This window comes from Ambystoma mexicanum, chromosome 2q (assembly GCF_040938575.1).
Source record: "Ambystoma mexicanum isolate Mex_15411 chromosome 2q, UKY_AmexF1_1, whole genome shotgun sequence".
NCBI classification, from domain to species: domain Eukaryota; kingdom Metazoa; phylum Chordata; class Amphibia; order Caudata; family Ambystomatidae; genus Ambystoma; species Ambystoma mexicanum.
Window position 1 is genome coordinate 242765161 of NC_090924.1, and position 72089 is coordinate 242837249.

Genomic DNA, 72089 nt, shown 5'->3' on the forward strand with positions numbered 1-72089 from the left:
CAGACCTAATGGTATCCCCAGGTCTCAAATTGTGGTACCTAAAAACCATAAAACAATTGTTCTGGAAATTGATCATTCCCATCTGACAAACAAGCATCTAGGAAATACTAAAACCCAAGCCCAAATCCTAAACCGATTTTATTGGCCAGGGATATACGCAGATATAAAGAATTTTGTAAGTACTTGTGCCCTGTGTCAGAAGATCAGTTCCCAAATACTCCCCCCAGCTCCCTTACAGCCCTTACGTATTATAGACATACATTTTCGATGCATCGGAATGGATCTAGTTGGACCTTTAGAACCATCAATGCTGGGAAACTGATACATATTGGTGATATTGGACTATGCATCTCATTACCTTGAAGCCTTTGCTGTTACATCCTGGTTTTTCCAACACTCCATTTCGCACAGATGGAGAAGGATTCACAATATATTTATTCCTTCGCCCAAGATGGTGCCTGTTGTGTCATGTGCTGGTCTAGTCTCTAGTTTGGATGCTCCCTCCTTCCTTTTTCCTCATCTCTCCAGTGTCAGACCAAGTTATATGCAGCCTGCATGGAGTTCCTGGTGTGCCACTACTCCCTTTTCAAGATGCTTTGTAAGTTTGATCTCCTTTTATTTCTTTCCTGTATTTCCACTAATATAACCTCCTGGCTTGCTATCTGTTACTCTGCTAGTATCCTTGTTCTTTGTGAACAGATCCGATACGCAATGCTTACGAGGGACTGCATATTAAACCTCCCCATTAGGAATCTTCGGTACGTTCCATATTCTGCATGCTACAGCTGATCTACAATACTGCGACTTTCCTTTAACACTAATTATTCTCTTTATGACCCAGCGTAACATCGCTAGGCATTCTGCTTTGGGATCCTCACGCTACGAACATCGTAGGAAGCCACAGAAAGCACTGTTGAAATTCTCCTTTGCTCAACAACACATATTCTGATCCAAAGAATAGATGAGAGGCTTATCTTCCTACTGAGCCACTACAGAACCTGAAAAATAGGGGTTTCTTCCCCAGAGGGTTTCCCTAGAATCACTGTTCCTCCGTATTCTACCTTTTAATTGAAAGGATGTTGCAGGGGATTTGGGGGGGGGGCTTTTTCATTACACCACTGTTCTGCTTCTGATCAGGTTAGGTGCATTCTGTTGCCTTACCTATGTTATAAAGTATATGAGCCTATGAATGCACAAACACAACAGTTAGCGACGCCTCAACTTCACAGAGTGCAACTATGGATCAGATGCAACAACTAGTGGCTGCAGTACAGTCCTTAATCTTGGAGGTAAAACTCGGAAACAAGAGAATGTTGTTCTATGTCAATAATGAGGGCATCCTCCAAAAAGTCCTGACCTACCTCCTGGGCCTCTATCTAGTGGCAAATTTTACGGCAAGCCTCATAAATGAAAATAATTTTTGGACGCGTGTACAGCGCAGTTTGCTTTCAAGAATGCTTATTTTCCATGAGAGAGAGACCGGGTTGGATATATGATTTCGCATTTGACTGGGGCAGCTCTCGCGTGGGCCACGCTTTTGGTTACCACAAACGATTCAATACTAGATTCATATCAATGCTTTGTCCACAGCCTCAAGGCGATGTTCAGACGTCATGAAATCACAGTGTCTTCACAGGAGAAACTCTTGGATTTTAAACAACGATCATAGGATATATTAACATACATCACCAGGTATAAACAGATGGGCACAGACACTGCTTGGTGAGATGACGTCTTAACAACTTTGTTTTGGAGAGATCTTTCAGAGGAACCGAAAGAAAAGTTTTCAAGAGTTCCTTGTTCTGCTAATTTAGCGGAAATTATCTTGCTCACAATGCAAATAGATTACCATCTGCCAGAAGGCCATCTGGAAAAGAAGCACGGCAGGCCTTCAAAAACATTCACTGATCTACCCTGTGTAAACCCTAGTACAGTTGCACCTGAAGAACCCATGAAGCTGGGGGTTACCACAGGTCCATTGTCTTCTGATGAAAGAAATCGCAGGAGATCTATTGGTTTATCTATGTACTGTGGTTTAAAGGACCATTTTGTCCGGGAGTGTCATATAGCCCCTCCCAGATGACAGGGAAACAATTCCTCCCTATCGTAGGGGGAACCACGATCCAGGAAGAAGAGGATGGTTCCCCAATTCAGGACCCAATTCTATCCTTCACACTACAGACTGACTTTCTTATGGATTCCTCAATGATAATTCTCAAGGTGAAATTCATACTTCCTAATCTAGAGATACATAATGTACCCACATTGATAGACTGTGGAGCTGCATGTGTATTTATTGATGATCAGTGGGCCAACAATAACAGTATACCTGGAACATCTAAGGAGATTTCCATCCCGATGGAGGGAGTCGATGGTTCTCTGTTAATTTCTGGTCCCATAATTGAAAGCACCACTCTCGTATTGATGCACATCTCCTCTAACAAAGAATTGGTAACTTCCAATATCATCAAGGCTGCACATTATGCAGTTATCCTCGGGTTTCCTTGGTTGAGAGCACATAATCCTTATTTAAATTGGACTGCAGGATCCATATTTTCTTCATGTTCAGATGGTGCTATCCAGGCCGCGAGAACACCATCTTTATTGCAAACTGGAGAAATGTGAATATACTCCATCCAAAGTTACATATCTTGGCTATGTCCTGTCAGCCAAGGGCACTGCCATAGACCAGGGGGAAAGTGTCTGCAGCACTAGCTTGGCCTCCTCCGTCCATGGTGAAAGAACTTCAATGAGTTCTGGGAGTCGCCAACTTTTACAGAAAATGTAATCCTAACTATTCACTCATAGTCCTCCCTTTGACTGCGCTGATGAAAAAGGGAGTATCTTTTACCTAGACTGACGAGGCTCAAAATGCCTTCTCTACACTTAAAACATTATTCTCCTCAGCTATGATATTGAAATCAACTGATCAAAATAAAGGTTTCATAGTGGAAACGAATGCTTCTCATTATGCTTTGGGACCAGTGTTACTCCAGACATCAGAACTTGGACATAAATGCCCGGTGGTTTACCTTCCAAGACCCTAGCTCCTTCTGAGTTTTAATATTCTGTCCTGGAGAAGGAACTCTTAGCCGTGAAAAGAGCCTTTTAGGAATGGAGATATCGTCTGTTGGGAGCTAAATTCCTGATGTTGGTCAGGACGGATCACCAGAACCTGAAGAGCCTTCAATATGCAGGGACCAGGAACAGCCGTCAAGCTAGATGGGCTCATTTAATCTCTCCATACAACATTACTTTCACCATTATCCCACGGTGGGCTAACCTCCAAGGTGATGCCTGGTCTAGGAAGGACACTCATTTTGCTCCATGTTTTCAGTCAGAATAACGTTTTCCTAAGGCCTTGTTTATCCATGGAGTCTCTGCCTTTCTTCATATTGTGAATAGAGAAATGGAAGCTACTGCCGACTTGTGTCAATCTGCTGCCGCCGACTTTGATCTGGTTCACGAAGGGGGCTACTACTTCTATGGTGAACAAATATACCTTCCTACTACTGCTCCTCCACACAAAGCTCTACGTATGTGCCATGATTCTGTGGCAGCTGGTCATCGGGGTGTTCCTAATACCCTACATTTTATACAGAGGCATTTTTGGTGGCCCACTGTAGTGCATGACATTTGTGACTACTTCTCGTCATGTACCACATGTTTGCAGACTAAAGTACAAAGGAAAGCTCCTTTAGGTCATCTGTTAAGGATGCTGATTTGCACCAGGCCTTGGCGGGTCATCTGTACAGACGTTCTGGTAGATGTACCCCCCTCTGAGGGAGCCTCTGCTGTCATGATCACTATTTACTATTTTACCAAACTTGCTCCACAGTCTTGCTAAGGTTCTGACTGCCCCCAGATGGTGAGGATATTTATTGACACATTTTTTTCATGACATGGTTTGCCTGACACCATTGTTTCTGACTGTGGTCCCCGATACACCTCACATTATTGGCAACAGGTCTATTCCATTCTCCAAACTGAAAGAGCTCAGGTTTCCATCCTCAAACTAACAGTCAAACTGAACGATCGAATTAGACCCTTGAGAGGTATTCGCATTGTTTTATTTCCACTGCCCAAGATAATTGGGTGGAATTATTGTCCTTGGCAGAGTTTGCCTATAATAACGCTAAACATTCCGCATTGGGATCCAGTCTTTTGAAGCGTACCTACGGATTTCATCCTTCCAGTTTCCCGACGATATCTCCATCCTGCTTCCCAGATGTTGATGCTTTGGTTTCAAACAGGATCACGAGTTGGCAGGCAAAGCTCTGACCGGGCAAAGCAGACAGGGTCAAGCGGTCTGTTGATCGATGTCGCACGCCTGCTCCTGTCATCTCATTGGGCAACAAGGTATGGCTTGCTTCCCGCTTCCTCCCATGCCATTTGGTTCCCTCTAAACTGTTGCCTAAGTACTCCCTCCCACTTGCTCCAGGATCCATCCTGTTTTTCATATTTCCCAATTAAAGCTGGATGTACCTGATCGTTTTCTTCGCCACTCCATTCCTTGTCCTCCTCTGGTGGACACTGTCTTGGGTCCGGAGTTTGAGGGGGGTGGGCATTTGTGACTCTCGTTACCACTGCGGCTGCCTTCAATGCCTGGTTGATTGGAAGGGTTACTATGCTGCTGACCGTAGTTGGGAGACTGCTTCCTCAATTCATGCCCCTAAGTTGGTTTTGCGAGTTTCATAGGCTTAATGTCGGCAAGTCTGGTCTTTCTCCTCTTGGGAGGGGGCATACGGTTACATCCTGGTTTTGCCAACACTCCATTTGGCACAGATGGAGAAGGATTCAAAATATATGTATTCCTTCCCCCAAAATGGCACCTGCTATGCCATATGGTGGTCTAGTCTCTTACCTGGATGCTGCCTCCTTCCTGTTTCCTTGTCTCTCCAGTGTCAGAACAAGTTATATGAAGCCCGCATGGAGTTCCCGGTGCGTCTCTACTCCTTTTTAAGAAGCTTCGTAAATTCGATCTCCTTTTATTTCCTTCCTGTATGTCTATTAACATAAGCTCCTGGCTTGCTATCCATTACTCTGCTACTCTCCTTGTTCTTTCAACTGATACAGAATGCTTAGGAGGGACTCACCTACCTCGCGCGTTAATCCTGCCCATTAGGAATATTCAGTACGTTCCATATTTTGCATGCTACAGTTTATCTACAATACTGCGACTTTTCTGTAACACTAATTATTCTCTTTATGACCCAGCGTGACATCGCTAGGCTTTCTTCTTTGGGATCCTCATGCTACGAACATTGTAGGAAGCCACAGAAAGCACTGTTGAAATTCTCCTTTGCTCAGCAACATTCAATTTTTCTGTTCCAGAAAATAGACGAGAGGTTGATCTTCCTACTGGACCACTACAGATTTGCACAAGTAAGCATAACATTTCCTTTACAGAGCAACACCTCACAACAAATTCTAAAGCACTTAATTCAATTTTATTTAAGAGTTGGTTTTCCAAAGAAGTCTTAACAGATCAAGTGATCTACCTTTATGAGTAAACTCATGTCTGAAGTGAAGGAGATTCTTCAGATTAAAACTTTACGTTCCTCTATTTATCACCCGCAAAATGATGGTTTAGTTGAACGATTTACTAAGACCCTAAAACATGTCTTACAGAAATTGGTTGAAATGGATGGGAAAAATTGGGATGTTATAACACCATGGGCCCTTTTTGCTATTAGGAAACCCCCACAATCCTCCACAGGACTTTCCCTAATCAAATGTTTACATGGAAGAGAACCAAGAGATGTCTTAAATATGTTACATGAAACATGTGAGGAATGACAGAAAGCCTCTTTACCATTATCTCAAACTGCTCAGAGATTGAATTAACATATGGCAGCAGTTCGGGCTATAGTACAGGCTAATATGACCAAGACCCAAGAACAACGGAAAGATTGTCATGATAAAAAAGCTGTATTAAGGTTCTTTTCTATTGGTCAAAAGGTTTTAGTCCTCCTCCCCTCTTAGGAAAATAAAATGCTCTCTAGGTGGCATGGTCCCTTCAAGATTATGGATCAGACCAGACCTTATAACTATCGAGTCTCACAACCAGACAAAAAGATCAAGACTCACATATATCATGTGAATCTTCTCACGGAATGGAAAGAAAATCTCATTAAAGACACTTCAGTAAAATATACTGGCTATTTGATGAAACCAACACCCATACTTGAATTCCTACAGATTTGGCTCACAATCAAAAACAAAATCTAATGGACCTCTTATAACAATTCCCTGATGTTTATAGAAGAGAATCTGGATGAGTAAAAGAAATATATCATTATATCCGTACCCCTGCAGGAAAAGTTGTACATCTAAAACCTTATCGGATTTGTGAGTGTAGAAAGATTATCATTCAAGAAGAATGGGAAACTATGTTAAAGGCTGATATTATTGAGCCCTCTCAAAGCTCCTGGTCTTCCCCAATTGTGCTAGTCACTAAGCCACATCAATCATGGAGATTCTGCATTGATTTTAGAAAGGTAAATGAGATCTCCCAATTTGATAGTGATCCTATGCCTAGAATTGTTGATCTCATTGATAGATTGGGGTCCGCTGCTTACCTTTCCACAATTGATTTGACTAAGCGGTACTGGCAAATTCCGGTTAATCCAGCAGACAAATCAAAAACAGCTTTTTCAACTGCTTTATGTCTTTTTCAATTCAGAGTGTTGCCATTTGGCTTGCCTGGGGCACCAGCTATCGTTCAAAGGTTAGTCTATCAAACCCTCAACCATATGCTTCTTTTTGTGGAGCATACATTGATGATCTCATCATCCGTAGAAAGTCTTGGAGAGAACAGCAAATCTGAAGAAATACCACCTAGCTAGTTCTGCAGTAAAATACCTTGAGATCTTTGTTGGACATGGATTAGTTCAGTCTCAAACGGAAAAGGTCAAAGCGGTTAAGGAAACCCCTTCTACAAAGACCAAGAAAGATTTGAGAAATTTTTTGGGCTAGGTAGGATATTAAAGATAGTCTATTCCTCATTACTCCTCTATAACATCCTCTCTCACAGATAAACTCAAAAATGCAGGGACAAACTTAAACACATTTTGTGTAGTGAGCCTCTGTTGAAAGTGGCAGATTTCTACCAGAAGTTCATCCTAAAAACGGGCACCACACATATAGATTTATCTGCAGTTCGCTCGCAGAATCATGATGGTATAGAGCATCCCGTCCTCTATATAAGCAGGGAGCTGTATCAAAAAGAGTAGAGTGCAACCCTTGAACTTGAAGTTATGGCCATTAAGTGGGCTACAACCTACCTCAATTACTATCTGATCTGTAGGAAATTCCGGCTTGTCACAGACCATACGCCATTGACTTGGATGTGCCTTCACAAGGACACTAATGCAAGAGTCATGCACTAGTTCTTAGATTTACAGCCGTATTGTCTCTCCGTGGAGCAGAGGAAAGGAAAAGAACAAGGCAATGTCAATGTCCTTGCCCATTTTCCAATAGGTGCTGTGAAAACCAGTTGCATTAGGGGAAGAGTATGTGATGAATCTAGTGGAGGCATCACTGACTCTCCGGCAGTGACTTCCTCCCATGATTCCAGGGAACAGCAGCCACTACCTGATCCTGACCCTTCGGGTGGTTATATGAGGGAGGACAACATTAGAGGAGACAACAACTGGCCGGAAGGGATGTCTTCATCGGACGAGATGCAGTATTCCCTCCTTTTTCTTGAAAACCTTATGATACCCACAATTCTAATGGCATGCTGTCAATCTAGTCAAAATCCAATTTTTACCTCAATCACAATACACATATAACATCTCCTGTTTCTTATGTTTCTTTATATGGACCTTTTGAAAAACACAATTTTAGAAATCCAAAAACATCAAGGGACTTCCGCTCCCATAAATCCTCAGGTACTGAGATGAGGAAAGGGAGGAAGGAGTTGATGCAAATTAAGAGAAGCCAGAAGCTTAATGTGCAGTTTAGTTGTTTTGTTGAACCTAAAGTGCCCAGGACATTTAAAAATGGAATCAACACTAAACAGCGAAGCAGTACGGTAGTGTACCGTGCAGGAGAAGGCAAACAGTGTACCGTGCAGGAGAAGGCAAACAGACAGAATGGGCATATCCAAGCTGCGGCTCGCGAACACGAGTCACAAATACCGGTTGTGCCTCGAAGGAAGGGGAGGCACGGCAGGCACACCGGATTGACTGTGGAAGCACTGGGAGATGCAGCAGAGCTCCTGGAGGTATGGTTGTGCCGGGAAACAGCATTCTCTGGTCCAAGCCACAAAGGGAAGCCGGTGAGTGAAGCCAGAACTGCTGGAAATGCTGTGGAAACATCTGCATCGTGTGGGAAGCCGACCCAGGGAGGAAGCTTCACCATAGAGGCCCGCCATATGTCAGAAACACTGTGACCTGCCAGTGAGTCCGCCCATAGTCATTGGAGACCACAGAGTGTAATCAAGTGAATGAATTATGTGAGATTGCCGATATGGACAATGTTCAAAAGCAGTTTAAATACAGACCAAACTCAATGTCAATTCAAAGTACAATAAGATAAATATTTGAATACCGACAAGATAAAGTGCAGCAACAAAACATGAACAAAAATATATGCATGTGATGTCAATGTGGGGGAAAGCTGGAACAAGTGTTACCCGAAGCGATTATATTGAACACAACAAAGTAGAGGCTTCTGTGGCCTAGTAAAAAAAAGACAGTGAAACCAATAAGAAATCCTGGTCAAAGAAATACGCCAAGCGATTGACATTTGCACGGAAGATACCTGGCAGAGAAGTATACCAGGGGACCTGCAAAACCCCAGAGAAAGATTCCTAGCAGAGGAGTATACCAGGCAATCCACCAAAGTTGTTTAAAGACTCTAACATTGTGACAAGATACCTGAAAGGGGAGTATAGAAGGGGATGTAAGAAGTCCAAAAAAGGTAGCAGGCGCCCCTATCTAGAACGAACATGGCACGATAACCTGTTCTGTAGTTTTTTCTCACTTTGAGAGTCCGCAGCCATCACTTTTTGCTCACTGTGCTTTTTACAAAGGAGGAATATCCATTTGCATATCAGTCTTTGTCCCGCCAACAAGGGCAGTCCAGCACCGAAATGCCAGGCAAACCTACTTTGAGCAAGAGTACCAACAGCATCCCCAGACACATGTTTCAGCCTTGTTGGGCCTCATCGGTGAGGTGGAGCTGTGCCTCTCTGAGCACAGTGAGCAAGGGTTCCATGTCTGGGTTCCCCCAGGTAACTTAGGCTGACCAACCCCAAGTTCCTTGCAAAATTACAAAGAAGGTAGCAGACGCCCCTCTCTAGAAAGAACATGGCATGATAACCTGTTCTGTGGTTTTTCCCACTTTGAGAGCACTCTGCCATCACTTTTTGCTCACTGTACATTTTACAAAGGAGGAATATCCATTTGCAAATCAGTCTTTGTGCTGCCCACAAGGGCAGTCCAGCACCAAAATGCCAGGAAAACCTTCTTTTAGCACGAGTACCAACAGCAACCCCAGACACATGTTTCAGCCGTGTTGGGCCTCATCAGTGAGGTGGAGCTGTGCCTCTCTGAGCACAGTGAGCAAGGGGTCCACGGCTGGGTTCCCCCAGGTAACTTAGGCTGACCAACCCCAAGTTCCTTGCAAAGATACAAAAAAGGTAGGAGGCACCCCTCTCTAGAAAGAACATGGCATGATAACCTGTTCTGTGGTTTTGTTTACCACTATGAAAGTCCAGAGCCATCACTTTTTGCTCCCAGACACATGTTTCAGCCTTATTGGGCCTCATCAGTGAGGTGGAGCTGTGCCTCTCTGAGCATAGTGAGCAAGGGGTCCACGTCTGGGCCACAGGTAACTTAGGCCGACCAACCCCAAGTTCCTTGCAAAAATACAAAAAAGGTAGCAGGCGCCCCTCTCTAGAAAGAGCATGGTATCGTAAACTTTTCTGTGGGGTTTTGCCACGTTGAGAGTCCGCAGCCATCACTTTTTGCCCACTGCACTGTTTACAAAGGAGGAATATCCCTTTGCATATCTGTCTTTGTTCTACCCACAAGGGCAGTCCAGCACCGAAATGCCAGTCAAACCTCCTTTGAACAACAGTACCAACAGCAATCACAGACACATGTTTCAGCCTTATTGGGCCTCATAAGTGAGGTGAAGTTGTGCATCTCTGAGCACAGTGAGCAAGGGGTCCATGTCTGGGTTTCCCCAGGTAACTTAAGCTGACTAACGCCAAGTACCTTGCAAAAATACAAAAAGGTAGCAGGCATCTCTCTCTAGAAAGAACATGGCATGATAACCTGTTCTGTGGTTTTTTCCCACTTTGAGAATACTCTGCCATCGCTTTTTGCTCACTGTACTTTTTACAAAGGAGGAATAATCATTTGCATATCAGTCTTTGTCCCGCCAACAAGGGCAGTCCAGCACCAAAATGGCAAGCAAACCTCCTTTTAACAAGAGTACCAACAGCAACCCCCGACACATGTTTCAGACGTGTTGGGCCTCATCAGTGAGGTGGAGCTATGCCTCTCTGAGAAAGGGTCCATGCCTGGATTCCCCCAGGTAACTTAGGTTGACCAAACCCAAGTTCCTTGAAAAAATAAAAAAAATGTAGCAGGCGCCCCTCTCTAGAACGAACATGGCATGATAACCTGTTCTGTAGTTTTTTCTCACTTTGAGAGTCCGCAGCCATCACTTTTTGCTCACTGTGCTTTTTACAAAGGAGGAATATCCATTTGCATATCATTCTTTGTCCCGCCAACAAGGGCAGTCCAGCACCGAAATGCCAGGCAAACCTACTTTGAGCAAGAGTACCAACAGCATCCCCAGACACATGTTTCAGCCTTGTTGGGCCTCATCGGTGAGGTGGAGCTGTGCCTCTCTGAGCACAGTGAGCAAGGGTTCCATGTCTGGGTTCCCCCAGGTAACTTAGGGTGACCAACCCCAAGTTCCTTGCAAAATTACAAAGAAGGTAGCAGACGCCCCTCTCTAGAAAGAACATGGCATGATAACCTGTTCTGTGGTTTTTCCCACTTTGAGAGCACTCTGCCATCACTTTTTGCTCACTGTACTTTTTACAAAGGAGGAATATCCATTTGCAAATCAGTCTTTGTGCTGCCCACAAGGGCAGTCCAGCACCAAAATGCCAGGAAAACCTTCTTTTAACACGAGTACCAACAGCAACCCCAGACACATGTTTCAGCCGTGTTGGGCCTCATCAGTGAGGTGGAGCTGTGCCTCTCTGAGCACAGTGAGCAAGGGGTCCACGGCTGGGTTCCCCCAGGTAACTTAGGCTGACCAACCCCAAGTTCCTTGCAAAGATACAAAAAAGGTAGGAGGCACCCCTCTCTAGAAAGAACATGGCATGATAACCTGTTCTGTGGTTTTGTTTACCACTATGAAAGTCCAGAGCCATCACTTTTTGCTCCCAGACAAATGTTTCAGCCTTATTGGGCCTCATCAGTGAGGTGGAGCTGTGCCTCTCTGAGCATAGTGAGCAAGGGGTCCACGTCTGGGCCACAGGTAACTTAGGCCGACCAACCCCAAGTTCCTTGCAAAAATACAAAAAAGGTAGCAGGCGCCCCTCTCTAGAAAGAGCATGGCATCGTAAACTTTTCTGTGGGGTTTTGCCACGTTGAGAGTCCGCAGCCATCACTTTTTGCCCACTGCACTGTTTACAAAGGAGGAATATCCCTTTGCATATCTGTCTTTGTCCTACCCACAAGGGCAGCCTAGCACCGAAATGCCAGTCAAACCTCCTTTGAACAACAATACCAAAAGCAATCCCAGACACATTTTTCAGTCTTGTTGGGCCTCATCGGTGAGGTGGAGCTGTGCCTCTCTGAGCATAGTAGCAAGGGGTCCACGTCTGGGTTGCCCCAGGTAACTTAGGCCGACCAATCCCAAGTTCCTTGAAAAAATACCGAAAAGGTAGCAGGCGCCCTTCTTTAGAAAGAACATGGCATGATAACCTGTCTGTAGTTTTTTTCCTACTGTGCGAGCCTGCAGCCATCGCTTTTCGCTCACTGTACTGTTTAAAAGGGAGGAATAGCCATTTGCATATCAGCCTCTGTCCCTCCCACAAGGGCAGTGCTGCACTGAAATGCCAGGCAACCCTCCTTTGAACAACAGTTCCAACAGCAACCCCAGACACATGTTTCAGGCTTGTTGGTCCTAATCGGTGAGGTGGAGCTGTGCCTCTCTGAGCACAGTGAGCAAGGGTTCCACGTCTGGGTTCCCCCAGGTAACTTATGGTGACCAACCCCAAGTTCCTTGCAAAGATACAAAAAAGGTAGGAGGCACCCCTCTCTAGAAAGAACATGGCATGATAACCTGTTCTGTGGTTTTGTTTACCACTATGAGAGTCCAGAGCCATCACTTTTTGCTAAGTGTACTTTTTACAAAGGTGGGAATTCCCATTTACATATCAGTCTTTGTCTCGTCCACAATGGCAGTCCAGCACCGAGATGCCAGGCAAACCTCCTTTGAAGAATAGTACCAACAGCCATCCCAGACACATCTTTCAGCCTTATTGGGCCTCATCAGGGAGGTGGAACAGTGCCTCTCTGAGCACAGTGAGCAAGGGGTCCGTGTCTGGGTCCCCCCCGGTAACTTAGGGTGACCAACCCCAAGTTCCTTGAAAAAATACAAAAACTGTAGCAGGCATCCCTTTCTAGAAAGAACATGGCATGATAACCTGTTCTGTGGTTTTTTTCCACTTTGAGAGTCTGCAGACATCGCTTTTTGCTCACTATCCCTTTTACAAAGGAGGAATATCCATTTGCATATCAGTCTTTGTCCCACCCACAAGGGCAGTCCTGAACTGAACATTCCAGGCAAACCTCCTTTGAACTTTGAACAAGAGTACCAACAGCAACCCCAGACACTTGTTTCAGCCTTGTAAGAAGTCCATAAAAGAAGTCCTGATAGCCAAATATGTCAGGCACTTGAAACTGTATAAGAACTCTAGAATCTGGAGAAGATACCTGGCAGGGGAGTATACCAGGAGATCTGAAAAAAACATATGATAATTTCTGTTAGAGGAGTACATCAGACAGTCCTTCAAGATTACAAGAAAAGCTAAAGAAAAACTATTATGAGCTTAATATTTGGATAAGAACTTTCTGAATACAGAATACAGACACAGTAATTATTGGAGAAACAGACCCTTCTGTGATATAAAGAAACTGTAGTTCAAAAGAAACACTTTTGCCATCCTACCTAAATATCCAGGGGAAGGCAACCACCTTCTGTATCCAAGGGTTTCTCCTTAGAAAACACTTGTTTTTGGATTTATCTTTATGTTTTGATTATAAACACTTTTCACTATAACATCAAGTCAGAGACATTTCCTTGCACCTTTAGTTGTTTGTTTCTGTGTGAGGGTCAGATTAGAATGTTTTGGGCACAAGGTTGGTTTCTAAGTTACTAACTACTTGACACAGACTGATTATTATTTATAGTTTCCTAGGTAGGGAAACTCTTTCTTTAGGATAGGGTTAGAGAGACGTCATTCCAACCCATTTTTGTTTAATAAAAATGTCTGACAATGAGAACATTACTACTTTGTGTTCGCCTCTCATTTCTGACCACTCACATACCAGATTGAGTGCTGGCCTGGTTCTATATTTTTGGTGGTGTTGACACTTAAATATGGGTTCTATCTAGAAGGAGAAACTGAAGATTCAATAGATGATAGCACTGGGACACTTGGGGAGCCCCGGCAGAGCACGGTATGTAATCGAGCTAAGGATGTAGCAGACTGTAGGCTATGCTCAGAGCTGCTCCCAAGGTTCCTGTCATTGGGATGGTTCTATAAGGCATAAATATGGTGTGTGTGTTATGGCCATTGTTTGTAGTTTGAAGTTGGTATAATACTGAAAAGTCATGGAAGCGGCCGATCTTTGGGGCTCCTGATGAGTCCTGTTCAAATGTTAGGGTTATACTGAATCGGTAGACTTCAAGTTTAGTTCTTATCCGACTTGATGAGGTGTTGTTGCTGTTCTGGGTTCCATTTTAAGGTGATTGTGGGGTGGTGTCAAAAGTCTTATATGCAATGGAGAGAAAAGATTGAGGAGTATGACCCAGCTGGGTTCCACTCTCCAAGGTGTTCTTGATATAAGTGCTGTGTACATGTGTTTTGCGCATGCCATTGAGGCTGACCAGAATGGGTCGGTCTCTATTTGGTCTGTTTTTTGAGGGTGGTGCTATGATTAGTCTTTCTGTCCAGATTTGTGATTTATATTATGATGTTAAAATCCAAGTGTCCCATCCCTTGTGAGTGTCGCAGGACCCTGATGGTTCATCTAAGTGGTTCTAGTGGGTCTTAAGAGTCCCATCCAGGGTTGGGTAGAGGTTGAAAGTTCCCCTTGATTCAGTCTTTACAGGGTGCTAGTTTGTATTTTTCAGTCTAGTGAACAGCCAGGTTTTTTATAGATTTTCCAAATAGTAGGTGATTATCCTCTGTGTGGAGTCACCTGGGCATTGAGTTCCATAGTTTGTTTGTTAGGAAAGAGAACGAGGATCTTCAAGGTACTCAATTTGTCAACTTCTGAAGGATGAAGGGCCACATTCATCCTGCCAGAATGCAAATGTGTAACTTTAGGTTGCACAAAGATGAGATGAATGCTTAATTAGTCTGAAATAATGCACCCAGAGATCCTTGGTTTGAACAAATGTGACAACACTACCAATGCACTTCAAACCCTATTCTGACTCCTAAGTGAAATATCATCTTTCAAACTTTGGGCTTGGCTAACTCACAGGGAATATTGGATTCAGGACCTCAAGTACTTATGCAGACTACAGGCTTACTCGGAATTTGAGGTTCACTTCGGAAGAAAAATACACTCAAGTATCATTAAAGCATACACAATTAGGAGGCCACGTCTTGGGTGTATGTGGCTACATGGAAATAAAAATATTGCCAAATACTGAAATTACAATGGATGTGAGTGTGGTCAGCAAGAGTAGAGGGAGAAAGAGTGAGAAGGAGAAGGTGTACGTTTTGGTGTAGTTTGCAATTTCTGTACCTATTCTGTATTATGGAAGCCTTCACTTCTACTGCCCTTGCACCCATGTTCTGTGTACTGCACTAAACCTCATTTTTAGTTTTGGGTATTAGGTGTTGCTTGTGACATCTATAATAGTGCAAAATATTGCATTTAAATACTGTGCATGTGTACATATGGAGAAGGGCTTGTGACAAGGGGCACGCACAAATGACATTTGAGGAGGGACACACAGTATATTAGGTGTTGTTTGGTCATTGATCCCTCCCATTCCGTGCCCTTTTAGCCATGCTAATCCCTATGTCTAATCCCACCCATTCCTGCTCATCCCGGGAACTCTTTTAGCTCTGAGCTCTTCCATGGTCGCGGCTATTTTGGATGACTGTCTCTAAGGAAGCTCTTTGGAAACAAGCCGAATCTAGCAGCCATCTTTGAAACTGAAATGTACTATCGATCTTCCAAATAAAATGATACATAAGGCAATTACCGCATTTTTACATTTATATTTTCTGTTTCTCTGTAGAGCGAATTTCAAATATATATAAGATACAATTTCAGAAAACACTAACATGGATTGCTTGACATCCGAGCTACATATATGTCTCCGTAGACAAATATGGGGGAATTCAGAAACAACATTGGCCATTTGCTGACCAAGGACAGATTATGCCAGTTTAGTACCCAGACAGCAGAGCATTAATCAGTAGGTTCACAGAACATGCATGATTGAGGCAAGAGAATGAATGATCAACCATGGTCATTTTCAAGTTCTTACTTTTCACATTGCTATGACTGGTGTCCGCTACCGCTGCATGTCAAATCCACTGTGCACCACTGCACTGAACTAAGCTGTCATTTGCACTGCTCCCTAATTAATCAGCACTATGCATGAACTTCCTCCACTGTATAGAGGAGACATTGTTTTAAGAGAACTGGCACTGCCTACCCTCCTCGTAGACACTCCAGGGCCGTGTGCAGGGGCATAGCGAGTGGAATAGTATGTATTTTGACTCATCGCTTCGACTGTGGAGACTAGGCGGGGTTCTGATGCTTAGCCTGGTTTGGGAGGAACTGTATTTGAGCCGTTAAATTACCCACATGGGAATCAGTCATGACCTAGGCGCACGCGACCATGTTTAAAGTTTTTTGCTGTGTTATTTTGTCTGTCACGTGTACCCGCGATCCTTAGTCCTCGTCAGGGACCCTTTTGCAGGTAAAATGAAACACTTTCCTGGAGAGAGCACTCCGTGGTCGGCCGTCTGCGTTGTGAAACAAGTTTTCTAACACACCTTGAAGTTCATTTATTTGTAGAATAAATGGTAAAGTAAATAGCGGCAAAGGTTTACATAGTTTTCTACGTGTTTTACAATAAAACATGTTTCACTTTGTTGGTGGAACTGCACACCTCATTCACAAAATGTGCAATAGGAAGCGGGATGCCATTGTAAAAAAATGATAAAAGCAAGTGATGCTATTTTGAGACTGCAACACTGAATAGCTTACAGAAATCTCAAGTTGCCATATCCTGTGTGTGGGCAGCACACCCAGCCCTACGTCCCAAGTGGCCAGGGCTAGGCCCCAGCAGTCTCCAGAAATGGCTCCCTAGCCCGGGTCCACCCTAGGGTGACCAGATTTTTCACACAAAAAAGTAGGACTAACATAAATAAATAAATACAGTCCAACTTCTATGTCTATGGCACGTTGAGGGGGCTACCCCTCTCATTGGAGGGAAGGGGGAGGAAATGGGGGCATGAAATGCTTTTCACGCCCCCATTCGCGCAATTAGAGTTGCGCCGGGAACTGATTTTGGGATTTCAAAATCGGGTCCCAGCACAAACAGTGACCGTGGGCAGATGGGGTTTGCAAAATAAAAAAAACTATCGGGATCCCGGGACCCTGGGACCCCGGGACGGAGGGCAATTTTCCCCGGACTGTCCCGGGAAAACCGGGACATCTGGTCACCCTAGTCCACCCCTGACTACCTCCAACCAGCCGACACCTCAGGCAGCCCGTGTAGAGTGCTGACACCAGCAGGCAGCAGGCGTAACCGTGCAGTACGGGTTGCATGATGTCTATGTACTCGAAACAGGAGGAGGGCTGGACTGCACAGCTCTCTTTTTGTTTCGAGTAACTAACTAGTCATCCCCCAGCATAATGCTGGGGGATGACTAGTTACTCAAAAACACAAGGAAGGGCTGGGAGCATCAAAGGTAATAATGCCAGTGTGCCCAAGCTCCAACTTTTACCAGCCGCCCCGCCCCTCCTTAATCGAGGGGGGGCTCTCATTAGGGGGCGTGTCCTTAGGTCACACCCCCTAACTAGCCCCTCCCCCTCGATTTCCAGTCCCACTTAAAGCACTGCCAATAGGACATAGCATTTGGAGAGTTGTGGGTCCAAACCTATGAGAAATGCAAAACTACAAGTCCCAGAATGCACGCTAACTGAAAAGCCAGTGCTCTATGGAGCTTACATGGGACGACTTCGCCATTCTAAAAGACTTGCTGTAATTTAGTCTCTTAAATCAAGTTAGATTCCTTGCCAGTCCGGACACCCACCCCCTTATTGCTCTGCAAATCTGCTCTTGTAGTCTTGCGTTTATAATGTGAAAGTTAAACTTCTGTGTTGCATAAGAAAGCAAAATGGCATGAGCCACAACACCAACATCAGCAGAACAGCTGAGATCCTACATGAAGCATACATGGAGACCTGTTTCTGCACATCTTTGAGATATGGCTTTTACTGAAGGCATTATGTTAGTTGGCAAAAGTGAGCAGTTGTCAACATTATTAGCTTGACAGGCTGTTACAAATGTTCTTACTGAGTAGTTACTTTGCTTGCAGGCGACATTTATGTGGCTAAGGAGGTGTATGTCTGCCCACGATGCTAGTTGGGAAATATATCTGCACCCTTGGCTAAGACATGCCACTGGTCATCGCTCATCTCACAGTAGACCATAATCTGTGGATTAATTTTCCTACTGGCATGAGGGATTGGATTGGATCCTCCTCAGAGGTATCCTTCCTTTCCTCTCCTTCCCCCAGAAGCTCACTGTCTCTAGAGCCCTGGTTCTCTTGAAGCTGGACTACTGTAACAGCCTCTATCTAAATCTGCCCGCCTCTACTCTCCGCCCTTTGCAACTCATCCAGAACAGGACTGCGAGACTTGTCCTTGGCCTCAAGCCCAGGGACCATATCTCTCCAGGACTGAAATCGCTACACTGGCTCCCAGTGGCTTTGAGGATTAAGTTCAAAACCCTCTGCATTGTTCACAAGGCCTTCTGTGGCCTCGGGCCAAAATACCTTCAACTCTCTCTTCCTAAATATCTTCCTTCTCGAGCTCTTCGCTCATCCACCTCCAACTCCCTCAGGGTCAGCCGCTTCTCCAAGCAACGATTTGGGGGTAGATCTCTCTCCGCAGCAGGGGCCTCCCTCTGGAACAGCCTTCCTGCCTCCCTGAAACTTGAGGAGAACCATCTCCGGTTCCGGAAGCACCTCAAAACCTTCCTCTTTGCCTCCGCTTTCTCTCCCCCTCTCCCCTGTTAATATTACTGAAACTGCACTGAATCTGCAACGGGGCCACTTACCTATCCCGGTTCTCGGCCCTGCCACTCTCCCCTGCACTGCCTCCCTGGCAACCCCTGCACTGTGGGACTGTCTCTGTATCCCTACAGCCCCTCCCCCTCAGCACTTGTCTGCGCTTATCCTGCCCTTGCCACCAGCTGGCCCTTATTATTTATCTTGTTCTACTAAACCTGTACTGCACTTCTCCTCTCCCTTTCCCCTTGCACTTTTCCCTTCCCTTCCACCCTGCACTTGTGCGATCTGAATGACACCTGGCCTAGTAGGATCGTTTTCTGTCTCCCCTTGTTCCCCCCCGTGCCTAGTCGCGCCTTGAAACACTTGTGTATAGGTGCGTTATGAATGCCTTATCATATCATATCATATCTAGTAGATGGTATGCCCCAAGTTTTACTCTCTGTATGTCATTAATATATGTCATTACTACTTGACATAATGGTAATGATTTTATTGATTTTGGACACAAAACACCATGGTGCCCATACCAAGATTCAAACTTGTGGCATAGAGATCACAAACATGTCTACAGAGGGTGTTTAACCCACTGAGCTATGTTACCATCCTTGTTTGCATGTTAGCGTATACCAGTGGTCTTCAAACTTTTTTGGCCGGGGCCCCCCCTGAGCAAAATTTGGGCAGGTCAGGACCCCCCAGAAATGCCAAATGGACAGTATGTATTGCGCACCGTCACCTGCTCCCATCACAGTCGCTGGGCTCCCTCATCCCACTCCTACCCAGTCCCTGGTCTCTCCCCACCCTATCAAACATCCTGGGCTCTCCCCACTCTGCTCCCACCACTATCCCATGGTTCCCGGCCATTGTGCTCCCACCATAGTCCCTGGGTTCCCCCCATCCCGTTCCCAACACAGTCTGAGGGCCAGTGGCGGCTAGTGATTTTTTGAAGTGGAGGGGCATAACTATTTCCCCCAAAAATGCCATAGCAGCCGAGCATAGTGAGGGAGCGCGAACCAATAAAGGAGGGTTCTGGGGGGTTTCCCTCGGTGATTTTTTGTTAAATAATGGGTTTAAATGTTGCATTGTAGAGCATACTTTTAACAAAAAAATGGGTAAATAACCAATCAGTTTGCAAATGGTGCTGGGGGACCGTGGGGGCAGGCATGACATTTTTTACTGGACATCTATGATAGATGTCCAGTAAAAAGATACCATCCCTGTCTCCTGGGCCCCACTGGGCCTAACACAATCAACATGATTATGTGTGTATGCAAGGCGCTGCACATTCATACAACAATCACTCTATCATTCACACGAGCATCCATCACCATACACTCACTCATAACATAAGCATGCACGCATCCATACACATGTTTAAATAAAAACAATGAACATAAACATACCTTCTGCATTGGCCTGCGTGTGGGTGCTGAAACGCCCTGCTCCAGGCTGCTCTGTCCATATGTGCGAGGAGGCGCAGGAGCCTCCCCTCGGGCATACAGACATGCAGTGCCCCAGCCAGCATTTCCAATGAGCTATGCAATGCTGGCGAAGCAAAACACCCCAGCACTTGCATGGCTCAGTGAGCATGTGCGGCTGGGGAACTAAACTGAACTGTCAAAGGAAAACCGTGTTTTCCTTTGACAGTTCAGCCAGCCCGGGAGCACTCCATCAGCTGGAAAAAGCAGCTTAGGGAGTGCTCACTGTTTCACTGGGCTGGCTCCTTAGCTCCTCCGTAATGGGTCAGGGGCCAGTGGGTGGGCGTCCCCTCGCCATTATGGATGAGCCTCCAGGCTCGGACTGGCCTATAGGGCAATGCCTGTACCAAAAATGTAAAATGCTAGTGTGGGCCAGTCAAAATGGGCACCATTTTGGCCAATGTGGACCAGGTTTATGAGTTACTTAACTATGCAGTTAGTAATTTTGACCATTGTTGCTGAATATATCACAATTTACTTACATTTTAACACAAAGCACCCCCTTGGGTACTATTGAAACAGTGGGCCTCTTTACAACCCTGGTGGTAGCTGTGCCGGTAAAACTGGTACGGCTGCCGCTGGAGTTGTATCCGGGTCCGCCACCCGCGAATGGGCAATTACTGGCTCATGCCGAGTTAGGCAGACCTGATAATTGCCCTTTCGCTGGTGCCGGTACCGGTAGATCCCCATTCCCATTGAGCCCAACAGGGCTCAATGGGAATGGGGAGCTCTGATGCACCGGCACCGTTAATAATGGTGTCGGTGCATCCAACGAGCTGTGCTCACGGGTACCACACAGCCTGCCAGGTCAGACCTGGCAGGCTGTCAGGCACCCACGAGCACAACTCGTACTATGGCGGTACGGTAGCAACGGTGCCGGTAGCTTACCAGCACCGTTGTTACCGTACCGCCATATTTGTAATGAGGCCCAGTCTGTGACTAAAGGAATGAATATCCATTTACAACTGCGGGCCACTTTTTCATTGTTGCCTGAGACAGTTTCATGCTTCAACCCGACCATGTGAGCCACCCCTGCCCATTTCTTCCAATCTAAAAAAAAAAAAAGATTTTTTTTAAAAAAAATATTTCTTGCTGAGCTCTCAGGGACGCCCAGGGACGTGACCCACAGTTTGAATACCGCTGGCGTATACCTTTATGTATGCATACATCTGAACACACCACACTAATCAATCATTAAATCATATTTCAAAGTATGTTTTTTCATCAACTTTGCCAACTCCAAAACAGTTATTCGTGCTAAACTAGCAGAGCTCACGTGATTTCAGCATTCGCATACAGGTGTTTCCCTTGCTTTTATGTGAAATTACATTGTGGATAATTGCACTCTTTCACTTTTAAATCATATACTCTCCCGGACTCCCTGCAATTATTTTGCACACTGACACACTGTTGTGTGTTTTTGTGTCCTTTCAGAGTGAATGATACATGCTTTTCCTAACATGTTTCAAATTAAATATGATCATACATTGCTAGGTTGCTTTACCATGTGCTTACCATGTGCTTTGATGCTATTTATGCAGCTTTATTAAACACAGGATAGCTTTTTAAACACACATAGGCCTCATTTTATGTTGGTGAACAACTAAAGATGGGATGGGAAGAGATGTAGGCTGTTGCATAAATTGGCCGACGTGGATTAAGAAGGGTTTACATTCTGGTTTACTCACTTGACCACAGTATTTCCTCCCAGAAAATTACTTTAGATAGCTTTGTTTTATTTCCTTTACTTGCCTAAATTTGGGTCACCTAGAAGTGATGTTCTTAAGTTTTCATTATAGAAAGACTCACTAATGCATAGTTTCATAGATCACATTGTTGCTCCACATACAATATTTTGAACCATGTATATAGTGTATGCAACAGGCTGCATTGTCTCTTACCTCACTCATGAAGCATCAATCGCCAGGACTCTCTCTCCACATAGATACGTGACTTAAATGACACTTCAATGTTTGGTGGGCGGCAGGGGTTTCCTCCAAATTTTCTGTAGTACCATGAAAGGATGTGAATGAGACTAGAACTGTGCCATTGGTGACCTGTGAATATTCACCATTTACCCCTTTTAAAAATCCAGCATCCCAATGAATATTTGTGCGTCACTTGTTGAAGGGGATACTGATCTCAACATTGCCTTCTAACCACAATTCCCTTCTCCATCCTTACTTTTTTGACCTGCATGGTAGTATCAGTTCTTATTGCTGGCGAGAACTAGAAAAATACTTCTTCTAGTGTCAGTGGGCACACTTTTTTTAATTCAGCACTACAAATTGAATTTTTTTTGCTATATCTAGCATTAAAGGGGTCTGAAAAATGAAAGAAAATTTCATTACTAGCGCCAGCAACCCGCCATACTACAAATTCTAGCACAGTGTGCTTTTCAGGGGGGCATTCATGTTATGTCTATGCAGTCTTCTGTTTCTGTTACATAATGGCATGTTTGCAGATATAAACCAGCCCCTGGTGTAATAACAATGTCCCAAACAAGAGTGCCTTCAGACACTTCATTTATAGTCAATATGCGAATCTTTACATCTGTTCTTAGGACTGAATTCCTATAAGTAACACGCTTTGGATAAGCCCGTAGTTTGTCTCTTGTATAGACATTAGAAAGGCATTTGCCAGGCACTGTTATAATATACTGAGGTGCTAACACCATTTGCCATTTTATGACCAGTTAGTACCATTATGGCAGTGCCTGGAAAAGGCCTTTACCAAGCCCCTATTAATGCCCAAACGGTTGGCTTCCTACTCGAGCTCTTCACTCCTCCACCTCCAACTCCCTCGGGGTCAGTCGCTTCTCCAAACAATGAGTTGGGGGCAGATCTCTTTGTACGGATGGGGCCTCCCTCTGGAACAGCCAACCTTCCTCTCTGAAACTTGAGGAGATCCATCTTTGGTTCCAGAAGCACCTCAAGATCTTCCTCTTTGCTTCTGTCTTCGCTCTCCCTCCCCCCTGCTGATCTCTGTTTGCTTCCGCACTGGGCACCTGGCTATCCTCTGATTTCGGGCCCAGATCCCTGCCAACCCAGCTGCATACCCACAATGCCTGCTGGCAACCCTTGCACTTGGGTCTGTTTCTGCAACCCTATGGACCCATTCCAGCACCTATTAGATACAAGTTGTCTGCGTCTTATTCTTGTCACCTGCTGGCCGCACTACCTGTTGTTTTTGATCACGTGTTCAGCACTTTCCATTCCTTCTCTGGCCCTTGCACTTTCCCCCTTCCCTCTCCCCAGCACTTGCGCGTTCTCAGTGTCACTGGACCTAGTAAGATTGTTGTTTTTGTCCTCCCATGTACCTCGTTGCGCCCTTAAACACCTGTGTATGGGCGCAATATAAATAAAATATCATATCATATAGGAACCTCAAAAAATTCTATTGCTAATAACTTTTGATTTGTGTGATGGATTAGGCCAAAATGTTGAAGTTAATTAGGGACGCGCTCTCCCCCTCCCCCAGACTGCAAAGTTTGGTAAAGATTTGTTGAAAAATAAAAAAAAAGTTATTGAGATTAAAAAATAAAAAAAATAAAAGTTGCAGCATACATCCCATTTATGTTCCCATAGACAAACATGGTCCATTTGTGACGGGCCGCACAGCCCAAACCGCCGGACAGATTTGGACCAGGTCCGTAACAACTTAGACACAAAGTGTTTAAAAGAGACCTTTTTGTGGTTTGGGCTTAGTCCGTGCAGTTGTTTCTGAAATAGATAGCTATATCTTTGGTAACTTGACAAAACTGTTTTTTTTTAGAACTGGAACAGCCGCCATTTTTGAGGTTATCTGAAAATTAAATGCAAGAAAAAAGCCCTTTGCAGGTCCAAAAACATGCAAATGCCTTCAGACTAGAGGTGGGGGAGTGGCTAGATGGCACCAAGTGAAATGTGGGAGTTGGAAGTGTGTCTAGGGACTGAGTTTGCAACAGAAAGCTTTTCTGTAACCACACCTATATCCCTGAATAGCTGGACTCTCAAACAAACTGCCTCACAGAAGCGTGTGTTGTGGGGGTAAAGGGAGAAGGCAGGGGAGGTGAGGAGGACATCTGGGGAGTGGGGGAAGCTAGCACAGATAGGGGGGAATTTTGTGAGGACCTGGGGGGCAAGAACGCTTTTTTTTACCTGTTTTTCCAATATTTGTGCTATAAAAATTACAGATAGCCGTGGATATCTATCGTCCATACATAAAAAGACTATAGATAGCCAAGGGTATCTGCAGTTCTGTACCCGCCGCTATGGAATTATTACTTTTTAAAAAAAAGATATTTTTACAGCCACAGTGACGTTGGGGGTGAAAAATCACTGTCTATGCCCGAAGAATCAGGGACTCCCATCCATGCAGTAACCGGGACTGACCCTGCTTAGCTTCTAAGCAAGGTACTGGCAACCTCAGGCCTTTTGCTTAATAAATGAGCATAAATTACAAGACCACCAAGAGCAACATGTCCTGAGGGGACAGGCCCCTTCCTCGCTTTGAAGCTAAGCAGGATCGGCACCAGTTACTGCATGGATGGGATACAGTCCACAGTCTCAGATGCCCTGTGTTTTCTTAGTTTTAAAAATCTCATAACACACTAAGAGAACGTATATGGCATCTGCATATCGTTTTAAACCGTGCTTCTGTCAGTCCTTGAACGTATTGCACTTAGAGACAATTTTTTTGCCTTTTGCGAATTGCATTGTGGCATTTTTAGTTTCCTAGTCAAAATGGGAGGAATAATGCCAAAATTGTACACTTTTAGCCAAACATAGTTCTATAAGGATTTACATATGTTATGTTATGTTATGTTATGTTATTTTGCACTTATATAGCGCCTTATATATCATTGTTATGGTCTGAAGGCACTGGTAGGTTGAACGCCCTTGGGAACCGAAGTTCAGATAAGTAGAGAGAGTAGAGAGAGTCAAAGGTGCATGTGAGCACCAGGTATGTGTGCAGCTCATGCGGTATTCGAGTAATAGCTGCTTCTTAGCGGTAGGTGTGGTGATTGAGAGATCAGGAGAATGTGTTCGTTCTGGCAGGTTTATCCAGAATGGCTGCGGCTGCGTTAGGCCTGAGGAGAATGTCTTGGTGGGGGTGTGAAACCAGCAGTGTTTACTTAGAATGATGTGGAGTAAGCAGCGGATGTTGGTATGAGAACAGTTATACCGACTGGTGTCATAGTATCTCTGTGTTCTAGTTGAGTGGTGATGTAAAGGAGAGAGTAAGCGTGGTGGTGTGATATGATGGGTTATATGCTCTTTCAATGTTCTCTGCATTCCAAACCATACTATGTACGCGCTGCGTGCTCTAGTCTGCCCCGCGCATGCGCTCTTGTCCACCCCACGCATGCACACTTGTCCGCACCACGCATGCCCTCTTGTCCGCCCCTCGCATGCACTCTTGTCTGTCCCACGCATGCACTCTTGTCTGCTCCACGCATGTACTCTTGTCTGCCCCACGTATTCATTCCTGTCTGCTTCATGCTCTACGCATTCAGTAGCTCTACGTATTCATCCATTCTATGCACTCATCAGTACTGGATGCATCTGTGCTCGTTCATTCTACGTACTCGTCCGCTCTACGCGACACGTCAGTTCACTCAGGCCATTCGATCGCTCCAGGCACTCGTTCGCGCCAGTTACTCATTCGCTTTATGCCCTCACACGTACTATGCATTCACCTGTTTTACCCGCTCACCCCCTCCACGCACTCACCCCCTCTATGCATTTGTCCCCTCTATGCATTCCTCCCCTCTATGCATTCGTCCGCTCCACGCACTTGTCCGCTCCACGAACTTGTCCGCTCCACCCACTCGTCCGCTCCACGCACTCATCCCCTCTCCGCACTCATCCGCTTTAGGCACTCGTGTTTTTCACGCATCCAATATTAATATCCTGTTCTATATATTCATCTCTACATTAATCTGTTCTATACCGTCATCTGCTCTGCATATTCATCCTCTTCATATACTCCTCTGCTCTATTCATCCGTTCCATACACCCATCCGTTCCATACACCCATCCACTCCAAACACCCATCCGCTCCATATACCCATCCGCACCATACACCCATCCGCTCCATCCACTCATCCGCTCCATCTACTCATCCGCTCCATACACTCATCCGCTCCGTACACTCATCCGCTCCATCCACTCATCCGCTCCATACACTCATCTGCTCCATATACTCACCCGCTTCCTACACTCATCCGTTCCATATACTCATCCACTCCATACACTTATATGTTCTATACACTCATCTGTTCTATACATTTGCCAGGTCTGTATATTCATCTGCTCCGACGATCTACACACCCACCGCACTTCCGTATTCATACGCTATCCATACTCGTGGGCTCTACATACTCATCCGCTCCACATACTCATCTGTTCTACACACTCATCCGGTTTACGCTTATACGTTCTGCACATTCATCTGGTTTGCGCATTCCTGCATTCTACTCGCTTCTCTGAAATTTACGCACTCATCCGCGCTTCTCACACCCTCTATGCACTCACCCCCTCTACGCACTCACCGCCTCTACGCACTCACCCCCTCTATGCACTTATCCGCTCCACGCACTCATCCGCTCCACACACTCATCCGCTCCATGCACTCATCCCCTCTCCGCACTCATCCGCTTTAAGCACTCGTGCTTTTCACGCATCCAACAGCAATATCCTGTTCTATAAATTCATCTCATACACTCATCTGTTCTATACCTTCATCGGCTCTGCGCACTCATCCTCTCCATACACCCATCTGCTCCATACACCCATCTGCTCCATACACCCATCCGCTCCATACACCCATCCGCTCCATACACCCATGCGCTCCATACACCTATCCGCTCCATACACCCATCCGCTCCATACACTCCTTGGCTCCATACACACATCCGTTCCATACACACATCCGCTCCATACACACATCCGCTCCATACACACATCCGCCCCATACACACATCCATCCTGTACACTCATCCGCCCTGTACACTCATCCGCCATATACACTCATCCGCCCTATACACTCATGTGCTCTATACACCCATCAGTTCTATACATTCGCCAGGTCTGTACATTCATCTTCTCCGTCAATCTACTCACTCACCGTACTTCCGTATTCATCCGCTATCCTCGTGTGCTCTAGATACTCATCCGCTCCATATACTCATCTGTTCTACACACTCATCCGGATTACGCTCATCCGTTCTGCACATTCATCAGGTTTATGCATTCCTGCGTTCTACTCGCTTCTCTGTATTTACGCACTCATCTGTGCTACACGCCCGCCCGCTCTACATAGTCATCCGTTGAACATGTTTATCCGTTCTATACACTCATCCGATCTACATATTCATTCGATTTCCATACTTATTCAAAATATATAGTTGTCTGTTCTTCCATTCATGCATTCTTCCACTCAGCGCATTCATCTGTTCCACCTGCTTCATCCATTCTAACTATTTCATCCACGCCATTAACTTCTTTCACTCCACATGCATTCTGTCTATTTTAGGAGTTTAATTCTTGTTACTGATTCCGTATGATTTACTCTTATTAACCATTTCACTGCTTTGATCTACTTTATACGTTTAATTCTGTTTGTCCTTCTAGTTTATATTAGGGGTTATTAGCTGTCAATTTCTTGCATCAGGTAGTTTGTTGGATTGGTGTCATTGAGATGCTGTGAGTCTGTTTGGGTTAGTTTGGTACCGGTTGGTGTTAGGGGAAGAGCCAGGTTTTCAGCAGTTTGCGGAAAGACGCTAATTCCTCAGTTAGGCGGATGTGGGATGGGAGTGAGTTCCACAGTGTGGGGGCCAAGGTTGAGAATGATGACCCTCCTAACCTGTCTGAGTTTGTCTTAGGTATGACTAGGAGGCCGGCTGAGCTTGATCTTAGGGTGCGAGGGGGGTGGTAGGATTTTAGCTTGTCTTGAAGATATTGAGGTCCGGTTTTATGCAGTGCTCGAATGGAGATGCATAAGGCTTTGAAGGTCACCCTTCGGGCTACTGGAAGCCAGTGCAGCGTCTTAAGAGCTGGGGAGATGTGGTCTCTCGGGCCGAGCGCAAGTAGCAATTTGGCAGCCGCATTTTGTGCCCTTTGGAGTTTATTCAGTTGGTACGCGTGGACTCCGAGGTATAGGAGGATTGCGTAGTCCAGTGTTGATATAACGATTGATTGGACTGCGGAGAGTCTGTTGGGAAAGGAGAGATATGGAAAGATGCACCTAAGGGTTATAAGGTGGTAGTGGCAGGACTTTGAGACGTTGTTGACTTGGCGCGAGAGTGTTAAATCAGAGTAAAGGGTGCATCCAAGATTTTTCACTGAGTTGGAGGGGGTCGGTGAGTTGCCCATGGCAGATGGCCAGGGTACGGAAGAAGTTCTGAGTTGCCACATATCATGATTTCCGTTTTGGAGGGGTTTAACAAGAGGTGGCTTTGGGACATCCAGAGTTCTATGTCAAGGAGGCAGGAGGCCAGGTCAGGTCGGGAGTTGGGTTTTGAGTTCAGGAGTTTTAGAATTAGTTGAGTGTCGTCGGCGTAGTTGTAGCACAGGATGTTGTGTGAACAAATTATCGGTGGGAGGGTGATCAAGTAGAGATTGAATAGGAGGGCATATAGGCATGCTCCTTGTGGGACTCCTGTGTCGACTGGTCTGGCTTGGGAGGTATAGGTGGAGAGTGTCGTTATTTGGTACCTATCTTTAAGAAATGAAGCTATCCATTTAAGAGCGGTTCCACGGATTCCTAGGGAGTGGAGGCGGTCTAGGAGGATTGAGTGATTGATTGTGTCAAAGGTGGCGGATAGGTCAAGAAGGATTAGTGCGGCGCATCCCGCGGCGTCTGCTGTCATTTTAAGGTCATCCCTTAGGGTGGTTTCTGTTCCGTGACGGACTCTGAAGCCCGATTGTGCGGGATCAAGGAGGTTGTTGGCTTCGACAAAGGCATTTAGTTGGGAGTAGGCAGTTCGGTCAATGAGTTTGGCAAGGAACCTGGTGTTTGAGATGGGGCGGTAGTTTTTGGGCTCAAGAGGGTCGAGCAAAGGATTTTTAATTAGAGGTTTGACATGAACCGTTTTGAATGCGTCAGGAAAGATACCAGAGGATAAGGAGGCATTTATGATGGATCTTGCGTGTTCTCCTGCGCAGGTGGAAGCGAACATTTCTTTGAGGGTTGTGGCTGGGCAAGGGTCCAGCGGAGAGCCAGATGGTTTGCGGGCGGATAGAAGTTTGAGAAATTGCTCTGGAGATATTGGACTAAAGGATTCGAATGTTGGTTGTGTAGTGGTCGCAGCCAATGGACTCGGCGGTATGGGGGGAGTATTGTCTGGTGGATGTAAGAGAGCTAGTTTGGTGGCTAGAGTATTTGTTCTTTCGAGAGCTGTGGTGTAAAAGTGGAGAGAGAGTGAATTGCACAGTGATTGGGAGGGGGTCGGGATGGTCGTGGTGCAAGTGGGTTTGGAGAATTCAGAGATGATTTTGTGGAGTTCTTTGCTTGGATTTTTGCAGTTTAGGATTCGGGAGTTGTAGTGGGCTTTTTTTGCTTTCCGGATTTCGGCCTTGTACTGATAGAGGTGTCGGGCCAAGGTGGCCTTGCTCTCCTGGGTTTTGTTATTCTGCCATTTGCGTTCTAGGTATTTATATAGTTGTTTAGTGGTCTTCAACTCCGGAGTGAACCATCTGGGGAAAAGGCCAAGGAGTGTTGATGGTTTGCAGGAGGGTGTGAGCCGCATCAGAGATGCGTTGAGCCACGAGTCGAAGGCGTTAGGGGTTAGTTGTTTATTGAGTTGGCAGGTAGGTGGTGGAGACTGGAGGAGGGCGTCGGCCGGGTCCGGCACGATTATTAGTTTTTTCCAGCATTTGCGTAGATTTGGAGGTTCGGATTCGAGTACAGGAAGGGGGTCAGGTGAGTGAATGGTGAAAGAGAGAATTAAGTGATCGGACCAGATGATAGGGGTGGGTGGGTTTAAATGAATCCGGGTGTTGGAGCTAAAGATGGCCTCAAGAGCGTGTCCTTTATAGTGAGTCGGGCCATTTATGTGGGGTTGGAGGTTCATCGCATCTAAACTGTCAAACAGAGAGTGCGTCATAGGGTTGGTGGGGATATCGAGCCATATGTTGAAGTCTCCAAGAAGGGTGATATTGGGATGGTTTAGTTGAAGGGTGGCAATAGAGTCGCAGAGGTTGTTTGCGAATTGTCTATCGTAGCCAGGGGGTCTGTAGATAATTAGGAAGCTATGTGAGAGCGACGGGGAGAGGGATAGTTTAACGAGGAGAGATTCGCAGGAAGGAATGGAAGGTTGGTTTTCGATGATTGAGGCGCGGAAGAGAGACTTGAAGACAAATGCTACTCCCCCTCCTCTAGCGGGACGGTTCAGTGGGATGAGGGAGTAGTCAGGGGGGAAGGCTTCATTGGCGATTGGGGCGAAGTCGTCAGAGAACCAAGTTTCGGTGATGAAAACCAGGTCTGGTTTGTCAGAGGCGAGGAGGTCAAAGATGCAGTGTCTGTTTTTTGCTACGGATCGGGCATTAAATAGGATGCAGTTCACATCGGCAGGTGAGGATGGTCTCGGAGCTAGAGCGGAAGGGGGTGGTGGTGGAGAGAGTGTAAGCTGGAGAGGGAGCTGGGTAGTGTGGGTGATGATTGTTGGGAATAGTGGGCACGCTGACAAACTGGTGTGCTTTGGGCCGGATTGGGTGATTGCGTGTGTTAGGATGATCGGGTTTGGCTCGGGGGATTTGAAGGTGGGTTGTGGGCGGTTAGGAGTTTCAGTTGCAGTTGATGAGAAGTCGAGGGAGAGGGGTTTCAGGAAGGGTGAAGCCATGGGGGAAGGAGGTGATTGGGGGAAAGAGGAGGTGGGTCGAGACAGGGGAGGCGAAGAGTGTTGAGAGATTGAGGGGGACCAGGTACGTTTCCTCTTTAGTTTCTATGTTGTGATTGGAGTGTGAGAGAGGGTAGGGGGATCAGAGGGGGAGAGGGATGCGGCTTCGGTTCTTGCTAAGGCTAGGCGGGCAGTTTTTAGGGAGGGGAAAGGGTGTGGTCGGTGGTGGAAGGCGGCGGGGGTTCGAGGGTAAGGCGGGGGGTGGATGGTTGCAGAGCGGGATGTCACTGGTATGATAGTGAGAGGAGCTGGCATGGTTATCCTTGGCTGGTCGGTGGTGGGGTTCAGGGGAGGAGTGGTTTTAGGGTGGATGTTTGCAGGGCGGGATGTCCCCGGTATGATAGTGAGGAGAACGGGCATGGTTATCCTTGGCTGGTCGGTGGTGGGGTTTGGGGGAGGAGTGGTCTTAGGGTGGTTGGCACGCCATCTTGCCCCTCTGGCTTGGTGTTTGGAGAGGGGAATGGTAGGGAATGCGAAGGAGGGTGGGTTGATTTGGTTAGGGGGGGTGGGACGGGAGGGAAGGCAGATCGGGAAGTGGGGGTGGTCCATGGTGCTCGTTTCCAACAAACTTTGGTGGAGTAGGTGCACTCATGCTTAGTAGCTGTTAGGTGTAATTTCAAGTGCGACATAGTTTATTGGACTTTATAAATTCAGTGATATCACTGGCTGAGAGTGGTTATAATCAGCTTTCACAGAGAGGCTATTGGGCACACTTCTATAATCTGCTTTCACAGAGGGTATTGGGCCCACTTCTATAATCTGTTTTCACAGAGGGTATTGGGCACACTTCTTTAATCTGTTTTCACAGAGGGTATTGTGGACTCTTCTAAATGCAGCTTTCACTGGGAGGCTACTGGGCACACTTCTAAATTCAACTGTCACAGAAGGGCTATTGGGCACATTTCTGGTTGCAACTTTCCAGAGAGGCTATTGGGCACACCTCTATAGTCAACTTTCACAGAGAGGTTGTTGGGCACACTTCTATAGTCAACTTTCACAGAGAGCCTATTGGCACACTTCTAAATGCAACTTTCACAGAGAGGTTATTGGGCACACTTCTAAATTCAATTTTCACAGGGAGGCTATTGGGCACATTTCTATAGTCAACTTTCATAGAGGATATTGGGGACACTTTATAAATGAAACTTTGCACAGCGAGGCTGTTGGGCACACTTCTAAATGCAACTTTCACAATGAGGCTATTGGTCACACTCCTAAGTTCAACTGTCACGGAAGGGCTATTGAGCACACTTCTATAGGCAACTTTCACAGCGGGATTGGGGACACTTCTAAATGCAACTTTCACAGCAAGACTGTTGGGCACACTTCTAAGTGCAACTTTCACAGAGGATATTGGGCACACTTCTAAGTGCAGCTTTCACAGAGAGGCTATTGGGCACACTTCTAAATGCAAGTTTCACAGAGAGGCTCTTGGTCACACTTCTAGATTCAACTTTCACAGAGTGGCTAGTGGGCACACTTCTAACTGCAAGTTTCACAGAGATGCTATTGGTCACACTTAGTTATTTGCCCCTGTTTGAAGCTCCTTTCCTGTGCACAAATAAAGGACACATGTGGGTGGACAGCATAATTTTTTTTCAGAGGGCGAACGCAACCTCTTGGCTTTTCTTTTTAGGTTGGAAAGCTTGATCAACTATTTGGCTACAAGGATTTTACTCAGGTAATCACAAGACCACTAGCACTTCTTTCAAATTGGGGTTTTGTTTTCAAAGGAATATTTCACGACAGATTGCTGAGTTTAAAAGGAGAGAACCTTTTATACTTTGCCAGCATAATTATTGGAACATTTCCTCTCTCAGGTTATTTTAAAAGTCTAATGCTATTTTGTCTTGCAGACTTTCTTCTAAGGGGAAGGTCAGTTGAACTACATTTGTATATTTCACTTTAAGATATACGTTCTCTTACTGTGCGTGTATTCATGGTTGCCAGCTTTTGATTTTCGATATGGGGCAAAATTACAGGGGCATATGTTATTCTTGCAGCCCATAATTCTTTTCCCTTTATTGTGCTGCTTAAATGCGGTTAGTTGGGGTTGTGCGATGTATCACAACATTCACCAAGAGACCAGCCAAAAAACAAGGGGCTTGTAGGCTGCTTAACCAAAGTTTGTGATGCTTGGAAAATAATGTATTCACACTGCGCATTGCCTAAAAACATTGTGAGTTCTCAAAGCCCGCAATCTTTTATATATAACAATACTACTGTCAAAACAGGTCAAAATCATTTTGGGATTGATGAACATCTTTGAGCGATGGGTTACAAGTGTTTTAAAATATAGAGTGGCCTAATATAGTGGTCTGGTAAATGGACAGTGGGCGTGGACATGGCTGAAGGCCATGGCTAGTGGTCTGGTAGTGTTTTGGAATGGACAGTGGGCACGGCCTAAGGCTGTGGGCATTGGCCAAGTGCAGAAAAAATCTATGGAATAACAAAACCCTTGAAATCCAAGCATAAAAACTTTGTTGCAGGGACGTTAAGGTGAGCAATACATTGTAACAACACCCTTAAAATTAAACGAAAAAACTTTACTTGCAGGGACGTTAAGGTGAGAACTTAATGCAACAAAACCACTGAAATTCAGCTAAAGCCACCTTAACTTCATGCCCACTGTTGCGCAGCCTATGACCACAATGATGACTTCAGAGATGACATCAATGATGACATCACTAATTACATCACAACAGTAAGCGGCACTAAGCATGGCCTTCAGTCATGGACAGTGTGCATGGCAAAATATATTTTAACACATTAATTGGCCAGTAGTCATGGTCTTCAGTCACTGTATATTTTAACACACTAATAGGTCACAAACCATAGCCTTTGGCTTTCACTGGCTTTCACTGGTGGCTACGGCCTTCAGCCGTGTCCACTGTATATTATATACACAAACCAGCCACTAGCCATGGCCTTCAGCACAATACTGGCCACTGCCTTTGGCTGTGCCCACTGTATGTTCTAACATGTTTTAACATGTAAATGGGCCACTAGTCATGGCCTTTGACCATGGCTAGTGGCTACATCCTTCGGCTATACCCACTGTATATTTTAAAATACTAATGTGCCACTAGGTAGGGACTTCGCCCATGCCCACTCTATATTTTACAACACGAACCAGTCATTAGTCAATGCCTTTGACTGTGCCAACGGTATATTCTAATATATTAAAGGACACTATCCATGGCCTTTAGCTATGGCCATTGGTTATGGCTTTCCACCTTGCCCACTGAACATTGTAAAACAGTAACGGAACACTAGGTGTGGCTTTTCACCATGACCACTATATATTTTACAACACTAACCAAACACTATCTGTGGCCTTTGGTAATGGCCAGTGACCGCAGCCTTCGTCTTGGCCAGGTCCACGGGCTAAATTGTTATTAAGATAATCTAAGTTTTTATGAGCTAACTTATAAATGATGTAATGTGTAACACTGTTATTGATGTAATCTGTTATGTACAATGTAATTAGTGTTGTCACCAGTGATGGCATCAGTGATGTGATCTCTGATGTCATCATTGTGGTCATAGGCTGCGCAACAAGGGGCATGAAGTTAAGGTGGCTTTAGTTGAATTTCAGGGGTTTTGTCACATTAAGTTCTCACCTTAACGTCCATGCAACTAAAGTTTTTTCCCTGAATATATATATATACATACATATCTATTCAGTGAAACAACATTGTTAAAGCAACATTATGGTTAAGTTGCACTGATAAAAACCTAGGAAATTCAGTGAAAAACTTTGTTAAAGGGATGTTATGGTGAAGATGCACTAATAAAAAACCTATGAAACTCAGCGAAAAAACATTGCTAAAGGGACGCTATGGTTACAAGTAAAACGAAACCCCCAGAAATTCACCATTTATGGTAAGCTAATCAAACATAACTCGCGCCACCACCGTGAACTGCTAAGACTAACACCCAGGACATCAACAATGACATCACAAATGTCATGGATGACATCACTGATGACATCACATATAAAATAAATGTTGATGAAGAGTTTTTACAAGGGCTTGTGTTTACAATGTTTGTAACAAGATGTCAGGGTGATCAAGAGACCTATCATGTTTGTTTGTTTGTTTATTAATTAATTTGTAATCCACACCGGACCCTTGGGTAATGTATTAAAGAATGTACTTATCTAAACAAAATATTATATTTGAGAGTTATTTTAAATACATGAACCTTATAATACATACATGTAGACAATACATGTAGACGATGGCTGCAGCATGCACTATAGAAATAGAATATTTTCAATCTCGTAAATTTGGCTAGTAAAATAATGAATGCTAACTTATTAGAGATTTCAGTAATGTTAAACATGGAATAAATAGCTAATAATTGAAGATATACTACATACTTCTGTTAGTAAAAACAATACATATGAAGACCTGCAATGCATACAAATCAGAGGTACATCCAGGGAAACTAAAATAAGGAAAAAAGAAACAACATCACTAGAACATTTAAATAATATTAAAGTTCATCATCATGCATACAAATTAATTGTGTTTTTGAGGCCTGCTTGTTGCCCCATATCTGTGCACCGTGAGCTGAGAGCAAACCCTAAAGCAAGTACTTTAAGAACATAGAAGACGGTTAACATCTAGATATATAGCACCTTTTAAATGTTCATATTCTGACTCTCAGTGAACAAAAGCACCTGGCCTTGATATGTCAGTGAACAAAGACAAGTGGGCCAGATGTGTGATATCAACAGTGATGTCATCAATGAAATTTGTGATGTCATGTGTGATGTCCTGGGTGTTAGTTTTAGCAGTGCACGGTGGTGGGGCGAGTTATGTTTGCTTAGCTTACCATAACTGGTGAATTTCTGGTGGGTTTCGGTTTTACTTGTAACCATTACGTCTCTTTAACAACGTTTTTTTCACTGAATTTCATAGCTTTATATTAGTGCAGCTTAACCATAACGTCCCTTTAACAATGTTTTTTCACTGAATTTCATAGGTTTTTATGAGTGCAACTTAACCATAACGTCCCTTTGACATACTTGTTGACTGAATTTCATTGTATTTCTACCAGTGCACCCTTAATTTGCTACAAATTCCTTATATTATACTCACCCCCAATGTAGCAGCTGTACAGTCCACGGACACTGCGATAGTCTGCGGTCAGAAGGTAGCATTCACAAAGCCCAGAAGCACTGGGGAGACCAGAAAATGTTCTATCCATCACCCAACAAAACAAATATACATAAAACAACATTACTTATATTTAATGCACCCAAATATTCCTTAAACATGTACACATTCTTTTTTCATTTATCACACAATATAATGGAATGCACCAATCACAAACCAAAACTGTACACCTTATATTATCACTTCAATACAACTCTTCATACAAACTCACATACACCAGGCGCTTATTCCAAAACAATCTCTCACCAAATAGTAAGTGCACTGTATTTATTTCTCTATTATTACCATTCATTATGTAAACATTTCTTATAAGCAAATATCACTATTTTATTTTTTTACAGAAATGGCAAACACACTTGAGTGGTTGGAAGAAAACTTTCCAAAAGAAGAAATGAGTGATCATAACATCTCTAATGGTAAATAATACATCTTTCAATATAAACACATAATTTAATTTATATAAAGCTAATTGAAATAATAATATCTTCTTTTCTTATGGCACACACTTTACATGAAGAAACAACACCCCAATTTAATTGTGGAGAAACCCAAGAATCACAAAGATAATCTCTATCCACAACTGTACATAATGAAATCATGATCTCGTCTGCAAATTGGATGAACTTAGTAATGACTTTAAGGAACTTTTAAATTATGTTAAGAATCATGTTATTAGAAATTTGATTATCATTGTCCTTCTTGTACCTGTCACCCTTGCCCCCAGCAATCACCCCCATCAAATTCCCAAAGTCTAAATGGAACACGCTTTAATGAAACTTCACTCCCTACATCCCCTCATAATCATTGTACAGAAATTCCAAATCCTCCCATTTATGTTTCCCATTCCGATACCCCGTCCCTTTTAAACAAATGTATATGTTGTATATGTTGTATATTGTTCTGTCATAATTGTCTTTAAAATGCCTATTAATAGTCTGCACACCATACAACTGTCTGGGGTGTCTGTTCACAAAATGAGGGTTTCCGTGGACAGCGCGTCGTGCCCAGACATTTCTGTTCTCACATGATGCATGTTTAATATGTCCATGGACAGTGTGCTCCTTTTGCGGACATCCATGTGCATGTGTCCTGCGGCTTCCGCTGATGGGTGTTTGCGGACAAATGTCAGTAATGCAGACGTCCCCATATGACATCATGTGACCGCATCCTTCCGGCCTGACGCCTACCCGTGAATGGTGTCCGTGCTCCATGGACAGTTTAAAACTTTATTTTCGGGCAATCTAAGGTGTTTCAATTGGAATGTTTATCCTTCCAGAGCTCCCAGACCCAATCTTAGTTGATCTGGCACATTTTTACAACTTTCTAAGGCCTATTTTTGGCACGGTAGTCCACTGACAGTCATGCGGTCCGCTAACGGCTTCTCTGAAGGGACCCACCCATTACTTTTATTAATTCTCAATCTGCAATCCAGGCGAGAGCCCTTGCTTTGGAGATCTGTTTTAAAGATCTTGTTATCTGCTCTAATGGCGTCTGTTATGGCATTCCTCCTCCCCAGCCACCACCACCACAATCACCATCTGGAGGGTCTGGAAAGAGGAACAGGCACAGAGATGCAGATGAAGATGAAGAGGAAAATCACAATGAGGTAGAGGAAGTACCTACCTCCAGCACCCAAAGTGAGCTCTAAGTGTAGTGGTTTTTCACCACCGTTGGGGGTGTACCAAAGGCTCGGGCAGCCAAGGTCAAATACACTAAGTGCGGGGATGTACTCAGTCATGGAAAACCTGGGTTGTACTCCTACGGGACCGCCTCCATGCACCGCCACACCAGATCCAACCACCTGGGTGCTCTGAGAAAGACTGTTCCTTTCTCAGGGAGAAGCTGGTTGATGGCCTCGACCGCACCTGCCACCACACAAAATACTCATTTGGGACAGAGGAACCCGGTGGCGGCCTCACAGGCCATTCAGAATGCTGTTGACCCTTATCTTGCAAGGGTCACAGTACTATGTTTGTACTGCAAAGCACCAACCTATAGTGGGGAGCAATTTGAAAGTGCTTTCAAGGCAGCACTCAAGGAGCACGAGAAACACTGCCACCTACCTTAAATGTATGACCCGCCCAACATCTTCATCTGTCCACCTGCCCCTTCCTCTCTGTGGTTGGTGCCCCTTGCCTCCCTTTCTTCCCTTCCCTCCACCACCTTACCTTGCCTCTCCAAAAACAAAACAGAAAAAAGTCAAAAATATTACAAAATCACAAAACACCCAAAAAAACGGTTCCTTTAGGAGCCACCTTTCACAGTTAAAAAATAGAACTGACAAAAAACATCACAGTCCCCCTGGCAACTGACATAGACTGCAGACAGCGTGATAGTCCATGGACATCTGGTAAATTCCAGGCGTGGGGTGGGGAATCATTTTAATTGTTCTTCATTTAAAAATGGTGGCTCTTCAAAGAATCTTTTCTTTTTTTTTTTTTCACTTTTATATATTGTTTTGATTATTTGGTTTTATGTACTAAAGTATCAAATATTCTACAGAACTTAATTATTTACTTTGAAAAAAAGCACTTCATGTTTTTTTTCTCTTTTTCCTTTTTGTTTAATTCAACTTCTGAAGAACAATTGAATCCATATTTTATGTGTTCACAGAAACTGCTGCAATGCATTTTGAATGTTTTCAAGAAAAATCTGATTTCCCACATCAGTTAGATGCCCTCACTCTCTTCGAAAAATGTTGGCAATATAAAATTTGATATTTTGATTATGAAAAGATGCCATGCCACCATCCTGCAAAAAGGCACATACAGCTTTGTTCACATTGCGCCTTGCTTTCTCTATTTGTGAACAAAATACATTTGAATGCATCCACATTTGTCTCTGAGCTATCCAAGAAAAAATTATTTTCGAATGTCGAAACAGTTCCATCAACTTTCTAAATGTATCCTTCCTTGTAAACTGTAACATAGTCCAAACTGTTGCCTCAACAGTTAACTACAATGATGTCCGGATGCTTCAAGTGAACCATATTCTCACAAAATGGGAGGAATTCTGCCCACTTCATCCCTTGAACTCCATGCCATGAAACTTGAAACTCATAGAATCCAAGATTCCCAGACAATCCACAGTGCTCAGAATACACCTTCAGACAATGGATCCAAGAGTCTTCCAGAATCCATACACTCTGCCTCCTTAAAGACATAGCCATAGCCATCTTGAGAGCACATGCCAACCAAAACCCCTGCTACCCTCTCTTCCTGTGCACGACACCCAGGAAACCTGATTGGCTGATCCCCCGGTTTCTACGGAAATCCATGACTGTCTGCCATCTACACAGTCCTATTTCCAAGCCAGTCATCCTTAAAAGACCTAGATGGCATGTGCAGTGTCCACAGACTACTGCAGTGTCTGTTGACACTGTAGCACAGGGCATCCCTTTTACCCTTTTTACATTGATGTTTGTAACACTCTCTCCTTGGCTGCTTTCAAACAGTCACACTTCCATCCACCAGTCACATCCAGAAACTCTACATGCAACCTTGTCATCTCAGTTCAACACTTCAGATGTACTCTTGAACTCTCATGACTCCTGTTACTCACAGCCACCTGCATCAAAAAGTACTGTAAAACCCTCCAAGATTTCTATTTACAGATTCAACAACATCTTAATCTCACAAGACATAGTACAGGTATGCTTATATTTTTAAAGCATTTTCATCAACTCTTTTACAAATGTACACAGTTCCTGACAATTACCCTGTAACAAGCTTCTCAATAAGCATATTCTCTTTTTTAACCACTGTATCAAATTCCATGTATTGCAGCATTCAGCACCTGCTCACATCAAGTGCGCATTTAAAATTGTTTCTTTTTAGGAGCATTTTCATGAAAGTAAAAAAAATGCATATGTGCATTTATAGCAGCACTGTGTGTAACTTTTTCTAAAAGAAAGAAAAAACAGATTGAAAAGATGATGCTTTTCATTTTTAAATGGCATTGGTGTGTGGAAGTTTAATATGTTGGCAGTACATGCATACTTGCCAACATGACCCATTTCAATCTATAGGTGCTTATCAAGTCTTCGTTTTTTTTTCTTTGCATCCTTATCGCAAACCCAGACTACAGTTCACAGGATGCAAAAAAAAACAACAGGACTGGACTGCAAGATTCGAAAGTGTGACATATATATGGAATGAAAAATGGAAATTGCTGTGCGTTTAAAAATATTTCCTTTTAGAAGCATTTTCATTAAAGTTAGGAAATGCATATATGCATTTACAGCAGCACTGTGTGTAACCTCTTTGTAAAAGAAAGAAAAAGCTGATTCTAAAGATTTGTACAACATTTTAAATGCCAATTAGTGTGTGGAAGTTTAAATCTTGCCAGTACATGCATACTTACTAACATGACCCGTTCCAATCTGTAGGTGCTTATCCAGTCCTCTTTTTTTCTCTGCATTCTGGGACTTGTAGTCCAAGTTTCCTAACACAATGAAAAAAAACACTTACTAAGCACCTACATATTGGAAAGCATCATGTTGGCAAGTATGCATGTACTGCCAACATATTAAACTTCCACACACTAAGTGGCATTTAACAATGTTCGACAAATCTTTTCCATCTGCTTTTCTTTTCTTTTACAAAAAAGTTACTCACAATGCTGCTATAAATGCACATATGCATTTTTTACCTTTTCATGAAAATGCTCCTAAAAAGACTTTTCTTAAACGCTCAGCATTTTCCATTTTTAATTTCATATAAATGTCACACTTTCAAACCTCATCCCTTACACTGCCATCATTCTCCACCTGCTCACACATATTTGTGTACCATCAAAGTATCTATATACAACACATCGTCTTACATATAAAGTACACTTCTTTCCCATCCTGTACTATAGGACACCAAACACTGCTGCAACAACAAACCACCATTGAATTACCACTAGGCCACAGTTTCATATTCTTTCAAAACACTGCAACATATTACAGATACATTACATCACAAACACAGCACTTCTTCTATTAAAATCAGCAGGACTCAAATAACCTAGATATGCACCTTTTCTCACACCCATCTTTACCCTGTTACTTCTAACGTGCCAAACAGCACTACTCATACTCCAATTGTTTTAACAACTTAGTTAACACACTTTATTACACCATCCATAACACAACTATATTAACTTGTTTCCCAACAACTCCTCCTACCTTTATGAATAACAACCTTGCTTACTAAAAGTACTTCACTATTACCACATATGCTTACTAAATTTATTTTACAATTACAGAAAAGAAGAAGATTGCCAAAGACACCTACGAAATAAGAACATTCTTCACAACCTACAAAGTAAATACAACAATATAGCATGCATATTTTTCTAATTGTAACAATATACTTTCACATATATTAGCCTAGAGTATTCTTTTCGAATCAAAAACATTTATTTCACTCTTACTCATTATATTGCAACATTCACACTCTTTCTATTCCCATCCAGACACCACCATTATAACAACCACTGTTTTCCTCAAAACATCATAATGTCCCTACTTATTCAATCACTCCACCACTCAATTACTCACTAACCCAAGCCATCACACCTCCACAGACTCTTACTTTTACAACCTTCCGAACTACACCTATCATCCCACTACACAATCATACAGCACTCTCTTTATCTCTCCAATCACGCCCACACACCCATCCACAATACATGCACATACATATATTCTACAACAATCAAACCCAAACTTTAATTTTCCCCCAACAAACAGAGCAGAATGCCTACTAAAAAGCAACTCCACAGAAAACAAAGAGAACATAGAGCAGAAAAGAATAAAAGCAAGCCATATAGTCATCCACCTCTAAAACAAGTTATAGAAAACATTAAAACAAAACAGCTAGTAACCTCACTCAACAAAACGAAACCAGCCACTACTAACAAAAGTAAGGCCCCCTCTTGTAAAAACTAAAAGTAAAAAAAAGATGTACAAACAAAAGCAGACCTACTAATGAACCTAACACTATATCTACCAATGTTAACGTAGCCACAGTAAAGCATTCCCAAAAAATAATTTTACAAAAAATGTTTCACTGTGTAGTTCTTCACAATCTTATAAAGACAGCTGAGAAGTTATGATTTACCCTTAAAAACTATAGCAGAAGACTAATCCTCAAAGCTCTAATTGACAGCACATTTCTACTAAAGAGAATGTTTTTTATACTGATTTTAAACAGAATGAAACCACTAACTAAAAGTACTTTTAACCCCTTTACTGCAATGGGTTTCCCCCCCCCAGTGCCAAGGCCTTTTTAGTGATTTCCGTATTTCCCCAAGCAAATCCTTCCAACATTTTCCCCTTTATTAACCCCTTAAGTGCCACCGACGAGCTGGCTCGTCGGTGGCAACCTGGAGGGGTTTCCACTGATGAGCCGGCTCGTCGCTGGCACTTAAGGGGTTAAACAAGCACATTGTCAATATAGATACCTTTTCAAACTTCTATGAAGGTGAATAGATTCACACAAGCAACACAGACCATATTTCAATGAAGAGGCTTATAAACAAAAACAAAACAACCCAATTGCCAAAGACAGTAATGGCCGAGGTTATGAAATGGTAGGAGACACCGTTGTGGCAAAAGAACCCCATCAAACTTTCAACCAAATATTCCTTTTGCCCAAACTAACTGTCCAGTGCATAAATGGACATGCAGCTCAATGTGTAATGTACGCCAACAATCCTTTAAATCTTTATGACAATTCCTCAATTACTATGGGAAACTAAAAAACAAAACTAAAATAAAACTTTACAAACCATGGACTCTTTTCCAGTGCGCAGCCACACTGGACTTCAAAGACATTCATTAGCTTGCATTTCAGGAACTGCTTGCAAAAGCACCTTCCACCACATCAAAATTTAGCAACACATAAATCCACTATACAGAATATTGTGCATAGACTATACTGTGCAAAAAGTCCTCCTCTAGAATTACGCAATTTAATTAACATTCTCCTACAAGGAACAGCCAAATAACTCCTTTGAGAAATAGAGCACATCCAAAGTAATTACTTTGGAACTGAAGTTGACTTAGAAAATTCAGTAACTTCAGAAAACATTAGCGAAAACCTCACAAACCCCAACCTCCTAACAAACACATTTAAAAAAAGAAATAGCTATGTTTCAAAACATATCTGCTGAAATACCAGACCAAGATGTCGCAGAACTTTTATAAAAAGAGCACAAAACTAGTAGATATGGTCTAAAAAATAGAGGACAATGAGGAATCCCAATGGTTCCAATTAGCTTTATATCTAACAGCAGATAATAAATACAAAATAACTGAAACCTCAATCGTTTGTGCGTACTGTAATACAAAGCTTGACAGTAACCAAATGCCATTACATTCTGTCACTAAAAACTTATTCCCACTTCCAAACGCTCTCGTACAACTTAACTTGTATGAGAGCATTATAATCCAAACAAAACACCAATTTCTAGCTATGATACATCTTCTACAGAAAACAGCCAAATTGCCTCTATCTGAGTTACTAAAAGACAACCGTGGGAAAATAGTATATTTGTCATTACATCTTAAAGAAGATGTAGAAACTCTAGAAATAGAATGGCCAATAGATCCATCTTTGATTGTACTAGTTAATGGTGTGCCTACAAAAGACAAAAAGTGGCACCAAATAGTCGACTTAAAAATGTTAGACAACCCCCACAATATCTAAAAGAAAACAATCAATACTACAAAGGTATAAACATAGAGGAAAACCTCTGAGAAACCACCCACATTATTCAAGAGTCACCAGAAACTGGTCAATTCGAATTTGTAGATTCTGTTACAGCAGCCAACATTTTAGACCAGTATACAATTCACCCACTACACTCCAAAGACACAATTGCCGATGCATTAGAAACATATCAAATACATCAAGCCAAAGGACCCCCATTCAGCATATGCGAAAAAGTGTAGGAGCACATTCTTTTCCTCTACTTTTTCCTAAAGGAAAAGGAGGAAGATATGATGAAAGGTCCATACAAATTAGTGCATCAGAATATTGCTCTTTACGAATGTATTCTGAAGACCCCAGATTCAGACAAAATGTCGAATACATTTTCCACTTCCTCTTTGAAAGTGAACATGCAACTCTATGTTATGGAGTTGCACACACATTAAAAACAGGCTCTAACCTTTTAAAGATATCCGCTACGCAACTGCTTAAAAAAATATAAGACAAAGATGAAGTTTTGCAGTCAAGTATCACAAATCTCTTGGCAAACATGCAAAGTGCAAATGAATACTGGTTCCAACATCGCACTGATATACATTGTATGCTAAGGAACCTAGGCCCACCCACATGGTTTCATTATTTTAAGTTGTGCAGAGTACGCATGGGATGACTTGCACGACTTCTTGTGCACTACAAACCAAAATAAAGACGGAATTGATATACAAACACCAGGAGAACTCTGTTCTCTTGACCCTGTAAATGGATCAAGGTACTTTCACCATCGCTTCCTTGCCATGCTGCATTTTATCTGCAATAAAACTACCCCTCTACTCAGAGAAGTGCAACACTTTTTTTGGAGAAAAGAATATTCAAACAGAGGAGCACCACCTATCCACATGCTTTTGTGGATAAAAGATGCTCCAAAATTTGGCCATGATAGTGATGCCACTATTTTACAATTTATTGAAAAATACATTATCTGTGACATCCCTTCAGAAACCACAGATAGTGACCTAGGTTTCCCTAGACCAGTTGGCAAAAAAGGACACGCTTGATGCCTTCTGTTAGACACAGTGTAAAAGGCAAACCCCCTAAAAATACATACAATATTAAAAGGGATGAAGCATCCAAGTATATCAATGATTACAATCCAATCATTTCCCTCTTGTGGAATGCAAGCATAGCCATACAATACATTGCAGACAATTCCATTGCAGTAGCAAGGTATGTCACAGCCAAAGCTGAGACAACAGAGCTAAAGGACCTCTGGGATATATATCATCTGCCAAAACACTATCACAGAAATTGTACAGATTTGGTATACAAAAACTCTCCCATAGAGAATGAGGGTGGTACGATACTGCAGACCTTTTAACAGGTACTGCCTTATATGGAAAATCTGAGCACATTGTCTGGCTGAACCTTGGAACAGGTTCATCTAAAAAAAAGAGTACTAAAATCCTACCAAGATATAGAAAGCATAGCCACAAATGATCCCAACAGCCAGGGCATTTAAAAAAAAACAATTTAATTGACACATACTACCCAAACAGAAGTACTGCTTTGGAAAACATGTGGCTGTATGACATTGCCCAAAATGACACCTACAAAAACGATGTCACACCAAATGAGACAACTAGCAAATATTCAGTCTCAACTTGTGAAGGCAGCTTAGTGAAACTCACCAAACCCAGTCTGATTAATTATATAAAGGTATCATTTAAATCTCCACAACATAGAGAACGGTATTACATGGCCCTACTCCAACATTTGGAAACTTGGAGAAAAGAAAAATAATTATTAGGTGACTATGACTAATTTGAAGCTGCATTCAAAGCAAATGAAAGCAGTATAACAAATGACAATTTCAAACAATACAAACGAATGTTGGACAATGAACGCCAGCAAGAAGAAGACATTTAATCTCAACTAGACAAAGACACCTTCCCTTAGAGGAAGCCAAGACCCACTTGTAGAACCACTCATTCTAAATGGAGCAGAAATTACCATGACTGAGGTAGAAAATACCATGATAAATAATCTGAGGAAGACTTGTCAGTTCTGCGTTCACTGCTAAAGGATGAGCAACTCACCATTTATCTAGAAGTCACTGAAGAAATTGAACATGGTTTTAAACATGAAACTAAAACCTGTAGCTGTAAAGATTATAAACCTCTGCTCCTGTATGTAAGTGGTGAAGCTGGTTCTTGTAAAACATTCTTAATTAGAATTATCAGCAAATGTCTATAAAACTTAACAAACAGAAATCTTTGGCTGTAGTAACAGTCCCCATATGTTTAGCTGCCTACAATACAGGTGGTGTAATTTTACAACTACTACTCCTCTCAGTAGAACACCAAAACAAATTAGAATGCTACAAATTGTCATCAGAAGCTGATACTGAAGTACGCAGAATTCTCAAACAAATGAAAGTGCTCTGGATAGATGAAGTAAGCATGGTTTCAAACCTCATGTTGGCTTGAATTCATCTCAGAATGCACGAAGTCCTAAAAACTGACTGCGAAAAACTGTTTCGAGGAAAACATGCTATTTTTTTGGAGACCTCCTACAGCTAACACAAGTGAAAGGGCACGCTATTTTCAAAACATTAGGGCACAAAGAATGCTGCAATACCATTGACAGCATTGGAAATGTAAATCTCTGGCAACATTTTCACTGCAGAGAACTAACTCAAAACATGCGCCAGCCTGCAGACTTCAAATATGCTAACATTTTAAAAAGCATTAGAAGTGGGCTGCTTACAAAAGATGCAAAATCCATCTTAAATAGTAGACTAATCCATGTGCTGTTTGGATGAAACACATTTGCTCCTGATGTGATTGAACAATTAACTCAACAAAATCTAAAATGTATGTCCTTAATGCAACCCTTGCAAGCTGTAGTCAATTCAATGAGACAATGTTAAAAAAAGAAATGTAACCCATAAATGTAACCCAAATGATACTGCATATCAGCTCCACACGCACACTAGATATGCATGACATGACACTTCTTATGTATCAACAAGCAACAGCATGACTGAATAGCTTAGATAAATGTTTCTCCAACTCAGCTGGATTGGAGAGAATATTGACTTTGTGTCTAAACTGCAGAGTAATTCTAAATGAAGCAAATGGTACAGTTGTTGGCTTTCAAACATATCCACATGACAACAACATTCAGTTTGTCAACATCCACTTTGACACACTTGCAGAAGTTAAATAAGTTGGTAGGACAATAGGATGTTTTCTTATTTTCAAAGACATGTAAGAATGCAGAGATCAATTTTCTCTATCTGCTGTCACTATTCACAAATCACAAGGTCTAACGCTAGATCAAGCATTGATTGACATTGGCAGCACAGTCTTTAAAGAAGGTGTGAGTTACGTAGCACATTCACATCTGCGTACACTCAATGGTCTATTCATAGTTAACTTTGATGCAAACAAAGTCAATGCTGACATTCCTTGCATCCTGGAATAAAACAGCCTACAGGCACTATGCACCCCCCATCTAGATATGTACCCTGTACCTCAAAAAATATAACTTCTAAAAAAATGACCAACTGCTTCTGAATCAAACAATACCAGTACAAAATCAACTGCACATCGCTCACAAAAGAAACACACAAATCTTTCTTCTCCAGAAACATCTGCAGGCCCATCAACCGAGCCACAAGCAGAACTCTCTGGTCCATTTAAATTCAGAAACACAAATGGAGTAAATTGTTATGCTAATGTGACAGTGAATCTTCTCTTTCAATTGACACCAATTGGTCACAACATTTACTTAAACGGCTCGGACCAGTTGTGATTGCAAATGCTCATCCTTCACAGAAATGCCACAAATAATCCTGACAACACTTACAGAGTCTCAGTGTTATGCTCACCTGGTCTCTGTGGAGCCGTTGGGGCACAGTTGCAGCCCCCCCGAGGGTGAGGTTGCTCGGGTCTGACTTCACCCTCTGCGCTTATGTGGTGACTGGTCTTAATAGGGGATGCTGCTCTGGACTGCTCCTGCATGGAGAATAGGGGGCATGAGTATTTATTTATTTATTTATTTGTATTTGTAAAGCGGACGAGCAGCCCGCAGGCATCGAGGCCAGCTCGTGCGCCTGATCCCCTTCTAGACCCCTTCTCCCAAACCGTGGTACCCGTGGGATGCGCTGTCCCTGGAAAGCTCACCTATTGATTAGTTTTGGCGAGCACTCCATCCTGCTGCTTCTGGCAGGGGCCCTTCTATGATCTGGAAAGAGTTCCTTCACTGGTCCCTTGTATGTGGTAGTCCAGTCCTACTGCGACTAAGCCACTATACTTCAGGTAAGTGTTCCTGTTTGCCTTTATCTTTTTTCATCTGTTTTTGTTGTATTGTAAAGTTCATTGTCTTGTATTGCTGTCCATTCCACTTTTGATGTTTGCTCTTTTGCTTTCTTCCCTTGCAGGGGATGTTGCCGGCCCAGCAGAAGCTTCAGAGCTTGAGGCGACTGCCAGAGGGAATGAGGAACAAAGCTGCAGCGGTACAGTTGCTGGTAAGTTGTTAACTAGGTGGCACGCAGGGTTCAAATGCAGAGCGGCCCTAGGACAGATGTTCTAACCTTGTCTTTCTTCTTCTTCACAGGGTCTGAGTTTGTGGATGTGGAGTGCGGTGCTGCGGCATAGGGATCAAGATCACTGGATGTCAGGAGATGAGTCTTCAGATGAAGCGATGAAGCACCGGTTTCCTGGAGGTGAGTATGCAGGAGAACGCCTGGTTTCAAAGGTAAGTAAACGGGTCCAAGCGGCAGTGAGCATCATGTTGCACGCGAGTGCACAGTAACGCGAAGTACCGGCCTTAAGGATGGAGCAGCTTATATAGCTGAGCTTCTGGAGCCACGCCCACCACGTTCAGCCTGCCTGCCACACCTGATGAGTCAGCACATAAAGACCAGGCCTAGGGAGCCACACCCGATGAGTCAGCACATGTGGATGCTCTCTGGAATAAAGGCTTTCAGCTCCTGGAAAGTTCTTGTAAAATAAAAGCACTCCTGCACTGAAATAAAGTAAAAGCACTCCTGCACTGAAATAAAGTGTTCCTGCTCACATCTCTATATGAGCTTGGTGCCAAAGGCGCCTGGAATGAGTCCAGCCAGGGCCCCTGTGTTTATAGGTCCAAACGGGACATAAGTGAGTCAAGTGACCCATTGCCCCCATCACTAGATGGTGTGGTTTTTGTGTTCTGGGGCCTGTGGCCATGACACTCAGGTATAAGGCAAGAATTGAACTACTCTGCAGGAATGGTAGAATTTACCACAAACACACAAGAAGATCCACAAGAATTCCTAATGTACTTAATGCAAGTACTACAAACCAAAAACATCATATAAATGAAATCTTCCAGATTACATGCACATGGAAACATACATGAACTCTCTGCAACCATGTTTCACAAGACCACATCCCGATGTGTATATGTATCCATACCAAATTCTGAATCTATTCCATTTCACCAGCTTCTGCAGAATGCAAATCATGGCATATTATGCTCTTTTTGCAATTCAGACAATCGTTCCAGCATACAAATGAACTCACATAGCCAATATGTCAAACTAATGCTTCTAAGGTACAATGCAGATGTTACCCACAATAACTGTAAGCTTACAGGCTTCACACATGGCCAAGTATCTCTTGGAAAGAAAACCTTCACAACAGTAGGTATAGTGTACCACACTGGTGCCACAACCACTTCAGGGCACTACACTGCATATGTAAAAAAAAAGAAGTGGCTTTGGCGGATTTCTCCCCAGCTTTGAGCTGGGGGGGAAATCCACCAAAAATTTGCGCTCATACCGCCAGCCGGAAATCCGCCGGTGGTATGATCGTGAAATTTCCCCATTGAGCCCAATGGGGAATGGGGCATTCCCGAATGGGCTCAATGGGGAATGGGGATTTCCAAATCCGCCAAACCCGTGATCCGGCGCTAATAGCACCGGTGGGTTTGGCGGTAGGGCAGATAGCGCCAGCGCTATTAGCGCCGGCGTTACCGTCCAACTCGTGATGAGGCCCATAGTACTTCGAATGTGCTGTTTATGAGGATCTAAAAATGAAAATGTATATTTAAATTTTTATACAACTACAGCTTTTGAACTATCCTGCTTAACCAATTGTACTGTTTCTTTTCCACAGACAATAAACCAGAGATTGCAGCTTCATAATGCTACAACACTGCCTCATCACGAGTTTGGCGGTAACTTTTAAATCTGGCAGTAGCGCTGTTACCGCCGGATTTAAGGGTCTGCCAAATCAGGGCTTCGGCGGATTTCTCCCCAGCTCTAAGCTGGGGTGAAATCCGCTGAAAATTCACGCTCATACCGCTGGCAGGAAATCCACCAGCAGTATGAGCGTGAAATTTCCCCATTGAGCTCAATGGGGAATGGGGCATTCCCGAATGGGCTCAATGGGGAATAGGGATTTCCAAATCTGCCAAACCCATGATCCGGCGCTAATAGCGCCAGTGGGTTTGGCGGTAGGGCAGATAGCACCAGCGCTATTAGCGCCAGCGTTACCGCCCAACTCGTGATGAGGCCCTTAACCACAGCAATTATCCTCAATTGTACTACAGTGATAAGTACCATATAAAGATCAATTACATCATTCATCCATATTACAAACACTTTGTACTCCCATTACATTGCCTATAATTACTATATACATATTGCTAGTAATGTAATTCTGGCTATATTCCTACTACACTACCTATAATTACTATACACATATTACTGCTGTGGTGGTTGTGCCCAGTGCCCTGCGGCCATGCCCCCCAGAATCTGGACACTGGCCTCAACCACCACAATACAATTAACTGTATAAGAAGTACGTATCATACATTGTCAACTAATACAACTCACCCTGACCACCCTGCAATCGAAATGATGTCCGTGGACACCGAAATTGACCACGGACTCAGCAGCATTTCCAATCCTTTTTTCACCTATAAAAACAACTCCACATCACCTTCATTCCACTGTCCTACCATTTCTATGCCCTCTCACAGCCATCAAATAACCTTAAATGTCTTTTCCAAGCTGTCCGTTCATGGCAGTGTCCGCAAACTACTTCAGTGTCCGCGGACAGCTACGACACCTGCCCGGCCTTGATCAACCTACAAAAATAGCCCCATATTATCTTTTTTTCACTCCCCCACCCTTCCCAGCCCATCTTTCCACCACCAATTGACCCAAAATGTGTTTTCCAGACTGTTTCCCCACTGCACTGTCCATGGTCAGCTGCGGCAGTCTGCGGATCCAATATGGCAGCATTTCTAAAAATCTGACACACCTCATGCTTTTTACCATCCAATCAGCAGGCATGTTCAATGTCTGCGGACCTCACATCAGCCCCTGTGCCAATCGGAGGCCTGTCCAAGGACTGAACTGGGAAGTGAGTCTGTGGACCGAACCCAGATATCACAAATTTATTTTTACCTACTTTTTTGGTCATTTTAAAAAAAAACAACTGGATGGATTTACACCAAATTTACAAAAGCATGCTTTAGGACCAAGCTGCCACTCCTGCTGTAAATGTTTAGTAAATCTGTTGAGCGGTTTGGGCTGTAGGCGTGAGCAAATGTTTTTTTTCATTGCATCTATGGAAAACTCACACATTTTGGGACCCACCTATAACTTTGCCCCCCTTGACGAAACCACACCAAACTTCGCAGGATCAATCTGTCAGGACCATATACTTGTTTTGCAAAGTTTCGTGAGTATTCATTCGGGGGGGGCAAAGTTATAAGCCGCCCAAAAAGCGCTCTTGTTATGGGTTGAGCAACTTAACCATAACTACAGGGCTCTACCACAGGCCCTGTAATAAATATATATATATATTCAATGAAAAGACGTCATTAAAGGGACGTTATGGTTACAGGTAAAACTGAAAAACCTCAGAAATTAGCCAGTTATGGTAAGCTAAGCAACCAGAACTCGCGCCACCACTGTGCACTGCAAAGACTAACACCCAGGATATCAAAGATGACATCACAAATGTCATTGATAACATCACGGATGACATCACATGTGAAATTATTCTATGTATTCTGTTGTTATAATGTAAAGCGCTTTGGATGAAAGCGCTATATAAACACAATAAATACAAATACAAATTCATTTTGATGAAAAGTCCCTACAAGGGGTTTGTGTATACAAAAAGGGTGAGTCCCTACTTTTTGTTTAGGGGGATTGAGCTAACAACGGGACTGGATACTGAAAAGAAAAGTAACAGAAGCTCAATTACCCCTCTTTTTGTCCTCCTTGCAAAAGGGTCAGGGACCAAGGGGTTTTTTGATAGAAATCTTTCTTATCTATCTAGGAGTCGCATAGAGACATATCATTTTCCAGAGAGCATTTGAAGTACAAAACATAATATTTTAATAGATTGAATTACACACTTCTATAAATGGTCGGTGCTTTCCACAAGGCACCTCCAGACTTTAGAAACAAATTAGAACACATAAGATTAAAAAGTCCAGCACAAACACACACATATTCTATTCGTGGTGTCTAGGGTTAGTAAAGTGACAGTTTTTATGAAACACCTTTCCAAAAACAATTGTTTAAGTTTCTGATTCTGTTCGGGGAAAACAAGGCATTAAATGCGCAGCATGAGAATTTTAACGCTGCAACAAAAGGCACATCTATTTTTGTGTCAGGATCTCTACATATGTTTTGGCAACAATTTGCATAAACACCATCCCTGGTGTTCTGCTGCTCTAGTTGTGGCCCTCTTCAGGACAGGATGTTGTTTTTTAGGTTGATATAAATTCAGAAAACCCCAGGTATTCACTTTATTTTCCAATGCTGAAAAGAATGGAAATATGGAATTCGTGTTAGTCTTTGGTCTGGAATACAGTGTAAAAACTCTTCTGGTAAAAGTTCATGCGACATGGATACTCCATTTTCCACATTTCCCATTGGCACTGACGTTTATATGCTTTTGTGGTCGGACTCAAGTTTTTGATTTTTGTTGTAAAAAACAGTGAAGTCACTCCTTATTTTCTGTGTATCTTCATGCAATAAATTCCTTCTTTAGTATTTCGGCTGTAAACCAATTTTAGTCTTTATGTCGAGATACTTCAGGCTTTAGACCTAAAACAAGTTTCATATATTGGTTTTTAGTGTAACATTATTGACGTGTTTTTCTTCCAGATGCATAGTTAACTGAATTCTTTACTGACCTGGTAGTTTAATATCCAGGTCCTCTGATTTCGATTATGCGCTGAATCTTATGACCGCTGCACGTTTCTGCTATGAATTTCAATGTCTTTTTTGAGTTTCCAAATTTTCTTATCGATGGTTATTTTTTTGAATTTAGCCATTTCTTCTTCGATTTTTTTCAATTTTTGTTTTATCTCGGTGATGACTTGGTCTGATTTTATTTTTTCTTCTAGAATATCAATTTCGGCTTGTTGTTCTTTGGCTTCTTCTTGAGCAATGTCAATTATTAGAATAAGCCAGTCCCTTGATCATTTATTACCCACACCGCTGAATTTTCCTTTGAATTTGGCATTGTCAATGAAAACCAGAGGAATCGAAGAAGAAATGGCTAAATTCAAAAGAATAACCATCGATAAGAAAATTTGGAAACTCAAAAAAGACATTGAAATGTATAAAGAAACGAAGACCTATCCGTACCTCGTGGAAACATACTACGAGAATATCAATAAAACAGGCCCATCAAGAGGAAGAAACGGATACCAAAGAAAACAATATGTCACCTTCTCAAATACTACCAACAGTACCACAAGTAGCGATTCCGATAACAGCACTAACACCAACGCACCAAGAGGAGGAAAAAACCAAAGACAACAGTTTTTTCAAGGGAGGTACAAGGAGGCCGCAATCGATCCCAAGCACCTCAAAGGATGCAGACACGGAATTGGAACGGACCAGTGCAGAATTGGGAATCCCTATTTTCAACCTCTCTACTCATGTTCTCACGGAAGGTGAGATAAAAGTATTAAGTCGTGGACTAAGCTTCGTACCTGTAAAAAAGGCAGACAATTTCCAAACAGAGATTGAATTGCAAAAATTCTTCCGAACAATTTGATTAAAATACTTTTTCCGAAATCCCAGTGAAGGCGACAGAGAAAAAGAAAAGAGCACTACAGGTCTAAAACCGCCTTCGACCTTTTTCCCCCCGAACCACATGATAAGTCCAGCTATAGCTGCTTTTGAAAAAAAAATAATCGAGGAAACTAAAAAACTGTTATCTACAAAAAATTTCTCCAAAGATAACCTCTGTCTGATTGAGAGACAAGCATTAAAAGATCTACAAACAAATTACCTCTTCATAATAAAACCTGCAGATAAAGGAGGAGGAATAGTCCTATGGAATACAAACGCATACAACGAGGAAATTAAATTACATCTACAAGACCAGAAATTCTATAAACCACTTCAGGGCGACCCGACATTGCGCCTAAAGGAGGAAATATCGAGTCTGATGTCACATGCAGAAGCTAAAGGGTGATAGACTATGATGAGAAACGTTTTCTAACTAACATCAATCCAACTATCCCAGCTTTCTACCTCCTCCCTAAAGTACACAAGAACAGCACAAAACCTCCAGGGAGACCGATTGTGTCGGCCATAAACTCGATCCTTGAACCCTTATCGATGTATGTGGATTGGTTCCTCAGACCCTTTGTATCACGCATGAAATCGTATGTGGAAGACACGACGAGCATGATAAAGATCGTAGAAAGTACAAATACAGAACAAGGAGACATCTTAGCAACACTAGACGTTGTTGCTTTGTACACTAGTATTCCACAGCTCGAATGTCTACAAGTTTTAGAACAATATCTGAACCAACAAAATATGAACAACAAGACGGTTCCCACCTCCTTCATTCTTGAATATGCAAGATTGGCACTTATGGAGAACTATTTCATCTGCGGAGACGTCTTTTATAACCAGAAACACGGGACCAGCATGGGTGCAACATTTGCCCCAGGCATTGCAAATCTATACATGGATTCTGTAGAGACCAAGTCCATCTATCATATCGACAATCCTTTCAAAACAAATATTATTGCATGGCATAGATACATTGACGATTGTTTTTTAATATGGAGAGGTTCGACTTCACTCCTACTAGATTTCCAAGGATGGTTAAATCAATGTAACACAAACATCAAGTTCACTATGTGCCACAACACTAAGAGTATCCCATTCTTAGATTTGGAAATCAAAATAGGGATAAACGGCTTTTTAACCACAAACCTATACAGAAAAAAGACGGATAAGAATACACTCCTGGAGTATCAGAGCTATCATCCAGCTAGTCTGAAAGCCAACCTTCCAATAGGGCAATTTCTAAGAGTACGCCGGAATTGCACAAACATAGACGACTATAAGATCCATGGGAAACAGCTGAAAAAACGTCTGGAACAAAGAGGATACCCAAAAAAACATGTAAATGTGGCATACAAAAATGCGAAAAATAAAAATCGAGAAACATGCCTCAATCCGCCAAACAAAACAAGTGTGGAAAAAATGACATGTGTTACAACTTTCACTCCAATCAGCCATAGACTACGCAAATTAGTTCTAAAGAACTGGCATATCATAAAAACCGAAGATTTCAATCCTGCACCCACGAGATTTGCGTTTAAAAGACAGAAAAATCTAAAGGACAACTTGGTTCACAGATACCCTCAAGTAGAAAAAGCAGAACCACAGAAAACCCTTTGTGACCTCCCATCGGTAACAGGACACTTCAAATGTGGCACGTGCTCGGTCTGTTCCCTCACGAAAAATATGAAGAGCGTCAAACTGAAAGAAAGAGTGTGGCACCTTAAATCATTTACAAACTGCAACTCCCAGTGGGTGGTATATGCGATCAAATGCCCATGCCAACTTCTGTATATTGGGAAAACAAAAAGACACATCAAAACACGCATTGGAGAACATCGGACCAATATAAGAAATCAAACACCTAACAAACCTCTTGTCGCTCATTACCTCCTTTTAAAACATAAACCATGCAAAATATTCTGGTTCATCATTCAAACAGTCCAGATTTGAAAAAAAGAGGGGATCGCGACCTGGCCTTGCGCAAATGTGAACAAAAGTGGATTTTTGATCTAGACACTGTGAAAAATGGCTTACATTCATCAGTCGAGTGGGGTATTTTCTTTTGAGTGAAAAAAAGTTGTCTCCTGCTGATCAGGCCAAGTTAAAAAGGCTTTTTCCAAAAAAAGCGTTGTGCATTATAACAAGTACAGGGGTGCGAATATCCAGAATGAGTGTATGGCATTACTGCACATATGGATAAAACCACTTTGCCTGCATGGCGATAGCCCAAAATGGGTTCTCAATAACATATTCAGGTCGGCATACATGGCTCCTCTAAATATCAGAATGCGGTTTGGAACATCTACTTTTGAAATCCAGTATTTAGATTACTACAACGGATTACAATCGACAAAGCATAAAACGTTTCTGAGTGAGAACAAAACAAAAGGAGCTTTGTGACACACGCTCTAAGATGGCCGCCAGCATTACCGAGCAAAAATGAGTAGACGCCCAGTATCCACACGTAGTAGTCACATGATACGCGAACACGAAAAAACACAATCCCCTCCCCCGCGGCATCAACCCCGATTGAGCCGGCTCCCCGCGCGAACACTGAGAGGTGCTGCACTATGAACAAGGAAGACTGAACTGCGGAACACCTCAAAAGGTAAACGATTCGCTCTCCCGCGACTCGCTGTCTTTTCCACTTTAAAGAAACAACTGCGGAATTCCGCGAGTAAGCGAAAATCAAGATACTGTAGTTAACATGGAGTACATGGCTAAAACAACGTTGGGTCTGTCTCCACAGGTTAACTAAACAAAAGAAACAGACGATACCTTTCAAATACCATTTATAGCAGAAACGTGCAGCGGTCATAAGATTCAGCGCGTAATCGAAATCAGAGGACCTGGATATTAAACTACCAGGTCAGTAAAGAATTCAGTTAACTATGCACTCTGGAAGAAAAACACGTCAATAATGTTACACTAAAAACCAATATATGAAACTTGTTTTAGGTCTAAAGCCTGAAGTATCTCGACATAAAGACTAAAATTGGTTTACAGTCGAAATACTAAAGAAGGAATTTATTGCATGAAGATACACAGAAAATAAGGAGCGACTTCACTGTTTTTTACAACAAAAATCAAAAACTTGAGTCCGACCACAAAAGCATATAAAGGTCAGTGCAAATGGGAAATGTGGAAAATGGAGTATCCATGTCGCATGAACTTTTACCAGAAGAGTTTTTACACTGTATTCCAGACCAAACAACTAACACGAATTCCATATTTCCATTCTTTTCAGCATTGGAAAATAAAGTGAATACCTGGGGTTTTCTGAATTTATATCAACCTAAAAAACAACATCCTGTCCTGAAGAGGGCCACAACTAGAGCAGCAGAACACCAGGGATGGTGTTTATGCAAATTGTTGCCGAAACATATGTAGACATCCTGACTCAAAAATAGATGTGCCTTTTGTTGCAGCGTTAAAATTCTCATGCTGCGCATTTAATGCCTTGTTTTCCCCGAACAGAATCAGAAACTTAAACAATTGTTTTTGGAAAGGTGTTTCATAAAAACTGTCACTTTACTAACCCTAGACACCACGAATAGAATATGTGTGTGTTTGTGCTGGACTTTTTAATCTTATGTGTTCTAATTTGTTTCTAAAGTCTGGAGGTGCCTTGTGGAAAGCACCGACCATTTATAGAAGTGTGTAATTCAATCTATTAAATATTATGTTTTGTACTTCGAATGCTCTCTGGACAATGATATGTCTCTATGCGACTCCTAGATAGATAAGAAAGATATCTATCAAAAAACCCCTTGGTCCCTGACCCTTTTGCAAGGAGGACAAAAAGAGGGGTAATTGAGCTTCTGTTACTTTTCTTTTCACCTACAAGGGATTGTGTTTATAATTTTGGTTACAAGATATCAGGTGTGATTGTGTAATGTTAAACATTTTTTCATTGAATTTCATAGGTTTTTATTAGTGCAACTTAACCATAACGTTGAATATATATATATATATATATATATATGTATATATATATATATATATATATCGAAAAGACAAAGAGGAGAAGGGGAACCGCACTCTCCGCGGGCCGAATGGAGAACCAATGTGGATAATAATAGCGCAGCTCACAGCAAAGGAGTGGTCATAAATATATATATATGCATTATTTTTGCACATGGAAAAGGCCCCTATGATTATGTAACCATTGTAGGATAGTACAATATGTGGACAGGATGACTATCTGTACTCAAATCAAACTCTAAATGTTAGACTAGAATATTTACAATAGAATTTTTTAGTTAACAAGAGTCAATGAATATCAATACTGGTGTAACAATAGCTGACAAACACCGGGGGACATTTGTGTTTCCAAAGCAAATTGACCCATTCCAAGATGGCCGACACCAAGCCACTTAGCCACTCAGTCTCCTTTTTATGTTTTATATCCTGTCACATGGGGTATTTTAAATGGAATCAATGTATGGATCACTTGTTGTGATGAAGCGGTGAGGTAACCGTGAAAGGCGTCGACTTTGGGCCGTACATCGTGGGAGCACCACTATACGTGTGGATTTTACTAGCAGCCATGACAGTAGGAATAACAGTCTAGGAACATATATATATATATATATATATATATATATATATATATATATATATATATATATATATATATATATATATATATATCAGTAAAAAAACTTTGTTAAAGGGACGTTATGGTTAAGTTGCGCTACTAAAAACCTATGAAATTCAGTGAAAAAACTTTGTTAAAGGTACGTTATGGTTCAAAGTAAAACCGAAAACCCCCTGAAATTCGGCAGTTATGGTAACATAAGCAACCATAACTCGCGCCACCGTGCACTGCTAACACTAACACCCAGGACATCAAAGATGACATCACAAATGTCGGTTGACGCCCATAGGAAATTGTACTATTAGCGGACAAAAGGAGTGGTCTTAAAACACTTTCACCCTGACAACGAACAATACAAACAACGTTCTCAGAACACCCCCATTTTGTGTAATTGCAACCATTTCGGGACACCGCAAGTGTTCTTAGAACACATTCAACTAGACAGATTACAATACGGACAGCGTCCTGAGGACACACCCAGTTTGTGTATTTACGAACAATTAAGTACACCGCGAGTGTTCATAGCTCATTTTTACCTTCCTTGCGAACAAAAATGACACATACTCCGTCCTCTAAACACCCCACCATTTAGTTTATTTACAAAATGTCAGAACAGCCGTGTTCTCCGCGGACAAATCGAACGCAACAAAAACGTCTAGCACATAAAACAACAAAACATTGAACCTATCTCATACTTCCCCACCCTCCCCAAACACTCTTATACACCAACACACGGCACTAAATAAAATTTTTTATCCACGTTTCACCGCGCTGTACGCGGTCGACGGCGAATACAAGATGGTGGGCGCCACAGAAGATCTGACGCGCTCCACGCCCCTCGCCGTCCAATCAGCGAACACGTCGCATGTCTGCGGACATGACGCAAGGCCATGGGCCAATCGGGGTGCTGTCCGTGGAGCGCACAGGGAAGTCCGCCCGCGAAGCGAACACAGATATCACTAATTTTTTTGCCTTACATTTTGGTCATTTTAAAAAACTACTGGATGGATTTACACCAAATTTGCAAAAGCACGCTTTCGGGACCAGGCCGCCGCTCCTGACGCAAATTTGGTGTAAATCCGTCCAGCGGTTCGGGCTGTAGCCGTGCGCAAAGTTTTTTCCCATTCAGTCTATGGGGAAAAAAAAAGTTTTGGGACCCCCCCTATAACTTTTCCCGATTTCAATCCTGCACCCCCGAGATTTGCGTTTAAAAGACAGAAAAATCTAAAGGACAACTTGGTTCACACATACCCTCAAGTAGAAAAAGCAGAACCACAGAAAACCCTTTGGGACCTCCCATCGGTAACAGGACACTTCAAATGTGGCACGTGCTCGGTCTGTTCCCTCACGAAAAATATGAAGAGCGTCAAACTGAAAGAAAGAGTGTGGCACCTTAAATCATTTACAAACTGCAACTCCCAGTGGGTGGTATATGCGATCAAATGCCCATGCCAACTTCTGTATATTGGGAAAACAAAAAGACACATCAAAACACGCATTGGAGAACATCGGACCAATATAAGAAATCAAACACCTAACAAACCTCTTGTCGCTCATTACCTCCTTTTAAAACATAAACCATGCAAAATATTCTGGTTCATCATTCAAACAGTCCAGATTTCGAAAAGAGGAGGAGATCGCGACCTGGCCATGCGCAAATGTGAACAAAAGTGGATTTTTGATCTAGACACTGTGAAAAATGGCTTACATTCATCAGTCGAGTGGGGTATTTTCTTTTGAGTGAAAAAAAGTTGTCCCCTGCTGATCAGGCCAAGTTAAAAAGGCTTTTTCCAAAAAAAGCGTTGTGCATTATAACAAGTACAGGGGTGCGAATATCCAGAATGAGTGTATGGCATTACTGCACATATGGATAAAACCACTTTGCCTGCATGGCGATAGCCCAAAATGGGTTCTCAATAACATATTCAGGTCGGCATACATGGCTCCTCTAAATATCAGAATGCGGTTTGGAACATCTACTTTTGAAATCCAGTATTTAGATTACTACAACGGATTACAATCGACAAAGCATAAAACGTTTCTGAGTGAGAACAAAACAAAAGGAGCTTTGTGACACACGCTCTAAGATGGCCGCCAGCGTTACCGAGCAAAAATGAGTAGACGCCCAGTATCCACACGTAGTAGTCACATGATACGCGAACACGAAAAAACACAATCCCCTCCCCCGCGGCATCAACCCCGATTGAGCCGGCTCCCCGCGCGAACACTGAGAGGTGCTGCACTATGAACAAGGAAGACTGAACTGCGGAACACCTCAAAAGGTAAATGATTCGCTCTCCCGCGACTCGCTGTCTTTTCCACTTTAAAGAAACAACTGCGGAATTCCGCGAGTAAGCGAAAATCAAGATACTGTAGTTAACATGGAGTACATGGCTAAAACAACGTTGGGTCTGTCTCCACAGGTTAACTAAACAAAAGAAACAGACGATACCTTTCAAATACCATTTATAGCAGAAACGTGCAGCGGTCATAAGATTCAGCGCGTAATCGAAATCAGAGGACCTGGATATTAAACTACCAGGTCAGTAAAGAATTCAGTTAACTATGCACTCTGGAAGAAAAACACGTCAATAATGTTACACTAAAAACCAATATATGAAACTTGTTTTAGGTCTAAAGCCTGAAGTATCTCGACATAAAGACTAAAATTGGTTTACAGTCGAAATACTAAAGAAGGAATTTATTGCATGAAGATACACAGAAAATAAGGAGCGACTTCACTGTTTTTTACAACAAAAATCAAAAACTTGAGTCCGACCACAAAAGCATATAAAGGTCAGTGCAAATGGGAAATGTGGAAAATGGAGTATCCATGTCGCATGAACTTTTACCAGAAGAGTTTTTACACTGTATTCCAGACCAAACACTAACACGAATTCCATATTTCCATTCTTTTCAGCATTGGAAAATAAAGTGAATACCTGGGGTTTTCTGAATTTATATCAACCTAAAAAACAACATCCTGTCCTGAAGAGGGCCACAACTAGAGCAGCAGAACACCAGGGATGGTGTTTATGCAAATTGTTGCCGAACATATGTAGACATCCTGACTCAAAAATAGATGTGCCTTTTGTTGCAGCGTTAAAATTCTCATGCTGCGCATTTAATGCCTTGTTTTCCCCGAACAGAATCAGAAACTTAAACAATTGTTTTTGGAAAGGTGTTTCATAAAAACTGTCACTTTACTAACCCTAGACACCACGAATAGAATATGTGTGTGTTTGTGCTGGACTTTTTAATCTTATGTGTTCTAATTTGTTTCTAAAGTCTGGAGGTGCCTTGTGGAAAGCACCGACCATTTATAGAAGTGTGTAATTCAATCTATTAAATATTATGTTTTGTACTTCGAATGCTCTCTGGACAATGATATGTCTCTATGCGACTCCTAGATAGATAAGAAAGATATCTATCAAAAAACCCCTTGGTCCCTGACCCTTTTGCAAGGAGGACAAAAAGAGGGGTAATTGAGCTTCTGTTACTTTTCTTTTCACCTACAAGGGATTGTGTTTATAATTTTGGTTACAAGATATCAGGTGTGATTGTGTAATGTTAAACATTTTTTCATTGAATTTCATAGGTTTTTATTAGTGCAACTTAACCATAACGTTGAATATATATATATATATATATATGTATATATATATATATATGTATATATATATATACATATATATATATATATATCGAAAAGACAAAGAGGAGAAGGGGAACCGCACTCTCCGCGGGCCGAATGGAGAACCAATGTGGATAATAATAGCGCAGCTCACAGCAAAGGAGTGGTCATAAATATATATATATGCATTATTTTTGCACATGGAAAAGGCCCCTATGATTATGTAACCATTGTAGGATAGTACAATATGTGGACAGGATGACTATCTGTACTCAAATCAAACTCTAAATGTTAGACTAGAATATTTACAATAGAATTTTTTAGTTAACAAGAGTCAATGAATATCAATACTGGTGTAACAATGGCTGACAAACAACGGGGGACATTTGTGTTTCCAAAGCAAATTGACCCATTCCAAGATGGCCGACACCAAGCCACTTAGCCACTCAGTCTCCTTTTTATGTTTTATATCCTGTCACATGGGGTATTTTAAATGGAATCAATGTATGGATCACTTGTTGTGATGAAGCGGTGAGGTAACCGTGAAAGGCGTCAACTTTGGACCGTACATCGTGGGAGCACCACTATACGTGTGGATTTTACTAGCAGCCATGACAGTAGGAATAACAGTCTAGGAACATATATATATATATATATATATCAGTAAAAAAACTTTGTTAAAGGGACGTTATGGTTAAGTTGCGCTACTAAAAACCTATGAAATTCAGTGAAAAAACTTTGTTAAAGGTACGTTATGGTTCAAAGTAAAACCGAAAACCCCCTGAAATTCGGCAGTTATGGTAACATAAGCAACCATAACTCGCGCCACCGTGCACTGCTAACACTAACACCCAGGACATCAAAGATGACATCACAAATGTCGGTTGACGCCCATAGGAAATTGTACTATTAGCGGACAAAAGGAGTGGTCTTAAAACACTTTCACCCTGCCAACGAACAATACAAACAACGTTCTCAGAACACCCCCATTTTGTGTAATTGCAACCATTTCGGGACACCGCAAGTGTTCTTAGAACACATTCAACTAGACAGATTACAATACGGACAGCGTCCTGAGGACACACCCAGTTTGTGTATTTACGAACAATTAAGTACACCGCGAGTGTTCATAGCTCATTTTTACCTTCCTTGCGAACAAAAATGACACATACTCCGTCCTCTAAACACCCCACCATTTAGTTTATTTACAAAATGTCAGAACAGCCGTGTTCTCCGCGGACAAATCGAACGCAACAAAAACGTCTAGCACATAAAAAAACAAAACATTGAACCTATCTCATACTTCCCCACCCTCCCCAAACACTCTTACACACCAACACACGGCACTAAATACAATTTTTTATCCACGTTTCACCGCGCTGTACGCGGTCGACGGCGAATACAAGATGGCGGGCGCCACAGAAGATCTGACGCGCTCCACGCCCCTCGCCGTCCAATCAGCGAACACGTTGCATGTCTGCGGACATGACGCAAGGCCATGGGCCAATCGGGGTGCTGTCCGCGGAGCGCACAGGGAAGTCCGCCCGCGAAGCGAACACAGATATCACTAATTTTTTTGCCTTACATTTTGGTCATTTTAAAAAACTACTGGATGGATTTACACCAAATTTGCAAAAGCACGCTTTCGGGACCAGGCCGCCGCTCCTGCCGCAAATTTGGTGTAAATCCGTCCAGCGGTTCGGGCTGTAGCCGTGCGCAAAGTTTTTTCCCATTCAGTCTATGGGGAAAAAAAAAGTTTTGGGACCCCCCCTATAACTTTTCCCCCCCCTGGATGAATCCTCACCAAACTTTGCCATATACTTTTTTTGCAAAGTTTGGTGAGGATTCGTCCAGGGGGAGCGAAGTTATAAGCCGCCCAAAAAGTGCTCTTCCTATGGAAACAGCAACTTAACCATAACTACACAGCCACTACCGTGGCTGTGTAATATATATATATATATCAATATATATCAATATGACTACTATTATCAGGTTTAGTAGTGGCCCATGCCATATTCCTCCTGCTTCTAAGCACTGTAATAAGTGTTATATTAATAAGAAATTGGCCAAGAGCCAATGCATTACCAAATGCTGTGGTGTGCACATTAAATGACTAGATGTTAACATCAATCAATCCAAGCAAAGGCTCAGAATATTGTCATAGTCTTAAATTAGTGTCACTTCATACATACCTGTGTAAAAACAAGCATTTAAATGCCAATAGTTTGGACTTTTGTGTAGGGTTGAGCTGATAGGTATACATTTGTTCCTACACTGTCATTCACAGGCCAGCAAACAAACACACACCTCCCGGTGTCAGCGTTCTCTTATCCCAACCGTCCTGTGACAGACTCCTGTGTTCCAGATTCTGACATGGAGTGCTCAGAAATGCTACAATTAGCCAGGCGTGGACAATTAAGAGGGGTCAAACATGGATCGCTGAGCTGGGCGGCACAACTCTGACATAAGTGTGTCTCGCTACTATATAACTTGATTCTCTTTGGCTCTGCTTTTTTTTCAAAAATTGAACGTCTACACCTCTACTTATACATTCTACCACCACTCTTCCACAAACAGCACCCAGCGCTCCAGCCATGGCTTCCCAGTTGAGCTGCGCAAATTCCTGAGAAGCACTCACTGAGTTCACTGCATATTGTAACTGGGTGAGCTGGTCAGCCATGATCCGAAAAGCAGAAATCACACTGGTCATACTATATGCCTAGCTCCTAAGAACTCACACCATCACTTCCACAGAGCAGGGGCTCACGCTATACATGCAGTGTTGAACCATAATAAACACTACAAAGAGGGCCGTATTAGACGCCTAGCTCTGAAGAACTCACCCTATCACTTCCATGGAGCAGAGGCTTACGCTGTGCGTGCAGTGTTGGACCACAACCCTACAAAGAGAGCGGCAATCTTGAAATATAAACCAATATTTTAATTGACGAGAAATGACTTCTAGGAAAACAGTTCGTAATGAGAATTCCATTTTTCCACAAGTTGTTTATATTAATATACAGGTCAGGATACCAATAAATTCTACCATGACTTTTGTATTAATATATGTAATATTTTAAGTAATACTATTAATAGAAGTGCCTGCCCTGAGCGAAACATAATGTACAATAAAGTCGCAGAAGGATCGTTCGTCGTATCTCACAACTGTATTGCACATCCTTTGTAACATGGTTATGTTAAACCAGGCAGCCTGTCCGTTACGTCAGCACGTCAGCACGCTGCACAGAATCGAAAGCCTTTATTAAAGTGAGCTAAGAGCTCAAAGAGTTCCCATGGGTAGTTTTGGGCAGGGAGAGGCTGGAATGGGTGGGAATGGCCATAGGGATTAGCATGGCTATGGGCAGGCAATGTGTGGGCTCATAACCAAACAACACCTATACACTGTGTGTTCCTCCTCAAATGTCATTCCTCTGAGTCCCTTGTCAGATGCCATTCCTCCCTTTCTGTACTAGAATCAATACTTGACTGGAAGAGTTTGGGCTTTATAGACACCTAATAACCCAAAATAATCATAACCAAGTGTTTCTTAGCTTCCTTGAGATATGTGTTTATCTTAATTTATGCTAGCATGTCTGAAGCTGAATGAAGCTGGATTTTGAATGCATTGGCAGAGAGGTGATGACACCTTCACACAGCTAGCTGAGAACATGTATAAAGGGCTTTTCTTCTCTGACTGCATTTAGTAGCTCAGATTTGCTGACCATATGTTGAGTAAGGGGTCCTTGCATGACCTAATTTCCTGCCTTTTCACTTTGATTGGTTGAGCAGATTCTTGCAGATACTAGAGCTAGTTATAGAGAAAACATATACCCTTAGCTTTGCATCTTGCCATTGTTTTGCTAGTGATAGGCATACTTAAAAAGAGGGTGTCAATTGTGTATTTGTTTTATGGCTAGCCCTGTGCAAGCTGTATTACTCATTGAAATGATGCTTTCCTGACCACGGGGCACAGAGAGGGACACAAACAAATGTTCACGTTTTTCTTAATCAGTCTTTTTCCTCTTTCTGCCGACATCCCCTTGATGAGTTTTGTGCACGGTCATGAGGAAAGAAATATGTGCAAAGGTAAAAGGGGATGAGAAAAAGCTGGGCCGGCACCAGTGGGACAGATGAAAAATAAACACTGCGAAATAGGTCTGTGCGAGAAATTAAAGGCGTTTAGGCTACACTTTTAATAGCTTTGAAATGGCAGCAGCTGCATCTCTGAATCATACAATTAAGCTTGGCACTTGCCACTTCTCGGTTCGTTCATGCGTCCCCCTCTTACCTTTCTGGTAACCATGTATTACAAACAGTACCTGTGGCATAACCTTTATAGTAATAACACATGTCCAGGGCTGGCTTATTCTTTTGGCTTAAAAGGCTGCAGGCCTATTACATATACAAACCAATCAACATCTATTCAGTTCTACTTGATGATTGTCAATACTGCAAATCACACCTTGATTACATTGTTACTTCTTTGTTCAAAACATTATATTTGCAATAAAAAAATGTCTCCTTAAGCGGTGACCAGCCGACTAGATCAAAAATGTTTTACTTCCCCCTCAAATCAATCATCTCCTTATTGTATTTGGCCAAAGCTCCCCAACCAAAAGTCTCATCGGTCTGCATGCCCTTGCAGGAGAACCTGGGCTGGAGGAGCGCCGTTCCTGAAGGGGGAAGCTGAGCTTTATTCCTTTATTAAAGCCCCCTCGCCGCTGGGCCTCAGAGGGAAGCCCACCACCGGAGGGGCGAAAACCCCTCCTGAATATTACCATGCTCACTTCATAGTCTTTTAAGTCCAACTAATCGCTTGCATACCAGCACGCCACAGAAGGGTCCATGCCCTTCTTTGGCTCCCCGATAAAGAGCCACATAACAACTCCATCAACTTGGTATTTAAGTTCCATAAGAAAAAGATCCATGCCCTTCTTGGAAAGGTGCACCCCATCTCCTTTCTAATACTCATGCTCTTAAGTTGGAGCCATCTCATCTCTCTCTTAACAAACCACCAGATGTCGGTCTTTGTGAAAGTCCTCTTACATCCTGACGTTTGTCCATTCAGCTGTTCTCAGTACGAATGATTAACCAATCGCCCCTGCTATTTGTCTGCTACTCATGGCATCCTCATATCAGCCCGCACTTGGGTGGGATGTGTCCTGATATCACTCCGCAGGACGCTCACGAACTGCAATTGCACTTTAAGCTCCACCCCCACTCAACGCTCCAATACTACGGAAGGAGGCCTAAATCAATGATTTCCCATTGGCACCAACATGCCAACCCTTGCATGGGTGGTAACAGACATAAAACCACCCTTTCCCATAATGTCCTCGCCTTCAAAGATGACTGTATAACTCAGGCTACCACTCCCCAATAAACATACTGGCGAAACTTGAGTCACACCTTCTGGTTGTGCAGAATGCCATGCTCTCTTCCATCATGTAATGATAATGATGTGTTATTCATTCAGCGCTCACACCTAAGTGCTTTACGAAAATCAATTTCTACCTACATACAATATCCCCGAATCAAATTGGTACTCATTTATCGACCTCGGAAGGATGAAATGCTGAGTTGGCCTTGACGTGGTTCGAGTCTGCCGATCACACACAAATCGTAGCAGCGAGCTCTGCACCCGCTGAGCCATCTAACCGGCAGCTCCCTATTATCTTGGAACCACATTCCAGAACACTCCTCTCGCTCCAACCTCGTGCAGTTCCGGCTTCACGCAAAAATTCCCTCATTGAGCATAATCAAATGAAGCAGAACTGGTCACCTTCTCCCCTCGCTGGCAATACTTCCAAGATCGAGGCCGGCCTGGGTCATTAGGCCCCGCACCTGCTTGCACTATCCGCAACCGTCCAACCAGTATTCCCAATGACGAGGCCTCGACCAACTACAAATGTCTTTTGGACTGAGCTACGATAAGTCCTGTTCCCCGCCCCTGAGAATACCCATGAGCCACTACTGTGACAAACGGTAAAAACGTGACCTAGCCTTTTCTGCCGGGGAAGGACCTGCACGGCAAAAGCAGCCCCACCAATGCACAACTGAATGGTAGGGTAAGAATGTACAAGGGAAATCCTTTCTCCTAAGCATGCATTCACCGCTTTATTGCTATTACTTAACTTTCTCCCCTAGTCTGGTTCTCGTCCGCTGAAGCGCTTTAGACTTTCTCTCTCAACCATGGGCCGATGTGGAGGAACCACTGTTATAAAGCAATGAGAGGATAAAACTTCTGTACATCCTGTGTGCAGGAAAATTGCAGCTTGAAAGCCAGCGCTGCAAGGCGCACCATTCAAACCCCAGAACAAAGATTGCTAAATCAAATGATTGCTCAGTTTCCCAATTCGGTCAATCCATAGCTTTGAACCGGATGATAAACTAAGCAGCGAGCTTACTTCGGCACTGTTTTCTAATTTCAGGAAAGTACTACTTAACAAGGTAGCTGGATGATAATTAAACAGACAAGCAAAGTACCCCGGAACTGTTGACCTCAGAGGATCTCCCTCTGCTATCCAGCTAGTCAAAATGTATGCGCGTATCCATGTGTCGGTTACACAGGCCATTTGTGTTTTTCAGTGAGTCATGCCAGCTGCTGAAATTAAGCACCATAGCCGTGAGGTGTTACTATGCTTGTAGCTGATCGATTCGCCAACCTTTCACCCTGCACCCAAACCAACATTGCTTCTAAATGCCCTTGACCCCCACTTCTCAATGTGCAGGGGTTTAACCAGGAACACCCCATTTTTATAACTTTGATTGCTGGCACCATTGGTGCTTTCACTGTGGAACCACAGGAGCTAAAACCTAGGTGTCTCCAAGTTACAACGTGGTAACTCCCTTGGGTGCACTAGCTGCTTGCTTTTGGGGTGAAACCTCCCATTGACACTGACTCACGCAGACAATATCAAAATACCTGGCTTAGAGGTTTCACATCCAGCGTTATGTCCACTAAACTATACCTTGCAGGAATTTAATAGGTACCTAGGTATTTGCAATACCATATCTGGGAATACCATGGCTGAGGAAACACAATCCTCATATCAACTGGACATCAAACCGAGTTAGATTTGACTCACCTTTTTGCAAAGACCACTGCATGTCCATCCCACAGAGTGAAGAACTGATTACGAAGAGTAATTCCCTCAAATGTATTCCCAGAAATGCAGACTCTGGAATTAGTTATGGGTTAAAGGAAACACCCTATAGGAGTGTGTCTTAATTAAAATAATGCCATTGCCCCATTAAGTTGGATACCCATAACAGCGCTTCGAGACGGTGCTATATACACGTTCCAACGCAATCTGCCAAAGACAGCGCTGTTCCATCTGGGTGATTCCATCACTTCGGAAAATTCCCCTTTTCACCCAGCGTTCGGTGCGTTGTAGCCCTTAGAGTATTTTCGAGCCAATGTGGAGACATGAACCTGCAACCTTGGCGCTGCAATACCCATACTCTAACCCACGGGTGCACAATTTACAGCCTACGGGCCAGTTGCGGCCCGCCATGCAGTTTTGTCCGGCCCGTGAGGAACAAAGACTTTCCTAATGGAGGACGGCCCACAAGCATCATCAGCCGCCCTCCATTAGGAAAGTGTTTGTCACTTTTCCGGGCCGGACAAAACACTGGCCCTCAATGGCTCAGGGCACACGCACCATGTGGCTCCTACGAGTCACATAGTGCGTGTGTGCTGCACCAATGGAGGGCCAGCACTACGGCTGGTGTGGCCAGTAAGGCTTAATGCCTGAAGGCATTTCAGCCTTGCCACGAACACGCCAGCTGTAGTGCCAGAGACCTCGCCAACATTACAGCTAGCCTGCCTTCGAGGACGTCTGTTAAGTGGGGGAGAGGATGGGTGGTGTGTTTGCTTGTTTGTGTTTGTGTGTGGGGTCTGTCCTGCCTGTATGTTTGTGTGTGTATGTTGAAATGCAGGGGCGGGGGGGTCGGTTCTGCCTGAGTGTGTGTTTTTTGTGAAGTGCAATGTATGTTGAGATGTGGGGCTGAGGGGGGTGTCGGGTCTGCCTGAGTGTATGTGTTTGTGAAGTGCTGTGTATGCTGTGATGCGAGGTGGGGGCTGTGTCGGGTCTGCTGAGTGTTTGTTTTTGTGCAGTGTATGTTGAGGTGCGGGGTGGGGGGTGTGTTGAGTCTGCCTGAGTGTGTGTCAGGACTCGACCGTGGCAACTCTGGCATTCATGGAAGTTTTACACTGTGCACAGTAGTTCCACGGTCCGCGGTATAGTCCTCAACTAATATGGCCACCCGGGCTATAAAGCTAGTTTCCGCCCACAAAATGGTGTGTTGTTTCTGCCTTGGATATCAAGCTCCGTAGCTGACTTCCTTTAGCTAGGTTCTCTTTGCCCTCTTTCTTGTGAATTTCCCTTGTTGCCAGTGATTCCGGGGATTCCCCCGCTCTATTCCTCCCTCTCGTTCAGCTTTCCTTTCGGCACTCTGCCGTTCAGTATTCCTTCGTACCTACTTACCTGTAGCGTTCTCGCTGTTCCGTGCTTGCGGCTCTGTTTTGACTCCGCCCCTTGCGACGCTTCGCTTTCTACCCTTATCCTTCGGGTTCTACTCTATTACTGGTAAGTCAAAACTGTTCTACTTTTCTCTAGCTTTCCTTTCTCACCTCCCTTTTACTGTCCCTGCTCTCGGCAGACTACTGATACTACAAGACTTTACCCGCTCTGAGCATACAGCCGAAGGGTTACTAATTGGACTGATACGAGCCCAGCATTGACGCCGCGCATGAAACCACAGCGTCTCGAAGACATCTGCAGGCTGTTTTTTGTGCCGTTTCGGTTTTTTCCCTGACGATTAGGGGTTGGCTCCTCAGAGGCCCCCCGAGACAAGTCCCCATCCCTGTCAGGGTGGCCTCCGGGGGAGCCAGACCCTACTTACATTACAGAAGGTCTAAAGAAAAAGCAATCAAGGTATCATCCAGACTCACAAAGAAGCAGACAGCCACTCTGCAGAGCAGTGAAACCGAAGACACAGGTGAGGAGTCGGGGGAGGAGTAAGGCCTGACACAATACAACGCCCGACCCAACAGATGGCGTCCATGGAACAATATCAAGAGCTAGTAGCGGCTCTACAAGGCCTTACTATTGAAGTACAATCTCTCAAGACAGAGAACGCCGCACTCCGTCAATAAGTGGTACTACACAGAGATGACCAAGGAGACTTACCTCCCATGCCCTTATCTTTTGGAAAGTATGATGGCTACCCTGGAGGGCTTAAGGAATTCTTAGACGCATGTCAAGTGTATTACGCCTTTCGACCACATGCCTTTGAAACCGCCAGAACCAAGGTGGGGTTTCTCATATCCAACCTGACCGGTAATGCACTCGCGTGGGCCACACCCTTATTCTCTAACAATGACCCAGCCTTAAATGACTATGACAGGTTCGTAGACCGGTTGAAGGAGAGGTTCGATCGCCCCGAAGTACTTTACACCTCATATGAAACAATCCTTGATGTTAAACAGGGAACCACAGATGTCCAGACATACATCTCTCGCTTCTTAAGATTGGCAACCAAGGTAGACTGGTCGGATTCAGCTAAGCAGACTATATTTCGGAGAGGATTACAGGACGAGATAAAGGACGAGTTAGCCCGTGTGGCTCGCCCTGCATCCTTTCAGAACCTCATGACACTATCCTTACAAATCGAGTACCGATTAATGGAACGTCGACAGGAGAGAAGGAGACCTTGTATATTTACTCCAACCCCTAACCCGACTCCTCAGACATCCAGGGAAGCTCCAACCACCGAAGAACCTATGCAGATAGGAGCTACCAGAGGACCATTAACACCTACAGAAAGAAAGAGGCGTAGAGACTCAGGCCTCTGTTTATACTGTGGCTCTGCAAAACATCTTCTCAGGGACTGTCCAGAAGTACCTCCGAGACGGAAGGAAAATTTCAGCCCCCGGTCTTATGCAAGGGAGGTCATGGGGGA